The 72,089-nt window shown below is 41.0% G+C and overlaps 4 protein-coding genes across 4 annotated transcripts; 2 read left to right on the top strand and 2 right to left on the bottom strand.

The window, feature by feature from the left end:
• The first annotated feature begins 44,562 nt into the window (after positions 1 to 44,562).
• On the top strand, positions 44,563 to 46,337 carry LOC144706039 (transcription factor bHLH95-like). Its single transcript, XM_078578912.1, has 3 exons — positions 44,563 to 44,901; positions 45,545 to 45,961; positions 46,056 to 46,337. The coding sequence occupies exons 1-3, from the start codon at positions 44,563 to 44,565 to the stop codon at positions 46,146 to 46,148; spliced, it is 849 nt and encodes a 282-aa protein (XP_078435038.1). The 3' UTR covers positions 46,149 to 46,337.
• A 798-nt stretch (positions 46,338 to 47,135) lies between these two features.
• LOC144705691 (putative serine/threonine-protein kinase At1g01540) lies at positions 47,136 to 53,340 on the top strand. The gene is made up of 7 exons (XM_078578461.1): positions 47,136 to 47,936; positions 48,014 to 48,118; positions 48,201 to 48,323; positions 48,383 to 48,553; positions 48,636 to 48,765; positions 49,607 to 49,816; positions 52,805 to 53,340. The coding sequence occupies exons 1-7, from the start codon at positions 47,371 to 47,373 to the stop codon at positions 52,910 to 52,912; spliced, it is 1,413 nt and encodes a 470-aa protein (XP_078434587.1). The 5' UTR covers positions 47,136 to 47,370; the 3' UTR covers positions 52,913 to 53,340.
• LOC144705692 (agamous-like MADS-box protein MADS9) lies at positions 53,007 to 54,516 on the bottom strand. Its single transcript, XM_078578462.1, has 7 exons — positions 54,029 to 54,516; positions 53,892 to 53,958; positions 53,755 to 53,816; positions 53,589 to 53,684; positions 53,469 to 53,502; positions 53,349 to 53,393; positions 53,007 to 53,274 (listed from the first exon to the last, which is right to left on the bottom strand). The coding sequence occupies exons 1-7, from the start codon at positions 54,214 to 54,216 to the stop codon at positions 53,095 to 53,097; spliced, it is 672 nt and encodes a 223-aa protein (XP_078434588.1). The 5' UTR covers positions 54,217 to 54,516; the 3' UTR covers positions 53,007 to 53,094.
• A 306-nt stretch (positions 54,517 to 54,822) lies between these two features.
• Positions 54,823 to 57,568, bottom strand: LOC144705690 (lectin protein kinase family protein). The gene has a single exon (XM_078578460.1). The coding sequence runs from the start codon at positions 57,426 to 57,428 to the stop codon at positions 55,098 to 55,100; it is 2,331 nt and encodes a 776-aa protein (XP_078434586.1). The 5' UTR covers positions 57,429 to 57,568; the 3' UTR covers positions 54,823 to 55,097.
• Between the last annotated feature and the right edge of the window lie 14,521 nt (positions 57,569 to 72,089).

Below are 72,089 nucleotides of genomic sequence, written 5' to 3'. Positions count from 1 at the left end.
ACTAGAGATAGGGCCCTTAATGGGCTAACAAGAGAGAGAAAAATACAGAAACGATAATAATCATATCAACACAAACTACAAACAAGTTTGGTTTCAGGTAAATTCATTATATTCATAATTTTAAAACTCACTCTCAACAGTAGTATGGGTTCGGGGAAATAGCTGTGAGGTAACTTAGCACTATTTTTTATCAGTAAGTTTGGTGTAATCAGACAGTGGTTGGAAGGATTTTTTCCCTGTGACGATTATCCTCATTCTTTCTGAATACATGCCTTTCCTTATGCTGTGACATTCTTTGACATTTTTTGAATGGCCGGGTTTGTGATAAATAATTTGATAAAACATTCAATTGTCTTGATCTGACAATTATCTACATGACTTTACTAATTTCTGCAGGCAATACTTCAGATGTCCCCATCTCTAAGGAGATCTTTTGATGAGCTTGAAATTTTAGACAAGCGTGCATCAATACAATCCAATCTAGTAAGTATTTTATGAAATTATTTCTGCAAGTTATTTGACAGATGTATCTAATTTTTGTGATTTTCTCCTGTGCCATAGACTTCGCCCAGAATTTTCATAAATTTGTGAACTCATTGTTCATCTTTTTATTGTTTAAGGGGGACAAAATTCTATTGGATCTTTCTTGACTGTGAGCTTACATCTGAATATTGCTAGATTTTTGGGGCCATGTTTTCCCAACTTATCCTGCATTAGTTCTCTCTTTTTCTGCTTATGCTCCTTAAGTGAATGCCGTTTTTATTATTTCTCTTGCGTCAGATTTTTGTGCACTGTGAAAGTTCCAATATTTATTTAACTTGTGCCTCTTTTTAAGGTTCTGGGGGCTCAGAAACTAACATCAAGAAAAAGGCCATCGAGGGTCTTTAGTGAGGAAAATCATCCCAGTACTCTTACTTGTCCTCGATGCGGTAATGTTTGCTTCTAAGTTATTCATCTTAACTACTGAATGCATCTATGTGCCATTAGCTGATGACTTCTGTGATCAAAGTACGAGTTTACGATAAGTGCTGTGTTGACACTAATAAAGGGATTTAAGGGCAACTGTCAGCTCTCCACTTGTGATTTCGGGTGATAAGACGACTCTTTGCTCTGCCTGGCTCATCCCTCTTGCTTTGATCCTCAGAAGTATAATGGATAACTGTCTCAATTATGCACGGTCCAAAATATTAAGAAGGAATGCCTCATGACAGAATTGTTTTTACTTCAGGCATTATTAAATGCTTATGCACTTGTCGTCGCTATTATTGGAGGTTCTGTGTCAGCTTTATATATTATGTTGAAGAAGATAAAATGGATAGAACTTGGTTACTTAAAAAGGAAGGGATACATGCCCTTATATAGGGCTGAGAGAGAGAGTATTAGAGATTTATCTATGTGGGATTAAGAGAGGGAACCCTTAGTGGGCTAAGGTCTAGTGGACCTAATAGGCCACACCACCTATTTCCCAACATATTAGATATATCATCAAAAGGGAGTGCTTCCTTATTTTTTCTTGCCAAAAACAGTCTAGAGTAAGCGAGGGATGGGACTGTGAGGTACCCTTGGACATGGCGAAGAGAAGGAACAAAACCTAGGACATAATTGATTAGAAAAGAGGCCTTATGAGGGTTCAGTAACAGACATGGGCCTTTCAACTAGTTCTGGATACAAAAAGAAGAAATATGAATATCAGGAAGTAGAGTGAGAACAAACGATTTTACTGCCTAATTCAGTTATCTATCTTGTTGATTCATGTAAAAACATTATCAGCCTTAAGATACTGTGTACTGCTATTTGTTAAATGTGATAGGAAATGGTATAACTTCTGGTTATCTCCATAAGCCATTTTGTGGACTTCAGGGCCATCAGTTGGCAGTTTCAGATGCAGCCGTTCAACAGAGCACCTGCAATGCCATGCATGCAGTGGCATGATGCCCTCCCAACCTGGTGCCAGTGTCCCTATAATGTGTATGCCCCATAACTTCTTGATCTAAAGATTTCTTGTCCATCTAGTTTGTAACTTCGTTTTGCCCTCTTATGCAATAGCGTATGTCAGAAATTTATACTAGGTTATTTTACAGTTCTGTTTTTTTAGCTTAATCTTTCCAGTTGGATCTGTACTGTCTGTTTTTACATTCAAAATTCACATTGGAGACTTGTATGATTTTCTCTGATGTAGATACAGACTTTAGAGATAAATTTATTTTCCCTGTATAACCTTAAAACCTTTGTTGCTAATCATGGGGGGTTTCTGGACTGGATGGAGCAATAGAAATTGTCTTGAATGAATGAACAAATTTATAACATTTGATCGGTAAGGCATGAATGTATCCTATTCTTTTTCTTCAAAAAAATGTGAATGCGTTCTATTCTTGAGATAGGCAAAAAGTTTTTCAATTAGGTTTGGATCTTTTTGTGGTTCCATAAATATTTCAATATATTTTTTTTGTAGCATGACTATTAATCTCATGTTTTCAGGCTTAGGATGTGATAGAGCATTCTGTGGGCCTTATTGGCACTCTCAAGGAGTAGGGCCTGGCGGGGAATTCAGAATTTGCAGTCCTGGAACCTTTCAGCCTGTAAGTTATCATTAGAATTTTTCATGGGTACATTATTTCAAAATTTCCTGCTGGTTTTTTAAACCCGGTGGCGTCTCCTTTTTCAATTATTTTCAAAGTGCTTCATTGACGTACAGTGTATTTCAGTTTCACTTTATTCAACTTTTTTATTCATTATATTTTCAGAGAAACTACATCTATTTTTTTATTTTTGTTAAGGATTAATGCACTAACCATGGGCCTAAGGCCATGTAATTGTAATAGAACTGTTAGGATATTTAATAAAAGAACTAATGACCTTAGGATGCTAGGAGTTCATTTAACTCATTGTTAATGAAGTCCTTGGCATTATCCGTTCGAAGTCCTTTGAGTGTTTTCCCAAACTGTTGTTCAATAAGAACAATCAGATTGCGAAGACACCTGGAGACCTCAGATTTCAGTTTTAGTAAAAATACCCAAGAGAATCGACTGTGATCATCCGTGCAAATAAGAAAGTATTTCGAGCCAAAGAGATCTATGGAAGACGATGGTCCCCATACATCGCAATGTAGCAAATCAAATGGGAAATTCGTACGGTGATTACTGATTGGATAAGTAGCTCTCTTAAATTTCCCTAATTGGCAAGCATCACAGGTAAATGAAGTCAATTCATGATTCTTAAACAAATGTGGGTACAATTCTTTAAGAAGATGAAAGGATGGATGACCCATCCATTGATGGATCTCCATGGCCTTCTCCAGTGATGCTTGTGCGACAGCCACCGTAGGTCCTGTCCACGGAGCAGAGGAATCCGATCCAGGTAGATAGTAGAGGCCTTGATGGACTCTAGCTAGCCCAATTTTCGATTTGAGGACCTTATGACAGAGATAAACATCGATGTTATCAAACAGAATATTATAGTTTTGCATTTTTGCAATTTGTTGTACTGAAATTAGATTAAGGAAAAGTTTTGGAACGTGCAACACATATGAAAGTGTTCCTAAGGGTTGGAGGTTGATTTGTCCAATTCCAGCAACCGACATTAGCGAGCCGTCTGCTGTTTGGACATGTTTTCCTGGGGCCATCGGTTCATATGTCGAAAAGTTTTCGAGTGAGCCATATGATCTGTAGCCCCTGAATCAAGTATCCAGGCAGATTTAGAGTTCGGAGTAAACCTCTTTAAACTAGAGATAAGTTCAGGTTTACCAGAGTTGGCCATGGACGTAGATCAGAGTTGGCCAGAGTTGATCATGCTTTCGAGGTTCTGCAGCTTCTGCATCACCATCTGGAGCTCCCCAATTGCCGTTGAGGAGTCCGCTGAGATGGCTCCCCCTTGCTGAGAATTCTGGGCTAAATGAGCCCTAGCGATGTGTGGAGGCTTCCCATGAAGCTTCCAGCACTTATCCTTGTGGTGCCCCTGCTTCTTGCAGTAGGAGCAGGTGACAGGAACTCGTCCATTGTCGGATCGGGGGGCCTCGTGGACTTGGAGATGCCGCTGAGGCGTATAGCCCTTGGCGGCATAAGAACTGTGTGCTGAGGAGCCTCCCTTTTCTTGGAGAATGCGGCTCTCATCTGTCATAAGTTTGGAGACTGCCTCATTGAAGGTTGGTTCAACCTCCTGATTATACAATTGGCTTCTGCAGACCTCAAACTCCGGGTTGACGCTGAAGAGCAGTTGACAGAGACAGAGTGTCGACCATTGGGCCCTAGCTGCAGGCTCAGTGGGCAGTGGCCAGACATGATCAAGCTCCATATAGATCTTTTAGAGTTCTTTGGCATGCTCCTTGATTGTCTTGTCTCCCTGTCGAATCATAAATGATTTGTAGAGGAGATCCACAATCTTCGCTTTGTCCCCTTGTTTGGAGAGGTCTCGCTGGACTCCCTCCCAGAGCTCCTTGGAGGTGCTAAAGGAGGAGTATTCTCCTTGGCAATCTCCAGATAATGTATCAAGTAGCCATCCGTAGATGACTTCCTCTTCAATTACCCACTGAGGGAAATTTGGAGAGGTCCTTGGAGGAGGGCTGCCAGTGAGATGATGGAGAAGACCCCGGGGCGTCAAGGCTGTTTGAACCCGTTGGGACCATAGCAGAAAGTTGTTCCCATTGAGTAGGGCACACTTAGGAAGAACTGGCAAGGAAGTTAGCCACCTGTCTGAGGAGACAATGGCCTGCCTTCCTGCTGGAATTTCTGGAACAGAGACTGGCAGCGAGCTTGAATTGTCTGTCAGCGAGCTTGAGTTGTTGTTGGCCGCCATTTGAAGGTGCTAGGATGTAGATTGTGCTGATCTGTCAAAGAATTGAAGGCCTGAGTGACTCAAGGCACTCTTGAGTACAGTGCAGAACAGCAGTAGATGATCCCAGCCCAAAGACTCTTCCTCTAGATTGTGAAAAATGATTGAAGATGCCTCCCGCAGGATGCCTTCAACCTTCAGCAAAAATAGAGAAGATGCAGTGGAAACAGCACTCTAGATGCTTGAAGAAGCCTCCCGTGGGATGCCCTTTGAGCTCCAGAAGAATGCACCAAAGACAGGATCAGAATGCCTGCTCTGATACCATGTGATAATGGTAATCCGAGGAGAGAGAAGGTAGAGAGAGAAAGTAGAGAGATAAAGTAGAGAGAGAAAGTAGAGAGAGAGAGAGTGCACAAGATTGGGGCAAGAAAAGATGTCTATTACTGCATCATAGTTCCCCTTATATACAGAATTAATCCAGGGCAAAAAGCCCTTTTAGACAGAGTTACTTGTTTAACAAGTAATTCCTTGTTAAACAAGTAACCCTCCAACGGTTACTTTTGAAAAGTGACTGTTGGAGGGTCCAACGGCTAGTTAAAAAACTAGCCGTTGGAGGCTGGGCCTGTCCAGAACAGGCCCAGAATATATCAAGCCCTGATGGGGCCTGATATTCAGTGGGCCCTTAGTGGGCCCATAGTGGGCGTGTAATGAGCCCTTAGTGGGCCACTACTGGCTGCTAATGGGCCTTGCAGAGGTCCATTAGCAGCATCCTAAGTTCATTAGTTCTTTTATTAAATATCCTAACAGTTCTATTACAATTACATGGCCTTAGGCCCATGGTTAGTGCATTAATCCTTAACAATTTTCATTAGGAAACGATTCTTAAATTTCAAAATTTTTGTTTCCATAAATCATATTATTTTCCTGTCATACTTTTTCTGTTTCTAAACCAGTTTTAGAGGGGTTTTTTTATGTATGTTATATTTTATTCCCCTTATTTCGTCGATACAATATCTTGCAATGCATAATGTTGATCAAACTGAGAGTAGGGTAAACACTTTCCGTCAGCTGAAGGAGCTTCTGTGTTTTTAATATATTTTTTTGTTTTCGCCCTGTCTCTTTCTTATTCGTAAGACTACCGTGATCAGGTTCACCCCCATGTGCGCTCCATTTTGAGGCGGTTGCTAAGTATTATGGGCTCTGGGCCCATTAGCTCCCTCTCTATTGTTTTGTGCTGAAAGAATCCGTTTTAAAATTTTCTTTCTCATCTAACATGATCCTCACATTTCATTTTACTTTTTCTCTGTGCTTGTACCTAAGGGAAAGCTTTAGCCTGACTAAGATTTCATCTATTCTTATTTTAAAAATTGGTTTCATGTTTCATTCAAAAAACATGGTTTCATGTGTCAAATAATTATGTGGTTTAACTTTAATAAGATTTTCCCTGAACTGGGCTGGACCGGTTCAACTTCTTCCAAAAAGGCCCTGCACGTTGTGGGAAGGAAATGGTGGAGTGAATTAAGTCTCGAGTGATGGGAGACCAGGGTTTCTTATTGTGTCTTTTGCTGAACTCGTGGTGGGGGAGTGATAAGACCCAAAACAAGGTTTATCAGTGATGTGATAATCTTTCTCCAACTCAATGAACTTCTATTTAAAAAGGGATGTGTGCAAATGTTCAGAGAGACAAGAGAGAAGGATAGACAGATGAGATAGGATCAAGAGATAGGTGAAGAAAAGGGAGAGGGGAGAGATCATCACCTCCAGGAGATAGAGCAAGTCTGCATCGTTCTAGGCAAGACCATCTGCAAGACGAGAAGGGTTAATAGGTACAGTTGAGAAGAGAGGAGTACAAGGGAAACGATAGAGGGAGAGACACCCAAGAGTAGTGGCCTGCCTTGTCTGAGGGTTTGCCAGCCCTTTATAGGGGATGCTTGAGATGCTCGTGGGCTGGTTTGTCTCCTTGGGCTGACAGCGTTTGTAGACACCGCCAGGGATCATATCAAGGAGGTGCTTCACCTGTGGGCGTCTGATCAAGGAACCACATATCCTTTTTCTTGGTTTGCTAGCTGTTCTCCGATAGGGTCCCGACAAGGACCTATCAGAGGATGAAGAGGGGCCGCAGCTCAAGCGGCGCCTCACGTGCCGCGGGTCGATCGTGAATAAGGCCGTGGGAGCAGGAGAATATTCAGAAGAATAATCTCTTTTGAATAATCGTGGGCCGCACGTGAGACGCCAACCTAATGCTGCTTGTAGGGTTTTTAAATAAGGCCGTGGCTGATCGTGGTAGGGAGGAGAATATTCAGAAGTTGTTGCCGCGGGGGAACAGGAGATCCTCCGGCTTAGAGCGAGAGAAGCGTCGAGACCGACCCGGCTGGGCTTCCTCAGTTCCTTTCAGTTCTTGCTATTTCTTTACCGTTTCTCATCCTTTTCTTCCCTAAAAGACGACTCTGTATCTCCCTTGTCTGAGTGGAACTCGGATCATACATTGTCGCAGAGCTGTTAGTAAGACGTTGTTTACCGTTATTATTCTGGTTGTCTGGAGTGCTATTATATTTGGAGTTCTATTATTTTGGTATAAGAGCCATTGTGGAATCCTCAGTTTAACCTGTCGGATCTCGAAGCAAAGATGGAAGACCTCGCAAATCGAGTTTCTGCTGATCAAAAGAGAGTGACCAATGTATTGGACCATTTGATGCAAGAAGTGGCGGCTATCTCTGCTAGCACGAAGAACAAGGCAACGGTGTCAGCAAGTCAAGGCATTAACGAAGTCGATGCTCCTAGGCCGTTAGTACCTCAACCAGCTCAAGACAGAAGATTCGAGGGGGAACAAAGATTCAAACGAGGTGATCTGCCAATCTTCGGTGGGTACCAACCAGAATCGTGGCTGAAGAGTATCGAACGTTTTTTTCGACTACATCCGCTACAGGACAAGGACAAACTTAACCAGTCAGAGAGGAGAAACAAGAATTTCAACAAAACAATATACTTCAATTATATTCTTCAAAGGTACATGGGGCCTTTTATATGCGACAAAGAGTGCAGGGTTGCCGATTTTGACTTGTCGATTACAACTCAAAAGTTTTAGAAAAATATCTCTGACAAGCTAAAACAGAGGATCAGCAGACTGACAGGTCCAAGAAGAGATAATCTCAGATTCTGGGGCCTTGAGAATCTGTCAGAAGATATTGTGTGGCTCAAGAAGGACCTGTCAAAGGATTCTGTCAGAGAAGAATCTGTCAAAGAAAAATCTAAGGATTTTGTGGGTCGCTAATTGCTCTTCTACAAATCCTATCAGCTTCTAGAAGGATCTCCTTCTTGTGCTACCAGCTGGTAATGGGCTTCTAGGCTACATCACGAGTGCTTGAGAACTGTGTTAAAATTTGAATTTTAATGCTCCAATATTGAAAGTAAATCTCTAGCAAAATGGGAAAGGAAGTCATGCGCCCATTTTGCATTCGAAGTCACATGAGTAACTGTCTATCTATCTTCTACCCTTGTTCTCTCCTTCCCCTCATTTTCCCAACACAATCCCATATTGTATCATAATGTATTACAATTCTGTTGTGCATAGCTAACTGCTGTTGTTTCCCTGCAGGTCTCTCGATGGACGATCTCAAGGGTTCCTGATACAGCTCATGAGAACAACCGCTACGAACAGGAAGTACAAGATTCCCCCACGTTATTTTAGTTTCAATTTTCTAGGCATCTGTTCAATGTCCTGTGATCATGCATTATCTGTCACAGATCACAGAGCAATGCATTCGTCAGATGGGCAGCACAGTCCATGCAATAATTTTGGAATGGATCATGAAATTGGACAACACGGAAATCAGTAGCATTATATTACCTTAATCTCCGGAAATTTTCTTGCTGAAGTTATGAATTTTGATATGGTTTCCTCTTTTTTTTTGTTTCTGCAGACCGGGACAAACTTCAATTAAAATATCCAGAAGCAATAACATCTCAAACCCACCTTTGCAGGTAATATTCCTAGAAGAATATTTATTTTGTGAGAAGTATTTTGTTATTCCTCTTCCACTTGTTCAAAAATGCTAAGTTGATGGCTAACCTCGCTAAATCACAGACAGGGAGGAAGAAGATGACAATGTGCACTTTAGGGCACTGGTAGAGAGCGAGGGTGGATAGAGAGACAAAAAGAAGAATGGAAATGATTAAGCTTCTATAATGTGAAAACACACATATATATACATATAGCTACTTGGGCTGTGTTAACGGCTAGTTTTAACTAAAGGTATGTGGCACATGTTTGTCACGTGCTCTATCGTTACACCTCCCTGGAAGCTGGAGAATGGATAGTATCCCTGGTCATCTTGGATGCAAGATGATCATGTTGAATCTTGGTCACCCCCTTGGCAAGAAGATTGTGATTTTAAGAGTATTTGAAAGGAGAAAGTGGCAAGGACATAAAGGTAGTGGGCCAGCTGGTGCTGAGCTGGCAAAATAACTACCAGTTTCTTGACTGGTAGTGAGAGAGGTGATAAAGAAAGAATATAAATAGAGAGGGGGCAGGTAAAGGGGACACGATGGATTTGAGCTTTCTTGGAGCAGGAGATTCCTGAGTAAGCGGCGGCTGCATTGGGCTAGAATGTTCATCGAGAGTCCTTGGTTGCTGAGTGTGAAGACAACATTGAGGATGTTCTGGTTCAGAGGATCAAGGTAGAGCGAGGCCCCAACTGTAAGTCAAAATCTATCTGGATTCTTACCGTGGGATACATTAGCATATCAAAGATTGGCCAGTTGGTGCTCGGGAGGTACATTGTGAATTTGAAGAACGTGGTGCTCCAATTATTACTTGATGAAGGGTCGGCAGAGGTCCTTGTGTTTGGTCTGTTCATGTTGAACCGAGTCATGAGCGAGACTGATAGCAGACTTGTTGTCTGTGGGAAGCGTAGAATGCTGGTGGAGAGGTGATGACAATTCTTGGAGGAGATTATGAATCCACAGGGTCTTGTAGACACCTTTGTCTTAGGCATGAAACTCAACTTCAGTGCCAGAGAGGGAGACAGCTTTTTGGCTCTTGCAGCGCAAGGTGATTAGATTGGCACCTAAGAAAGAGTAGTAACTAGTGGTAGATTTACAATCAGCCTGTGAGCCAGCAAAGTCAGAGCCAGTGTACACTTTAAGAGTCCTGGCTTACCTTGTTGGAAGGTCAGGCGAAGGCCTATGGTGCCCTTCACGTAGCGAACCACACAGTAAGCTTTCTGCAAATGGGACACTTTAGGACACCATAAGTTGAGTAAGAACATTAACAGTGTAAGAATATCTGGGCGTGTGTGCGCCAGATATATGAGCTTGCCCACCAGAAAGTAATAAACCAAGATGTTAGTATCATGTTTGTCACTGTCGTGAGTGAGGTTCAAATTGACTTCCATTGACGTCAATAAGGGCTGACATAGTAGGTCTCCAGTCTTATTCAGCAGATCATATTTGTATTTCTGTTGAGATAAAAGTAAATCTGATACGAACCTGAATCTAGGCTCGTATCGGAAGGAGGGTAGAGGACGAGGTAAGGTAGAAATTCCCGGGGTAGAGAGGTGAGACGGGAAGGGCAGGGGAGGAGGCCGAGAAGGGGAGGTAGAGATCGCCTGGGGGACGGACTGCCTGAAGACGCGGTGACGCAGAGACCATCACGATGACTCGGATCGAGGAGGGAGAGGGGAAGGCCAGACCTAGACAAGGAGAGCGGAGACAAGAACACTTATTTCTCTATCTTCTTGGCTTCCCTCATAAAGGGAGGGCATCCCTATTTAAAGGAAATACACAATAGCCAAATGACTGAAATACATAATAGCCCCTGTGGTCTAACATGATAAAACTACCCCTTGATAGGTTGAAGATCCTCTCAAGGATCCTATCAAAATCCTATGGAAGAATGGGCCACCTCAATGCCTAAGAAATTGGTAAGAAGACCTAAGCTCACACCTCAGTGTCAAAATGATCCTTAAGGTGCTGACTCCAAATCAGAATAACTTGGGAATCATTCCATACAACAATAGTATCATCAACATGGGCGATGAGGAGAACAATCTTCACACAAGGGTTATGTTGAAAGAATAGCTTATGATCACTATCACATTGACGATAATTCATTTTTGTCATAGCCTGCATGATTTTTGCAAATCATGCAGGGGGAGATTGTTTCAGTCCATACAGGAACTTCTTAAGATGACAGAAGTGTCTGGATGGAAATTCATCTCCTCGAGGTGGCTTCATATATACTACTTCTTTCAAATCACCATTGAAGTGGCTTCATTTTTTATGTTATAGTGAGTCAATTCCCCATTGTGACATGTGTCACGGGAAATAAGATATGACTAGTATTACTTTTTTCTAGGGAGACAAAGGGCGTATCCTTGGGCCACAAGGCGAGCCTCATAACATTCAAGTTGGCCATCCGCTTTATATATGATGGTGTAGACCCATCAGCATCCAATAGCCTGTTTGCCTGCTGGTGGGGGGTCAGTTCCCATGTATGATTTGAATGAAGAGCTGCCATTTCAGCATCCATACAAGTGCTACATTGAGGGGAGCAAGAGCTTTGTAGGGAGACTTGGGAATAATGACCTGTTGAAGGTCCATGCAGTATTATGAGCTGGTGTGACATTCTGATCAGTTGGAATATCACTCAAAGGGAAAGGAGTAGTATGACAGAAAAGAACTCTATCTAGAGCGGCCGGATATGCGTCGGTGTTAAGGGTGGATCATGGGATATAGCTCTTACTTTTATCCATGCAAAATGGTTAGGATAAGGTGTCACCTGGGCTACTAGAAGTATTCCTTCAACCAAGGATGGTGGCGCATGGTCAAAAAGACAAGAGTCTCATAGTACATTATTGAAAGGAACAATGTCAGAGGTAGGTGGAACAGAGGGCTGTTGTACTCCATCAGATTGATTCAAGGGAGATCAAGGAAGAGGTGAAGAAATAGGTGAAGGGGAATATAGTGGACTTGGAGATGAGGGGTTGTCAGCTTCTAGCATTTTACCTGAATAATAAAAGTTTTGTTCATTATTTGTGACATCTTTGGAGATTACAGGTGGAAACCCTTGTAGCCCTACTGAGTATTGGAGTAACCAACAAACGCACACATAATGGCCCTTGGAGCCAACTTGTGGTTTAAGGTGGATGTAGGCGAACAAAACATACAATTGCAAGGATTCAAAGGTCTAAGTTTTAAGTTGTAGGATAGGCGGCATTGATCATCTCTAAGGGTATTCTGCCATGAAAAGTAGCAGTTGGCTAGCAGTTTATCAGGTTAATGGAGATTATAGTGGCCTCTTCCCAGAAACATTGGGGAACAGAACTCTGAATAATGGGGGCCCTCATATTTACTAAAATGTGGCCTAATTTTATCTCAGCCACTCCCTTTTGCTGAGAGGTATAAGGACATGAAGTTTTGTGTATGATGCCTTGTTCCTTAAAGAGATTATCTATTTCAGAGTTAAGAAATTCTCATCCAGTATTGATTTGGAACCATTTGACTTGCACCTCAAACTGGTGATAAATCATGGTTAGAAAACAACGATTGATAGAAGAGACCTCGGATTTATGATTCATGAGATGGATCTAGCGGAATCAGCTCTTATGATCAATAACGACTAAGAACCAGTGGAAACTGTGTAGGTCAACAAATAATGGTGGTCCCTTGAAGTCATAGTGCTTGAGTTTGAACACATGAGAGACGAAAGTTAATGAAAGGGGATATAAAGAGCATTTATATTTATCCAGTTAACATACATCCAAACCAAAGTATCAATAGACATAGGAGAACATCAATCCGTAAACATATCCTTTAGAATAGAAAAAGAGGGATGTCCTCATTAGTGAAGGCCCAGCTAAAGCTGTTCGCTTCCAATGGTTGCTCTGATGGAAGCTTGGACAGGCACCTCCCTCCTTGGGGTTGGCGCAGGTAGTAGAGACCCTAAAAAATCCTACCTAGATAGCCCATGCTTCAGGTCCGCCACCCTTGTCATGACAAAAGACATTAATGCCATAAAAATCAGCTTATTAGAGGACAGTTGAGCCAGGCGCTGAACAGAGATTAAGCTAATGCAGAGTTGTGGAACGTGAAGTATTGAGGTAATTAACCCCATAGGTGCAACCTCAATGCTTCCAATTCCAGCTAATGGATGGAGAGTGCCATCAGCGGTCTCAACTTTTCGGTTACTAGTGCATATGTAATAAGTTTAAAAATGGTCTTTACACGGATTCAAATGATCTATGGCCCCAAAGTCAAGGATCCATAGGGTAGGCCTATGAGACGTTGCATGTGTAAGGGAAAGAGTAGTGGACTACCTAAGTGGGCAAGAGAAGTGGAGCCAATATTATCGGTAGACGACTTAAACAGGTTCTTGAGCTGAAGTAGTTCATCTCTGCTGAAATTAAAGGATGGTTCTTGAGACCCATTTTTGCCAGGCTCAGTAGCCGACAATCCATCTTTGCTCATACTGACACTGTACCCTTTACTCCCATGATTTGCGGTTCATGCAGACAGATCATGCTGTTTCCATCAGGTTTCCTTGGTGCAATGTGGACGACCACAGTGACTACACCGAAGATTATTCTTGTCATCCCTGTGTGGAGCTTTAGGCGCAGCTGTTTCGGGTACTTTTCATTGAGTTGGTCCTGGCTGTTGTTACATGTCATGCTCTTGGGCACCCCTGGTGTCCACTCTGGAAAGTTGCCTAAGCCAGCTTTCTTATTTACAAACTTGAGCCACAGTGTCTTCAAAGTTGAGTTTGCTTTCTCAGTTGAATATTTGAGCTTGAATGACTTAATATTCAGGTTATAGTAATCCCTTTTGAAATGTAGGTTTCAGTCCCCTTAAATAGCGATAAACGTGGTCATAAAAAATGTGTCCACGATGCAGTGAGGTATTAGTGGGTGGTCGGTAATCATCGTTTTCTTTCCAGAGCACCTGAATTTTATTCATATGTTCGGCAGTTCAATGATCATGTATAAGCCGCATAGATCTGTCCTTTAAGTCTGCAATGTGTGGCTCATCTTCACACTTAGAGTAACACTTCTGAACAACATCCCATACATCTTTGACAGTGCCAAAGTCCATAAAATGCTAGATCTGGCAGCCTAAAATCTTTCTTGCAGTTCCATTTCTGAAGTGTTTTATCAAATTCTGAAGGTGCCAGTTCAGTAAGATGATAGAGTTGTCCATGTGGCCTGAATGTCAACTGAATATCTTTAAACCTCTATTACAGATTGTAGCCTATATATGAATATGTTGGGAGGGGCGGTGACAAGAAGGCGAGTATACCACTTTTCCCCCCCAGTGAAGTAGGTCAGGCTGACCAGAGTTCATCTCCAATGTTGCCTCTACTTTAGCTATTCTAGTATGTGATCAAGGGACTTATGGTACAATAAATGTAGGAGAAGAGCAGGAAAATGGGGGATAGGAATGTCTGCAACTGCGTATTTGTCGTAGGTTCAGTGAGTAAAGAGTTTGCAGCAAGGCCAAAGCTCATTCTTGTAAGTGGGGTGAAGGAATAGATAGCTATCAGTTGCTCTCCTGGCTCAGCAGCGTCATCCTAGTCAGTTGGAATGTCCAAATCGATTGAGGAGAATCGCGAAGAATGTCAACCATTATCATGAAAGGTGATATGATCCTTGATCTAGGTTTGTATCAGAAGGAGAGTAGAGGGCAATGCAAGATAGAAGTTCCCGGAATAGAGAGGAGAAACGGGAAGGATCCGAGGGGAGGCCGAGCAGAGGGTTAGGGATCGGCCAAGGACGAGCCGCCTGAAGATGTGGTAACATAGAGACAATCACGAGGGACGGGGATCGTCGAGGGAGGGAGAGAGGACCTAGAAGTGGAGAGGGAGACAAGAAACCTTCATTCATTCTTCTTGGCTGCCCTCCTAAAGGGAGGGCAGCCCATTTAAAGGAAATACCAAGTAGTCAAATGACTGAAATGCCCCTGTGGGCTAACATGACGAAACTACCCCCTAGATAGGTTCAGGATCCTATCAAGGATCCTATCAAAAGGTAACATAGATCAATATTTCTCTGATACCATGCTAAGTTGACGATTCCAACCTCGGTCAATCACAGAGAGGGAGGGAGAAGATGGCAATGTGCTCTTCACGGCACAGATAAAGAGTGAGCAGGGATAGACTATAAGAAGAACAAAAATGATTAAGCTTCTATCAGGTGAATGCGCATATATGTACAGATAGGTAAACAGACCATTTTAACAGCGAGTTTTAGCTAAAGGTACATGTCACGCGCTCCATCATAAGAAAATTTCATTGCTTAATTATTTTGTGCTGATGTACCATTTCAGTGACATATTGCTTATTCTCATCCTCTCCTGACCATTTCAGGGATTGCTGCGATAAGTTGGCAAACTTTCTTCTGTACTGGTTCCGGATAACTCTTTCCCCACATGTAAGAAAATAATTTTTTTCTCTTTTATTTTCCAATTCATTTATCTTAATTTGTCCTCAGATGCTTTGCGTGGCCCCCCTTTCTCTCTCCCCTCTACTAATTCCCTTTCAATCTCTCTGGCTTCCCCTAGCCTTCCCTCTCTTTGCCCTTTGTCTCTACCTCTCTCTCTTACCTCGTTTCCTTTCAATCTCTCTGGTTTCCCTAGTCTCCCTTCTTTTTCCCCTTCATCTCTCTCTCTCTCTCTCTTTCCTTCCACTCTCTAGTGTCCCCCAAACCTCCCCTCTCTCCCCATTGTGTGTATGCCTCTCTCTCTCTTATCCTCTCCTTACAATCCATCTGGTTTCTCCTTGCCTTCCCCTTTTTCTTCTTCGTCTCTTTCTCCCCTCATCTAACTATATTTTCAATCTCTATGACTGCTTCTCTTTCCCCTTCCTCACTCTCTCTCTCTCCCCTCATCCTACTTTATTTTCAACCAGATCCTCCCTATCTCCTGATCGAGCTTGTGTAGGTGAATGTTGCCTGATAGGGATGATAGTAGTACACTGTTTGAGATGGAGTAAGGGCCCTTCTCACCTCTTTGTCCAGCAAATAAAGTGTCTAAGTGGGGTAAAGGAACTTAGGATATCTACGCATGCCTCCTCTCTCTCTCCCCTCTATGTATCTGTTTTTTCCTCTGTCATGTTCCCTCTCTATCTCGTTCCTACTGTCCTCTCCGCTTTAAACTCTCTCAATTATCTGTGACTCTCTTTTCCCTTCATATATCTCTCCTTTCTAATCTCCTTTTTTTGCTTTTTTTTTTCTTCTCTCTTGCCCTCTTTGTTAACTTTCTTCCTCGATATCTCCACTCCACCCTTTCTACCTCCCTCGTTTGTTCAATCTCCAACTGGTCGAGGAATTTTCAACTAACGATAAAATTTCTTACTGGTGGTTTTGAGCTGAGGCTTTCATCTTCTTCCAGCTTCTTCCATCTCATGCGTCCGACAGAGAGGATTGCTGGTATGGATATGCCTGTCGCACCCAGCACACCAACAGTGCCCATGCCAGGAAAAGAAACCATGTTTGCCATCCAATCAGAGGCTAACTTTCTTTCAATCTCTCTGACTTTTTATGAGAGTAATGTACACGAATAGAAATATGTTCAGTAGTGTGACATAACTGGTTGTTTTACTTTGTCTTTAGCTAAAAAATCAACTCAAGATAATATCATGCATATCTTGACGATCATACTAGTTAAGAGCAACAAAATATTATTAGATTGTTATGAATTAAGTTTTGCATTTTATAAAATAATATTTTTATTGTCTCAATGTAAAAAGGGGAATTCTAGTGATTAATTTATACCCTTGTGTAACAAAATAGTTTGATTCATTTCATTATTCAACAGGATAGTCATACCATTTTTCCTAACAAATTTGACACACCGTCAACAACAACAACAAACCTAGATGTATGTATGATAGACTTAATGACAAGAATGCTGTAGAATATTGGTATCTGGAATCAGTTTAGTTTTGGATTACTTCGACAATGAACTATTATTGGATATAATGATACCATGAGGGGGTGCCACCATGTGGAGGAGGGGGGGTGGGTGGGTGAGGTTGAGGAGGCAGGTATGGGGGAGGGGAGCATAAGGTGGCGGTAGAGTGGGTGAGATGGGTTGGGGCTGTAAAGGTGTTAAGAGTTTACTGGAGGAGGGATTTGGTGATAAACTCAAAATTGAGGGTTTTAGTTAATGTTTTCAGTATTTGAGTGTAATCAGTAATATTTTAAAAACCTTAAATATAATATATATAATTAGTGAAGAGTACGGATTGTCTCCACAAGGAAACGGTGATTAAGAATTTAATACTCTTTAAATGGTGATTCAAGAGGTAAGGAACCTACAAAATATGAGCCAAGGATATGGGGGAGATGGTGAGATAATGAGGGTATAAAATTTGTAGTACTTACACAATTCCTTTAGGTCACAAGCACTACCACATATGCAAAGCTGAACACTCAATCATTCATGATTCACCCCCTTCCCTTGTAGACAGGATTGCCTCGCAAGCACTGGACACATGTGACATCAGGAGTTGTTGAGATCATGTATATCTCAAACGAATATCAATTTACAACAATACAAGTTGATGTTTTCCATGTTTAAATTCTTTCAATACTAGTTAATATATAGGTCAAGTAGATATTGGGAGTAAATATTGGTGAATATTATGTTGAAATTTAGTGAAGTAAATATTGGTAGGTAAATCCATATACTTTATAATACATTTTATACTCATTTCAAATGTAAAGATAAAATGATTTTCTAAAATGGATCTGTGTGAGTATCATTGAGAGGACATGTGACAGAGAGACATTCATAATATGATTTACGTACCCACTACCATCATTTACGCATGTCAGTGATTGAAATAGTGCAAGCTTTTGTTTGTTTTTTACATGTTTAAATTATTCAAGCATAAAAAATTATATTTTATTTTGTATGAAATTAATATATAATGATATTTATTATATGTGTCTAGAGTGACACCCAGTATAAGCCTGCAGTTTTCTACAAGTCTGTTTGCTTTTTTATTATGGAAAAATTCAACAATTTTCCACCAAATTGTAAAAATATATAAATTATTCAAAATTTGATGAATTTTAAAGATGACTTAATAGTAAAAATGTTTAATTCAGATTGAATTAGCTCATTTTTAAACCTGTCTCCTAGGTAATGGAAATATGTGAAAATAAGTTTTCTGGTGATTTTATTATGCATCACGGCTAATTATGGGACTTTCAGGTTGATGAAGGGCTATGCATACATGGTAGCTCATGGCAGTAAGGTTCCATCAACGAGTTGATAAGGTATCCTCTAAGAGCACACGATGTAGCTGGGCCCTTCCACTTCATTATAAAATACACTGCCCTATTTCTAATACAATCATGCGAGTTTGAAACAGGTGCCCATCAATCTCTAAGAAGTTGGCATTCATACATCCATACAATGACTATGTGACTTACAGAGAGATCATAATACAGATGCCACTAGTCTTTGAACGCATATTATAAATATTCCTATTCAAGTGTACTTGAGAAGGATGTTAAAATTTCTCGTTACTAGATAACTATGTAATCTCGGTCATGTGACAAGTCTGACTGATCACATTGGAAATTTATAGATAATAAAGATAAAAAGTGGGTGATCTTTAGCAAAAAATAGCTCAATGAAGTGATCCATATGAATACCTGAATCATATGATAACAAAATGTCAGTTAGGTTGATTTATATCATGGTTATGTAAGTGATTCTTTGACCTCGTCCTGAGATGTCAAAGAGATCTTGATGATGGATGATTGTACTTTGACTATGACCTACAAGTTATTGATTATGGACTTCTATATCAGTAGTAATAAATTTACATATATGATTAAGTTATCAAGATGGGATCATCTGTCATCTTCCATCAAGGAAGATGATTTGATCCCTAAGCTAAGGGAGTGGAATATCAGAGAAACGTTCAACCAATAATTACATAATGCATCAATAGTAATTTAGATGAATCAGAGTTTGTAGTTGACCATACCCTTAGTCACCCTAGGAGTATCAAGCGGATGAGGGACTAAATACATAAAAGAGTTGATAGCATGCGCTTTAATGAGAGTCATTGCACCATTTGTATCTTCAATAGCACAAGGTGTACCTTGGCTCCCGACAAGCTGGAAAAACATATCAACTATGTTAAAATGACACTCGATTAATTAATCAATATGTTGACATAGACAATTTATTAGGCTGGCCAATATAGGTTATTGGGCCACTTGAGACATTATCTAAAATAATATGTGGGCCTACATAGTCACAATCAAGTAGTCCTCTGGACATTGGAAGATAATATACTATTCAGGATTTTTATGGAAAACAATCGCATTATAGTCCAAATAGGATGACGTAAACAAAGTCCACGAAGGCAAGAGTTCTTCCCTTGCCCAAATTTATTCTTACTTCTTCCTTTGTATCCCTTCTTCCAATGTGATTGGAATATTGTAGTAACAATAGAGGATTGATAATGGGGACCATCAAGATTAAGGAGAAGATTTGACATGTGAGGAATCACATGGATATGCCTAAATGCTTGATACATTGACATGTCAACACAACTTTCTTGAGCAAATGAGTAATCACATATTTGATCAACGCACACATGTTTTGATCATCCAGATGAAGCTATAATTATGATTTCACTTTCCAAGTCATCTGTTGTAGGAATGCTTTATGTTTTACCTCAAACACTGACCTACAACCCAACAAGGAAAACTGAACAAGATCACAGCCCAATGTGGGATTGGGATCAGAAATTTTGCCTTCAACTATCTTTCTAGATCTCAGCTTTAGCCAATCTTAATACACACTCCAAAAGATAACACATAAGGAAATTGAACATTATCTTCCAAGTGATTTGTTTGAATAAATATAAAATTCAAAATATGAATAGACTAAAGTGATCATGGGCATATGAGAAATTAATATAATTGAGGATTTTTACAATGATAGAAGAATTAAAGAGCCAAGAGCTCAATTGCAAGTTTAAGTGAATTGATAATTGCTTGCTACCTATCACTCACCGACCACTACTTCAACATCAATCCTAATATATTAAGCTCACTTAATGTAATGAGACTTTTCTTTCTCATTGAATTTGTATGATTTTTTATCAGGATTTTTAAACAACCTTATTATATGTGTTCACAAAAAGGATTTCTGTTCCTTCGTTCGATCAACTATGGTATTTTAACTACTTTTCCTGCATCACCATGTATTCAGCCAGAAAGATAATAGTAAAAGCACATATTTTCCTAATGATTCATTTTATTTTATTTTTTATATATCGTCTTTTTGAATGAAAATGGATGCCATAATATTCATTTTTTGAAGTTAGATCTCAATACCTAGCCCAAAGGCTGGTAAAGGGTGAGACGCACATTCTGGATTGCCATCTACAGTAATGCGAGTTAATCTTCAAAATTCATCTAGTTGCTCTTTTTATTCAAAGTATTATTCTCTAAAAAGTTGGTCTCTTCATATAATGAAGGGATGAACTTTGCGATCCATAGATAATCCAATTTTAATTCAAAAAACTTGTGTCCTTCAATTTTACTATGATGCTTTTCATATGGTCTGTATAGATAAATTTCATTTTCAACATAGAATTTTTTTTTATAATGTCATCTCAAAATGACATTAAAAATTTTTATTTATTCTTTTTCTAATCTTCATCCTCAACTTCATCCATTTTTTAATTGAGTGATGGAAATATATGTGGCGGGCAGATCATTCACAGCTTCCATATATCATTCAATTTTCATATATCTGGATATTTATTGCTAATGATGAAGTCCATGAATACATGATCCAAGTTAGTCAATTAGGATGATATCATAATCATATCATTAATTGTAAACCATGAATTCTAAATATTTTTATCTATTCAAGATAGACAACAAATATCCAGATATAATATACCATCTAGTCCCACTGACAAAGGGTGGCCTATCCCATAGCTATAAGTATGGAGACATAACGGATGGATAGTCGGTGCTCTTTAGGGAATGAATTCACTAAATTGATTATCATGAATCCATGGATGGTATTACACCAAAAATTCTATCAGGTTGATTCATATCATGATTGTCTTTGATCCATAGACTTGAGACAATAAAAAAATATTTTGGAAGAATGGTTACATTCGAACTATGCACATATTAATTCCTAAGGGATTCCAAAATGTCTCAAATTAGATTCATCAGCAAAACCACAAAAGAGATTATTAAGTCAAGATGGGATCATTTTCCTCGCCTTAAGATGGGACGGATGAAGGGAAAAGATACAATGAAGTCCTTGAAAAAGGTAATGTAAATATCCTATAAAATTCTCAAATGATTTCCTAATGCATATAAATTAATTGGGATGGCCCGGAACTGTTTTAAAGTTGACCAGACCCTAAATTTTCCTAGGAGCATCAATTGGATGATAAAAAGGTTCGATGAAAGAGATGATAAATATCTTTTTATCTTCTAGAGTATGGTCTATTTCTTGGCTCCCCACATCCTGGTAGCTTGGATAATCAATTGGATTAAATTGATTTATAGTTTTTTAAGTTATACGTTAGATAAAATTAATTAATCAGGTTAGTTAATAAATTTTATCATGATATTGAAGTTATTATATTGATTAGTATAATGGCCTGACATTCACCTACAAAATTTTCACTGGACATGAAACTATGTTAATAAGTACAAAGATTTCTAAAATAACAGCATGTTGAGTATAAATAGGAGAAATCTCCAAGTGAAATCACCCATGCAAGACTTCCTTGGGTGTCCATCCTTCTCTCTTATTTCATTGGACATCCTACCTTCCTGAATCAAGTGGAATAATGAGAATATCCTTCATGGATCAACTATGTCACTTATGAAGACCTAGAAGATGAGGATATTCGATTTGTCGAGAACCACATTGATATATATCTAGAGCCATATACTTGTATGGCTTGTGGTGAGTTATTAGAGGAACCAAAGGGAGAGCATATTCGATAATCGTTTTTTCTTTTATTTTAAAGGTCTATTCCAATTATACTTTCACTTCTTCTGCATGAATCATCATTGGATCATTACCTACGGATTTTATGTTCACCACACCATAATACTGTGGATAGCCAACTCAAAAATAAGAATCACGAATTTTCCCCCAAAGAATTTCCTTCTTTTTCTTGTATTTTAAAGCACATGGTTAATTAAAAATATATTTCATATATTTTTAAATACTTTTATTTTTTAATTTTTATTACTGAAAAATGCTTTCCTTATACATGGATACTCTTTGTCTTAGGTTTTCTCTAAGGATTTCCCAGCAGATTATATATCTTACCATATTAATATGTGTTCAATCATTTTACTTTCTCTTTAGGGTATAAGTGAATACAAAGCAAACTTGTAGTATTGACAGTTACGCATGGAAAACACTTCCCACAGTAATTTATATTATTTTTATCTTATTATATTTCAAAAGATACAATTATAATTAAGATTCCTTGTTACTATTAAAAGTATGATTGTCCAAGGAACTGAAAACTCAAAAGAAAATCAATAAATCATATGAGTAACAAAATGTAAATCAGAAACTATAAATTTTGACCATTATACATACGAGAAATATCATGAACATATTATTTTAAAAAAGCAATACCTTATCATTTCTATTTTATCAAAATAGTTTTATCAAATTTTTTACTCACATACCATTGAAAATAAATGTTATAAATGTATCCCTTATCTACTCCTTATATAATTATCGGGTAAATATTATTGCTTTGAATAAAAGAGGATTGAATCTTCTCTAAGATGCATTTAGAAAATTTTTAAGAGGTTTACAAAACCTTTAAATGAAGTTGTTCAGCGTGGTGCAAGATTCATGGATAAATACTAAGCATACCCCATACTACTTCATGAACCTAACCAGATCAGCAAAGTATTAACTGAAAAGGATTATGAGAATAGGAAGAACGCATCGAAATTGAAATATTATTTTTCCATTATAAAGGAACAACATATGATCCTGCTGGGGGATAACATAATTTGTATTTTTAAGGACACTTTTATTTAGGGTTTAATAAATATGTATATGGTATTCCGTTCATGTTGCCATATTCTATCTTCATCTTTAATGGATGCCCTCATGGATCAATGATTCATAAAAATTAAATTCAAAACTTTGAAAATCTCAGTAAAACCTATAATTATCACTAATTGCTATCTACTGTAATCATCTTAATTATAATAATAATTATCACTTTCTCCCATTGCACTTTCTTGTCTCTCAACTCTATAGTTTAGATGTATCTCGTCTCATCACACCAATCACTCGTTGAAGACTAATAAATCCTTAATTACTATTTCGTGTGAGTACATGTTTTTATTTTTTATTGATTTAACTAAAAATAATTGACATATTTAAACCCTAATTTTTGAGTTTAGGAGATATGCACCAGTGTGACAAAGTCCATTGTGGCAAGAGAAGAGGTATGACCAAACCGATCCCCTGTCACATAAACTTGGAAAAAGGATGAAGATATTAGACAAAAAATAAAAATAATATTCTAACTTTGTTGCCAAGTACGCAAAAAATTGAGAAGTACCTTTCTTCATTAGTCTTAATCAAAATTCCTCAACACTTCACTCATGAAAATCAAGAACGGAACCAAGCGAGATTTTTAATTGGCAAATAAATGTCCTAACTAAACTTAGAAAAAATCCAATAGTAATTTTTTTACATAGATGAGGGGACCTACTTATAAATTTGGAACCATGGATGGTAGATGACTTATCCTCATAATTTAAGCTAAAAATCCCCTCATGGATCAACAAATATTACAGTCTGACATCAGATAATTCTGGACCATTGATTAGCTTTGTTGCTCTTCAGTCAACATCATAGGTTGCCAATGTGGTAACATAATCCTTAGGTTTCCCAAACACTTTGATTCAAAGTCTGCACATGAAATCAAATTTAATGCAGTGATCAAAATCCCCTAAACTTTATGAGAAAGTACCAATCATTGGAACAAAACTCACTATTATAACTACACTTGAATCTGATTTGGACATGTGTCCTCAAAGTCATAAAAGTATCAATAGTTAGCACATAAATTTGGATTTTATCTTTTTCTCCTATCAAGTTTTTTCTAATGGATCTCAACAAGATATAAAGTAAATAACATTTAATGCACTTTTTCTTGTGTTGAATTACATTGGGCCTGTGTCCCAGGTGCATTTGTGGGGTTTCTTACATTTTTAAAATTAAATCAGTATTTTTTATCCATCATTTGCATGTCATGTGTGTCACATTTGGCGTACTTTAATTCTGCATGTTTTTCAATGTCTGCACATTTTTATGGTAGAAAGCACCAATGCATGTTCCACCTAGAGGTGGAAGGCAAGTTAGATTTGTCAATCAACAACCTTCCCAACTAATGGAGAATCCTAGGAATCTAGGGCAGAAATTTTAAGCTTTCAGGACAACGTGAACCATGTTTAAATTTATACCACATCGCATGAGGCACAAGCTGTCTTGTGCTTACAGAGTGGTAATATATTGGATGATCCTTATAAAGGCCATCCAAGCCACAAGAGCACAAATGGTGTGGCAGGTTAAATATCTCACACGATCTTTTGAGAGCATAACTCCAAAGATGAGAAGGCACATAATGAGGAGACGACTAGGGTTCAGCCCAATCTTAAGGCTTACAAACTTCAGATGGTGTATCTTCATTTAATGAGCCAGCCCAATGCAAATGTGAGTGATAATGAAGACCACTTAATATAGGCCTTCAATGTCAATGTAATCCAGTACATTACATCTTACATTATGTTTCTTAAAGGACTATTCAGTCTTAAGAGGAAGCTGAATTCAATTCTCATGAACAAGAAAATCAGCTTAATTATGTTGAGGAGGCTATCTTTAGACAAATGAGATCCCAGACCCTGATAATCACTAGTTAGATAGAGTGCAAGACAATTACTACGTGTATACTAAAGATGGAATGAGCAGGAATATTCTCCACGAAAGAGCTTATGACTCATGTCTAGTGGGAGAGTTGCAGCCTCTTTTCATGGAACTAAGCTTAGCACATGGATCGAGGAGACAACCTCATGGTGTCAGTAAGGATGTTATGGTGATGGTGGAAAACTGATACTTTATGTTAGATTTTTTAACCATGGAGAAGAAAACTGCTAAAGTTAGTATGAATGCACTTATCATCCAAGGGAGAAGATTATTTTCTAGCGAGAAGACTATAACTGACCGGGGGAAGGGTGAAGTCATATTTCAGGTAGAGGATTACATGATAAAGATGAACACTACAAAATTCATGAGATACCCTTGAAATCCTTTTACAAAATATGTCACACACACACACATATATGAATTCAAACATTGACTATTAAATTTTGGATAGGATGGCATATATTGAGGAAGAGCACACAAAGGAGATTGATGATGATCTATTTCCTTTTATTGTGCCAACTTGAACTTAAAACTTTACTCTCCACCCCTAAGTATGCATTTATTTATCATAGGGCTAAACATGTGATTATACCTTCAGAACCAGATGGAGACCAAGAGTGAAGATAACTTTTAAGTATTACGGCAAAATGAAGAGACAATTGTGTGCAACTTATCAAATTTGAAGGGAATAGACCTTTCTTTATGCACTAATAGGATTTTCCGAGAGGAAGATACTAGATCCTCTTTGGGAGAGAAGAAGGCTGAACAATACAACATATGATGTGGTTTCAAGGAGAAACTAAAATAGTTATAGTTTAGTATCGAATATCCATATCATATTATCCATGGGTTAGTCTGGTGATGTAGTTTCCAGGAAATCTGGAATCACCACACCCAGAAATGATTAGCCTGAAGATTCTAGACAAGCCTTCTAACTAAGCTGAGAGGCTGACAAGCCTTCTAACAATCCTTCTATCTAGAATATCCAACTAAGAAGCATCTTCGATCGGGCCAATGCATAAGTGTTACTCCTCACGGCTTAACCAAGGGTCCAGATCTTCATATAAGATGGGTGGTTTGGCTGTGATGTGGAGAGGCTGGCCATAATTATTTTCCAATATTGACTAAGCGGTAGGGATGACCCTTTTGTAGGCCTTAGGGTGGGGGCTATCAAGAGCCATTAGAGAAGGCATCAACCTCATCACCAACATCACCCTTGCTCCCAAAAAAAATGGCCCCTCAATGAAGGTGAGGCAACACAAGGGGTGACTTGGCAAGTCAAGCAAGTGGTGCTATGTCGATGTCTACTGCACATAGAATCAATTTATTTGCACAGTGGAATATGAACATGTTATGGGGTTCAGCCAAGTGGGGGCCTTTAAATTGGGTTGAATTGCCCCATGAAGAAAGGACTCAAGGACATCGCTCATTGATGGCTCCTGGCTACAATGAGATATGAATGGGATGCCACCCAATTGAGCAGAATGGGAGCCCAACCTATAATCCATCTAGCCTAATAGGAAATTGGCCCATCATTTGACCTATGAGCAGGGACAAATCTCTTGAGGTGGTAAACAGGGTCGAGGACCCCTTTGTATCATGTCCTAAACCCATTAAGGTTTGCAAACAAAAGGGAATCCTCTTCAAGGCCCAAGACAAGTGGTGAGGCAACATCAATGGGTGTTGCAGCAATGTATTGATGACAGAATGGTCGATGAAGGGGAAATGACAGGAGGCCAGCCTCACTATCGTTAGTGATAGAGATGGGGGCAACGCGATCAATAGGTGGCTGGTCCCTGGTTAATAAGGATGGTTCTACTCTTCCTGCATCAGGTGACAATATCTCAAGGTGGGTCTCCATCGCTTCGTGCTGCTGCTACAGAACGAGTGTCAATGTTTGTAGCAGCTGGGTTGATAGAGAGATGATGTTACATGGCATTGTTGATTACTTACCCAATGTGTCATTCATGTCCCATCAAGGACTAAGGAAACTTTTTTCCATGGCTCTAGTGATGTAAGGTAAGGAGACAACTTTTATACCAATGATAAGGTTCTTGTGGAGAATTGCATCTGAATTCTTGTAACTATTCAAGTTTGATGATGTAACCAAAGTATTGCTCAAAGTTTCAAAAGATAATGAGAGATGTTCCTAGGGAGAAGAGAAGAATGAGAATGGCAAGAGGATAGTGAAGGACACCGACAAAGAGGCTGTTGCTCCATAAACGATGCAATGTTGGACATATAGAGGAAATTTTGACCAAGCAAGTGACAAGAGAGACAGCGGCATAAGGAACTTGTGATTCTCTTTCTACCATAGCTTCCTCTGAGTCAGGGCAGAAGTAAACATGGTAGTGGGCTGGGCTGATGTTTCTGGGCTACAATTCTATCATTATCATAAAAATGTATCAAAAAACTTCAAATGTGGCTGTCAATCCACATAAAAGGCTAAGAAGATTGAAGTTTATTTGATAGAACTGTAATTCAGCATTTACTTCCTATTTCACTGATTTTTTTATTTTTTAAAAATAAAAAATGGTTCATCTCAGGTGTGCATGCTCTGTACTAGATCAGCAGCAGCACGTAGCGTGATGCATGGATGTGATCAAGGACATTTTGGAAGTGAAACACGACTTAAATAACTATACATTAAGCCTCGCATGAAAGATTATTATCTTTTTTAAGAGATTTAAAATCTACATACTTATCTTTTATTTATTTCAATTTTTTCCTCGACTTAGGGATGTGCAAGTGAAGAGGAGAGATAGAGATGGTTATTTTCAACTATAATAATGAGTTAGCAGTAAATTTTAAATTTCTTGCATGAAACAGTTGATTCTACGAAGGCATGACAAGGAAATTATAAAGCTAAAAGTAAAGATTCATCATGTGATTGAGGAAATGACATGTTTGATCCTTGAAGACTGTTGAATGAGCGAGCGAGAGAGAGAAAAATAAAACTCAGTAACAAAGGGCTCTGAATCTGAGGTAGCGAACTTATGATTGTAGGCATCTTGAGATAAATGCAATAGAATGAACCATAGTAGAATAAAAAATAGAAAATGATACAGATAAGCATGTTTTGATATTCTATGGAAATAGAATATATATTTTTTAATGCATTGAATCATTCGGCTCATTAGGGTTTAATCTCTGATTCCTTTAACATTTTGATTGAAGCAATGGAGGCATATATTCTTGCAACTCAGGTGAAACTAAAGAAACTTAAATGAAAATATCAGCTTATGATTGTGAATTAAAACATTTAAAGTCTGTCAAATAATATCATTTTCTTTGGAGGTAGAAAGAGAAAATGAGATACTTTGGGATGTCTCATGGATAGGCAAAAATAAAGAAATGGAGAGAGATAGATGAACATGTATATGTAGATGATTGGAGGGATATACATAGAGAAAATATGATAAGAGAATTTAAAGATGAGGAGAGATAGAGATCTGATTCAATCCATGTAAACCATTCTTAAGGTGGATAAGAGAAACCTTACGAGTAAGCTCATCGAGAAGGATATCATGTAGTTCGTTGCTGTTACAAAAAGCTTTTCATAATTGCTAATAAGTCCATCTGATGAGGTACCATCTTCCTCCGAAAGGGGAAGGAAATAGCATATTAATAAAAACAGTTCCAATTTTCACTAATCTCACTCTAGACACCATCATTTTGGCTGCACGAGATTGGCTCTTCTTTATGTTATGATAGCAGGGGTCTCAGACAAAGACATCATTCCTTTGGAACACCCTGAGAAATTCATCAATCCAGATGAATATTCAATAAATGGTGAAGTTATCTGCACTTCTCAATGATATTGAATGAAAACACAGTCTTGTAAAAATCAGGTATGAAAAATGCAAAATCTAATACTAAAATGTGTTCATCTTACCTCTGTTTTATGGATGGAGACATTGGTCTTCCTCTCTTGATCAAGCCAAAACTGATGTCCCTCCTTTGGAAGCTCCACAAAATAGTAATTCACCTCCATGAACAAATCATCCAATCACCTGAACACATGCTTTTACAATCAAAAATAAAATCCCAAACTCAAATTATAAGGTCGAGTACAATGATGAGTACATGTCTTATCAACAAACACTAAGGATTTACTTTCATATAAGTTGAATCGTTCCAACTAGGTCAAAGTAAATATAAAGGGTAAAAAGATTTCTAATTAAATATAATATCTATTCTAACCAAATTAAATAAAAGCATATAGATGAAAAATTAATGAGCAAATAAAGCTACAAGTACGAGTTGACCAAATCAACCAACTTATTTTTTGGGAAACAATTTTTTAATTTATTTTTTTGAAAGAGCATAAATATGGACTATAAGAATTAATTTTTATAATTTTTATAGTTTTAAAATAACAGTAACCGATTCAAAGTGTTGACTTTGACATTGACATTTACATTAGGTGAATTGAGGGTGAAAATAATATTACCTGAAAATAGATAGAAAAATGGTCAAGATAGGATGGTTGGCCCTTTATATAAGAGGATACCTCTCATGGAAGATGATGAAATGAAGTCATTGGCCAAGGTAGTGGGATATGAGAGAAGAGTTATATGATGATTTTTGAATGCATCAGTACTAACTCAGATGACTGATTAGGGTTTAATAGTTTACCATAATCTAAGTTTTTCTACTGGCATCAAGAAGATGAGTTAATTATTTTCCCTTCTCCACTCCCGATGTGATCGAGAGGGCATGACAAGGATGGTGGAGCTAGTGTTTGTCCAACCGATATCTTTCCGACATCCGATATTGGACTACCGATATCTGATATCGGCAAGAAAACCGGGACGGTGTCTGATATCGGATATCAGATATCTATCGGTAACCATCTTTTAGATGTGGATGGATATCGGTGACAGATATCAGAGGGGTAAGGACATTCCGGATATCGGATACTGGATATCGGATTTTGATATCCGGATATCAGAACTGGTTTCTGGATATCGATATCCGGTATCGACAGAAAAAACAATATTAATCATCATTTTCAATGATTTAAATACATCCAAGGCCATACTATTTTGTTATATTCTTAACCCTGGTTAATTTATACAGTGCAAGTCTTTTATTTTCTTCCATAGGGGATAACGGGATTTGGAGTTTACATTAGAGTTCGAATCCCGTTATCCCATATGTTAGAAAGCAAAAATCGTGCTCTGTATATATAAAACAAGGTATAATATTCATTAAATGATATAGTAATATATTTATAAATATATGGCATATTTTAAGATGATTATATATATAATATATTTAATATGTTAATACTTCGTACAATTAATACAGCCTGAATTTTCTATTTTCTTCCATATGGGATAAAGGATTCGGATTTTGATATTAAACTCGGAATCCTGCTGTTATCCCATATGGAAGAAAAAAAAGTTCAAGCTGTATATATTAAACATGCCCCTCATTAAAATAAAAAGTTCCCATCAAACCTCTTCTGCATGTTGACTTGTCTAACGGCTGCTTGATAATGATTAAATTAAATTTTTATACAACCCTTCTAAGTTGGATATCGGAATTTGATATCCAATACCGATATCTGATATCGTCATCCTCCCCCCTGAGATGGAGGTGGATGACGACATCAAGACGGATATCGATATCTGATATCGGCACTGTAGCAACCGATATCCGATATTGTTATCCGAAATCAGGATATCGGAAAAAATGGATATCAAAAATTTGATTTTCGGTATCCGGTACAGCATCTGTCCTGATACCCTAATCCGATTGCCGGTATTGGGATGGGCCAACGCTAGGTGGAGCATGGATGGGGCTTGTTAAGGTGAAGTAGGAGATTAAATATGCTAGGGATCACGTAGGTATGTACAGAGGTTGGACACATGAATAGGTCAACCCATCTCCAGTTAGGAACTAAGAAATCACATACTTGATCTGTACACAACTGATTTGATCATCATTTTGTAAGTGTCGTTACAATTCTGTAAATAGTCTTCTATAATGTGAAATGCTTTAGTTTTATCTCAGACAGGTCCATATAAACCAATGAAACCTCGGGTAGAAACTCCCAATCATTCTTAAATAAAAGGTTAAAGTGATATTCCAAAACAACATATATAATATTAGATTATTTTAGTTAGTGAAATATATTGGTCCCATACAAGTAATGTAACCTTATAGCCCTATCAAAGAGTAACAATACATTTCTTGTTGAATCTACATAATAATACCTTACTTTAAAGTCTTCCACGTTGTAGTCACTTTTCATTGGTGTGCATGTTTTATATGAACTTAAAAGAGTACAGAATAAACTATATTTATTTATTCATGAGTTGGATAAGTTTTAATTCAATTTTATGAAAACTTAAAATAAATGAAATAAAAAATTCAATGATAAAAATTTCTCAGAGACACTTCATTCTTAGAAGAAATTTCATGCAATATCATTATAGGTGAACTACATAATCCTTGTAGGCTAATCCTTAATACGAAGGAAGGTCCTTATCTTCTTGACTCTATTAACCAAATGCATACCACGCTAATGAAGAAATTCAAGCCAGATGCAATATCCAACTCAATGTAGGGCAATTCAATGATTTTAAAGAAATTGCATGAAAGAAAACTTTGGGGGTAAAAAATCCTCCCATGATATATGATATCAGACATGTTTGGTTAAAGACAAAACTATCAGTTAATTGGGAGTAAAATAAAATTTAAGCTACAGATATATGTTTATTTCATTGCTTCCCTTCAGTTGAGATGCCCTATTTATTGGTAATGCATCATATATAAAGTTACATACCCTACTCCCTAGTTACATTATTTTTTAGAAAATACTTATAAATTTTGAATAACACAGTAAAATAAAACAAATTTCTAGCCAAAGATATAAAAACCTCATACTTTCATCTACAGAAAAGAGATGAACTTTGAAAACATAGTCAATGGACTGAATCAATGACTTAGAAAGTCACAATTAGATGATATGATGCTTAATGTAAGATTGAATCAATTTTATCTTATTTGCCAAATCACGTGGTGAATGGGTGAATTTGTGACATCTTAAATGATGTGTGATTAACTAAAAATTTTTATGGGAAAATAAATAATCATATATTTTTAAGTAAGAATGACACTATACTTTTATAGATTTTTTATATTAAACTTTCCGATAAATTCAAGTAATTCTTGTTATTCAAAGATAGTGGAGTAATCTACGATTAGATCATATGAATACTATAAGTGTATTTTCATTTTCTGATAAAGAAAGGGGTTACCCATCCTTATTAGTTCCATAATATAATCCCTATGATTTAGGGAAAAAACATTTTTCAAGTTGTTTCCTGATACATGAACAAGCTCTAATGTTTTGAAAACTCTCTCTAATGAATATAGAACTGCCATTTATTGGAAATATATATATGGCATTCTTAAAAAATTCACATTCCACATCTTGATGAATAATTGTGCCAAAAAGCTTTTTTCTTAACATTTTCAGATATGGACCTTCTGGTCGGCATTCTAATTTAAACACTCGAATTATTGTAAATTAGTTGCTAATTTATGAGGAAGTTGAGGGCATGCTTGAATTTTAATTGGAGCATCTATTTAAACACATATTTAATGTCAAATTCCTTGTCAAATCCAAGCATTCCACATCCTGTTGGCAGCCCAACTTTAAATGATGGTAACAAACAACCTAGAAAGATCTTTAAATCCAAGCATTTATCCACCCATGGTGTTAGAACTGTAAATGGATCCCCAATTCTTTTTAAAAAGGCACACTTAGATTTGGTTCCTAATTCAAATTTATGAAGTGTTTGCTCGTTCAAAATATTTACTTTGTCTAATCTTGAGTATTTGAGAATGAATGATTGAATTAGTGGTGATACGATCAAAACTCATGAAGATAATGAACCACTTGGTCCATTGGCCACACGACCGCGACGTTAGTGTAATCTTAATCTTCTTTAGACTCATTCCTTCATCCTTTTTTTTTGTTCTTATCCTCAAGAATAGCCTATGTTTTCATTATCCCACACATCATTGCTGACTCTGTTGCTCGTTGAAATGTATCCACCTCCATCTCTGTCTTCACCACTAATGCCAAATTTACATCACTTGTCCCCACTCCACCACTTTCTAACACGTATCTGCCACCATCTCTACCCCAATCAGTGACAATATTTCATTCCTCTGCTGTACTATATTCATATCACCACTACCAACCATCATGCAGCATTGACAAAGCATGACCTACAGTATTTAATTAGCACTAGGTATTTTTTCTTACTAAAAAATCCCATTAAAAATTTCCAAATTCATTTTATAAATCATCAGAAAATTAGATTAAATAATAAAAGCATTTGATCATCGATTTAGAATGATTTTGAATTAATTTTCACTCTTGTGATTTAATCAAATTATATTTAATTCATAAACTAGACATTAACCTTAGAATTTGGTTATTTAATACTTGCTCATGTGGTTTCGACCCTTACTCACATTGTGCTCAGAAGAAAAAGAATAAAATGTTTTGTATAAATTAGAACCATTAAATAAGATATAACCCAAATTTCCATTTTATGAATTATTTTGTTCGGGAATGGAAGCTTCTGAAATTGCACCAGATAGTGTAAGTAGAGGGGCACCCATTTTTTGATACCCATCAAAATTTTCTTGAGTGCCCTCAACTTCTATTGTTCTTCCCTATTGATGCTTATCGTGAGACTAGATGAAGAAACAAATTTGGGGAACGATGAAGAGATGAAAGAATTTGAAGATAATAAGTATTCCATTTTTTTATTATCATTGTCCAACTCAAACATGCTTTGTTTGTGAAATTTAATCCCCATCCATTCATATATTGGTTTCTTGCTAGATAGTTAGCTCCTCAACATTACAATCAATATCTATATATGTGTGTGTGTATGTTTTGGTATTCCCACTAGTTACTGAATTGCTCCCTAGGATATTTAGATGACTGATACCTTCGTCGTAATTACTAACAATGGAGTAAATTATCTAGCTCATAATCAGCTAACTTAGACAACAAATAATTACTGAGGATCACTTGAAAATTGATAGTATCATTAAACGTGAGGAGATAGCAACTCAATATCCTACTCAATACTTTGTTACGCTACATAATGAGTTTCTTAGGTGCTTATTCATTAGAAATGGAATTAGATTACATAGTCACACCAATCCTAATTCACTGTTTCTGTTAGGCTTGGTTGATCACCCTTGGAAATAATTGATATTGAAATGAAAAAATATAAATGCGTTGAAACTACCAAAGGGTTGGGTTTGGCAATCGTTATCACAATCGGCGGTAAAATAAAACTCGCCGACATGATATTGATCGCGAGGCAGATAAGATCGGCAGGTTGATCGGATTGGCAACACTGATCCACCGCAAGCGTAAAAAACTCGATCCAAACCGTGATTCAAGTGCCAATCATATCAGATGTTTTGGGGGAATTTTTTAATAAAATACCTCTCTATATCTTTCACCCTTTCTCTCTCTCTATTTCTATCTCTCACTCCCTCTCTTTTTAGTCACTATCTCTCTCACTGTGTCTCTCTCCATCCCTCTCTGTCAAGGACGAAGGCATACATGTCACACATGCCATGAATTCATCTGACAACACAACGGGCGTCTCGGAAGGTTCTGAAAGAACAAAGGCATCGCCAGAGAGCCATTCTAAATTCTTCTCTGCTCTCCCTCTACATCTCACGCGGCTATTTTCTACATGGTATCAGAGCTGAAGCAGGAGCCAATGGCAGAAGAATTTCTTCAGAGTGAAGGAGCGATGGAGTATTCGTCATCTTCAGATGACTTATCGACAACCCAATAGAGAACCACCTGCTGCAAGGGTCCTATCAGAGTAGCGGCTACCATCGTGCCGCCAATCAAGTTCACAAGGGAAAACTACATCATCTAGAAGACGCAAGTAGTTCCCACGCTCATCTCCCATTGATTAATGTCACACATTCTGGAAGAGCCGCCATCGAAAGCCGATGATCCAAACGGCAAATGGTGGTATAAAGACTAGTATGTGATGTCATTCCTCCTCACTTCCATGACTGAAGAAGTCATTGGATGTGTAACCGAAGACAAGACCGCAAAGGTCATCTGGGACACATTGGCGACAGATTTTGCGTCAACTGCAGAAGCAAGATTACAAGAGTTACTCGGGAGGCTACACACTCAGGTCAAGGGAAACCTAAGTCTAGAAGACTACATCATTCAATTTCGTTCAATCGGCAGCTCTCTAGCAGCAGCAAGCAAACGAGTAGATCAACGGACCATGGCACGCGCCTTTCTACATGGTCTTGGTCCATAATATTCAGCCATCATCACAACGATTCGAGCATCGTCGGAATCACCTACCTCTAGCAGCAGAACTATAGCGGAACTATAATAGAACAAAACGCTTCAACTCAACATATGCGCCACAAGACCCACGCGAAAATACCGCTACGCACTACGACACACACCAGAACTACAACAGGACACCAGCACCATTCAAGCAAGCATACCGGCCCTCTCCTCAAGTGTACAGCACCACATCGTCAGTCGCTCCATCCACGTCCTCGTCCTATTGGTACAACGATAGCGGGACAACTCACTACGTGGCAACAGACCCAAACATGCTAATAGATCCGCAAGTCTATAATGGACAAGACAAACTCTACATTGGTGACGTCTCAGGTTTGCCGATACATCATCTTGGTCATGCAATTCTCAATTCTTCCGCTCGAAAGCTGCATCTTAAAAATATTTTACATACACCAAAAATCACCTGCAATCTTTTATCCGTTAGACAATTTACAGCATATAATAATGTTTTCTTTAGTCCCATCCATCTCATTATCTAGTTAAAGACAGTTCTAACTGACAGGTGTTACTCAAGGCAACCTTGACGACGGCATGTATCAGCTACAGCCTTGTCATCTGCCGATGGCGCTCGTCGGCGAATGCAGCTCCCCCGCTGCTTGGCACCAATGCCTCGGTCACCCTTCTTTTTGGGTTCTCCAACAAGTCATCTCCAGGTTTGGCCTTCCATCTATTCATCTACTGAAACGATATGTGTGCACTGCCTGCGCCATCTCTAAGAGTCACAAACTTCCCTTTCCCCCTTCTTCCTCTCACGCCAAACAACCCCTTCAACTTATCCACTCGGATTTATGGGGACCATCCCCAGTTAAGTCGCATCTCAATTTCTCTTACTATGTAATCTTTATCGATGACTGCAGTCATTATACATGGTTTTTTCCTTTAAAATCAAAAGGAGAAGTGTTCTCCACCTTTCTTCGCTTTCAAACTTTGGTCGAACAACAGTTCTTGTCCAAGATTGGGGCATTTCAATCAGACTGGGGGGGGCGAGTTTCAAGCGCTCCACTCTCACCTACGCAACTGTGGCATTCATCACCGCATCTCGTGTCCTCCCAACCCTCAACAGAACGGAACCGCCGAGAGAAAGCATCGACACATTGTGGAAACGACTCTTACCTTGCTTCATCACGCCAATCTTCCTCCAACACTCTGGGACGAAGCCGCGGTGACCGCCACTTATCTGATCAATCATCTGCCGTCGCCACTACTCCAACAGAAATCACCCTTTGAGCTTCTACACAAAGATAAACCTAATTTCTCCATTCTCAAATCGTTCGGTTGCTTATGTTTTCCTAACCTTTGGGCCTATGCCCCTCATAAGTTATTTTCCCGGTTCAAGTGCTGCGTGTTTCGCAGCTACAACGCACATCATACGGGTTTTCGTTGCCTCTCTCTCCATACCGGTAAGCTATTTATTTCTCGTGACATTGTTTTTTACGAAACCACTTTCCCAGGTGTCCAATCGGCATCGCCTGCTAGTCCGACGATGACCAATTCCTTTCGGGGCATTCTCGGGCTTTCACCCCATCCCACAACTCTTAGCTTATCGGTTCATCAGGACTCCCCATGTCTCGTCAAACAGGCCTCCAACTACAACCTCCCCAAGAGCCTCTATCTCGCCTCAACCCCTTGCCTTGGCCCTCTTGCCTTCACCACAAACTGCAGCCTCTACACCCCCACCGAATCATCTTCACCTTCGGCCATCGCCCCACACGATCTCTTCGCGATCTCTACCCTCGCACCAAACCCATCACCCTTCTTTCGCCCCATTGCATGCACTCTACCCATATGCCCTCCGAACCCAACTCCTGCGTCATGGCCGCCTCCCAGCCGCCATGGCGGTAAGCCATGCTCAACGAATATCAAGCTCTTCTTCGCAATGGAACCTGGGTGATGTGAAACGACGACGGCCGGGATCGATCGGCGCGTTTCACGTCACAAGGTTATGATGCGAATGTATGGGATGTAAGCCGAATGATGAGAAAATACGAATGAGCAGATAAGGACTTGACGGATAACGACGTCGGCCGTACCGATCAATGAGAGACGAGTGATCCTAAGATCAAACTCCCAATGACCCGCTGGACCTACTAGACATCTACTAGGTGAGGGGCATCTAACAGCCCTGGAGCGTTCGGCGTCCAAGTCGGATGACAGTCCGTCTACCACAAGAATCCCTATGCTCGACAAGGTGGCTAGTCCTATCCGATGATGTTCGAGAATATCACGGTAGCGGACGCGATAGGGAAAACGAGACTGTCAAAGATAATAATACTGGAGTTTATAGAGGAGCGAGACTGACCTTTGTATCGCTTAGTCCAAGGCGTCCAAGTCGTCGGCGGATGCTTAGTGTCGGGTCGTGCGGGCGAGTGTCGTTGGCGAGACAAAACCGGGTGCGGACGGTGCGATCGTAACTACCAGCAGAGCTGAGTCCACGGGTGGCGTGCAACAAAAGTCGGAGCAGAGGCGCACAAGGCGCGCGCTGGCGCGCACGGCGTGGTCGTGTGGGCGGGCAAGACAACGAACCAAGTATCGTGGGAATAGTCGTGGGGTGGGGCAGAAAACCAAGTAATCGGTTATGGCGTAGAGGGTGGGAATCAAGAAATCAAGAAAGATGAGGGCGAAGGGGAGAACGAAGGGGAATCAAGGAGATATGGTGAGATCAAGAAATCAAGAAATCATGAAATCAAGAATTCAAGAAATCAAGAAATCAAGGGGAAAGAAAGTGGGCGATCAAGAAAGACAAGAGGATGCGGTTGGGAATCAAGAAACGATGGGGAAAGGAGGGTGGGGAACAAAAAAAAGCAAGACAAGGGGGTGGGGAATCAAGAAACGATGGGGAAAGGGGGTGGGCGATCAAGAAAGGCAAGAGGAGGCGGTTGGGAATCAAGAAACGATGGGAGAAAGGAGGGTGGGAGATCAAGAAAGGCAAGACGAGGCGGTGGGGAATCAAGCGATGGGGAAAAGGGGGGCAATCAAGAAAGGCAAGACGAGGTGGTTGGGGATCAAGAAACGGAGGGGGAAAGGGGGGTGGGCGATCAAGAAAGGCAAGACGAGGCAGTTGGGAATCAAGAAACGATGGGGAAAGGGGGTGGGTGATCAAGAAAGGCAAGACGCAGGCAGTTGGGAATCAAGAAACGATGGGGAAAGGAGGGTGGGCGATCAAGAAAGGCAAGGAGGCAGTTGGGAATCAAGAACGATGGGGAAAGGGGGTGGATCAAGAAAGGCAAGGCGAGGCAGTTGGGAATCAAGAATGGTGGAAAGGAGGAAAGGTACCAAGAAATGGCTTTCTTGAACTGTAACAACCAAGAACCCTCCAAGAAAGAGGAGTTCTTGATGGATCTGGGGTGTGCTCCTCGGAGCAGATTTCCCAGGTTGATGGCGTGTCGGCGATGCTTCTTGAATCTCCCAAGACCCGGAGTAATCTCGACGAAGGCCTCTTTCGATTCTTGATGGCGGTGACTTCTTGAAACTCTTTCCTCGCACCGGAGTGATCTCGGCGGCGGCGCTTTAACACGTCTCCCTCGGAGTGATCTCGACGGGAGAGGCGTGGGCTCTACCACGGAGTGATCTCGACATGGGGTGGGGCTAGCCAAACCCCTACACTACTCTCTACGATAGGGGAGGCAATTGTGAATAAACTTTTCAACAATGACTCCAAGGTGTTCCTTGGGCATGCCATCCTTATATAGTGAGGATGGGTGCCAAGTGAGCGTGGGAGAGGACAAACCGTCGCGAGGCGTGGTTCGCCTCCCTTACAAATTCAAAATACAAACATAAAAGTAAAAATGACGAGGCGGGCCCAACAACATTGGCCTAGTCCACGAATCCAAAAATACAAACACACATGAAAATGAGCATAAGTAAAAAGATAAAAGTTCTTACGCGGGGTACTTAAACCCCGGGCGGCGAGCGTCGGCGCGAGCTGCTCGGCGTGGCTGACGACATCCCGTCGCGTCATCCTCAAGATGGTTCTTCGTCATCGTGGCGTCGTCCTCGAGATGGTCCTCCATCACTGGGTTCTTGTGCCACCGCCTCCCTCTGCCCGTGTCCTTGGGTGTAAGTGGATCTTTCGCCTAAAGCTCAAAACGAACGGCTCCGTTCATCGTCACAAAGCGTGCCTCATCGCCCAAGGATACCGTCAGGCACTCGGGGTGGACTTCACCGGGTCCTTCAGCCCAATCGTGAAAATAACCTCCATTCGCTTGCTGCTTGCCACCACTGTCTCGTGCCAATGATGCATCCACCAATTGGATGTCACCAACGCTTTCCTCCATGATGATCTTCAGGAAACGGTATATATGCGCCAGCACCCAGGTTTCATTCATCCTCGATTTCCATCTCATTTGTGTCTCCTTTCCAAATCTATTTACGGCCTCAAACAGGTCCCTACGGGCGTGGTATTTAAAGCTTTCCTCCCACCTTCTTCGTCTTGGTTTCTCCGGATCTCGTACGATCCCTCCTTGTTTTTCAAAATCACTCCCCATTCACGTCTTTACCTTCTCATTTAGGTCAACGATTTTCTAGCCATCGGCTCGGATCGCCAGGGGGCGACCTCTTTACTCGCTTCTCTCCTTCACACTTTTGCCATCCGCGATCTTGGTCCAGCATGTCATTTTCTCGGTATCCAGCTAAGTCCTCATCCGCAAGGTCTCGCCCTGTATCAATCTCCCTATCTAACTACAATCCTTCACCGTGCCAACATGGACGAATGCAACCAATGCTCACACCCGTTCCAACCTCCCAAGGCAAGGCCGTCGTCGGCTCCTGCGACGCCACGCTCTACCGCCAAATCGTTAGAGCACTACAATATCTCACGCTCACCAGGCCAGACATCTGCTACGCCGTCAACAAAGCCTGCCAATACATGCACAACCCAAGACCGGAGCATTGGAAGAACGTCAGGCATCTTCCTCGATTCTTAAAGGGAACCTCTAATCTCTCTCTTATCTACTACAAGCGCTCTAATTCACATTTAAACATGTTTAACGACTCTGATTGGGCAGGTGATTCCGACGATAGATAATCAACAAATGGGTACCTCATATACCTTGGTGCTAATCTCGTTTCGTGGAACTCCAAGAAGCAAGCCACCGTCTCACGCTCGATCACAGAAACAGAGTATAAATCAATGGCCAACGCCACGTCGGAACTCATCTGGATCAACTCACTCATGAACTAACTGCAGATACCCGCCAGCGGAACCCCCACAATGTGGTGCGACAACCTCGGAGTGACTTATCTCGCTCGAAATCTGTGTTCCACGTACGCATGAAACGCGTGAAAATTGATTTTCATTTTGTCCGCAAACGGGTCAGGACAAACCAGTTAACAGTCAAGTTTACATCCAGTTAGAATCAACCTGCTGAAGCTCTTCCAGGACAAAGAGCCTGTCGAAGCAGCCCTTCCGCTGCCTACATCCGAAGCTCAACCTTGTACCTCTGCTGAGCTGCCAGGGGCATGTCAAGGACGAAGGCATACATGTCATTTCAGATAACGTCATTTCAGAACCTTTCACTTCGCCCCTTTTGCTAGCGCGCCCGCTCACTCGCGCCTTCGCTCCCGCTCACTCGCTTCTGCTCCCTCGCGCCTTAGTTTCTTTGACTTTTCTTTGAAACTGGCATGCATCCTGGCTCCCGGGACTCTTTCATAGAATTCCAATAATTTCTCCCGCTCCATAGAAGCCCAAAGGAACGGAGTTGATGCTCCCACATCTGATGACACAACGGGCGTCTCGGAAGGTTCTGGAAGAACAAAGGCACCGCCAGACACGAATCCCAACTCTTAATGAACTGTCCACTCCAAAGAAACACAACCGGAGTCCCTCGGCCCTATAAATGGGACCTCTTTGTAGCCCTAAACCGGCGCATTGCAACAATCAGAGCTTATCCCCTTTTCCAGTTTATTTCATCCGTTCTATCTTCTTCTCCGCTCTCCCTCTACATTCTCTTCTTTCCCCTCTCTCTCTTTCTCTCTCCCACCGTGTCCCTCTTTTTTTTAAACAATTGAAGTCAATCCAAAGAGGCGCAACAAAAAGAAGGGGAGAAAGAAGAGAAAGAGAAACAAGACAAAAAGGGAGGTCGTAAAAGATTGTTCTATCCTACAAATCGTAGATGTACTGTTGTCTTTGCATTTATAATAGAATAGTACTTTATAACGGTTAAATGTTTCCTAGCGACGATTTAATCCAGATCATCCAAAATTTTCTAATCTACGGTTCAATCCAGGGCTTCTATATTTCATCCCAACTATCTTTGGACCTATATTGAATGTTCGAGCCAAATTGTCTTACGGAGTTCGTTTATTACTTCATGTTCGTTTATTATTTGCTAGTATTTACGTCCTATTGGTCGAGGCATTTGCTGTCTCAACACCGAATGCCTCCTCAGTAATTCTATAAGTCAGCCTCTTCTTCTGTCTCTGTGACTGTGTCTCTCTCTTTATACATCTCTCTCCCTTTCTCTCTCACCGTGTCTCTCTTTCTATACATCTCTATTCCTCCATCTCTCGTTATAACTGTGTCTCTCTCTATACATCTCTCTCCCTTTCTCTCTCACCGTGTCTCTCTTTCTGTACATCTCTATTCCTCTATCTCTCGTTATAACCGTGTCTCTCTTTCTGTACATCTGTATTCCTCTATGTCTCATTATAACCGTGTCTCTTTCTGTACATCTGTGTTCCTCTATCTCTCATTATAACCGTGTCTCTCTTTCTGTACTTCTGTGTTTCTATATCTCTAGTTATAACCGTGTCTCTCTTTCTATACACATCTATCCCTCTCTTTCTAAACATCTCTCTTCCTTTATCTCTCGCACCGTGTCTCTCTTTCCATGCATCTCTCTCCCTCTATCTCTCTCATCGTGTCTATAGTTTCGGATCTTCCCGGACATGGACAATGGACGGGACGGGACGAATTTTATCTTGTCAGACGTCTAGAGCAAGTTCAGGGACGAAGGACGGGACGTTTTTTAGTGCAAGGATAAAAACCGTCCGGTCCAATCAATACCGGGACGGTTTTTTTAGTCCATTCCAGTCATCCCGGGATAAATTTTTCGTCCCAAAATTTGTCCCTGATGAAAAAAACTCATTTTATTTAATATAGTAAATATATTTTTCTAAGATTTTTGATGGAAATATGGAAGAGAGAGAATGCAAATGGACAGCCCGAAAAAATACAGGGACCTTGATGCTAATTGTCATAGCGAGGACATGTGGCGAGATCTCAACATCCGTCTGTCCATCGTCCGAGACCTCCAGACAGACGGTTTTTTCATACCACGGGACAAAAACCATCCCGTCCGGTGGTCCCTAGTAGGGTTTGACGGTCCTGGTCCGGTCCGGTTTTCTGGCATGGACCTAAACCTTACCTGAAGTTTGGTCCGGTTCTAGTCCGGTCTTGTTCGGTCCCGGTCCGGTCCGTCATGAGGGGTGGCGGAGGCGTTGTGCGTGCGGAGCAGCGGCGATGAGCGCCTGGGGGGTTGATGGGAAGGGCGACCGGTCTTCTTTGGCCACAGTTTGGTCCGGTCCGACCGGTCCCCGGCCCAAAATGTCAAAGCCTAGTCCCCGAGACAAATTTTAGTACCGAAATTCGACCGAAATATCAGATGGGACGATCTTTTCGTCTTGGGATGAAAAATCGTCCCGTCCACGTCCCTGAACTATAATCGTGTCTCTCTTTCTATATATCTCTCTCCATTTCTCTCTCACCGTCTCTCTCTCTCTGTACTTCTCTCTCTTTTTCTCTCTCTCTTTCTATATATCTCTCTCCCTTGCTCTCTCTCACCGTCTCTCTCTTTCTATATATCTCTCTCTCCCTTTCTCTCTCTCACCGTCTCTCTCCTTCTAAACATCTCTCCCCCTTACTCTCTCCCACCGTGTCTCTCTTATGATTTTCACAAAGAGCCAACGCATTAGTTTCATGAAGAGTCACCATTCTCTTGGAAATTTAACCTCTCTTCCCTCTCTCTCTCTCTCTCTCTTACCACTCACCATTCTTGAGAGAATGAACCAGGTTGTCTACTGGCATGGCGTGGTGAGGACGCCAAGTTACAACCTGAGTAACAATATTTGAATCGGTCTCCGGTTTTCTGTCGTCTCTTTCACTAGGCCAAGAGCCCAAGAGCTCTTTTCCCTGTAAAGTATTGTGAATTTCACGAAGGGTGGGAGATCACGATACGAAACAGAAGGCCAATGATTGTCTATCGCCGTGCAAGCGACACTTGAGAAAAGAAGCGGATCTCCCGCAAGAAACCGAAGGAATGCGCGCATCCCGCGACCACTTTGCCGGCCCAGGGGGAAACCCAAGAATCTGCAGAGATAGATATCGAAATCGAGAGAGAGATAGAGAGATAATGAGAGAGAAAGTGAGAGATAGAGAGAGTGAATGAGAAAGTTCGAGGTGCGAGAGAATGTGAGACTGAGTGAGAGTTTAATAGATAGATAGAGAGAGAGAGAGAGAATTGAAGGAAAGAGAGATAGAGAAAGAAAAATAGAGAGGGAAAAAGAGAGAGAATCAGGGAATGAGAGAGGGAAAATGAGACAGAATGAGAAACAAAAAGTAAGAATGAGAGAGAATGAAACAGAGGGAGAAAAACAGATAGAGCGAGAGAGAGAGAAGATGAGAGAGAGAATGAGAAAGAAAGAGAGCGAGAAATAGGGTCTCATACGCAGTGCATTTCCAAGGTGCGTTATGACTTACGAGATAGGAGGATCTCCGATAACGTAGACAGAGAGAGATAGAGAGAGAAAGATGTGTAGAGAAGATGGCAAGCGCCACTTAAGCGCCGCCTGGGGGCTTATTTCGGGTGTTATAACCGCCCAAATCATTACATTCCGGCGGGGGCTCCGGAGATTGACGCGTGCCGCAGAAGACTCTCTCCTGGGCTGCTGTAAGCTCCGGAATTATGCCCTTTGAGCTAAAGCAGGGAGCTTACTGGCGCCACTTAACGTTTTCGGAGGAACGCCTCTAGCCGAGTATCGGGGATCGTCGTCGACAAGACTTTGAACTGCGACTTCTCTTGATTTCCGTTTTTCTCTTTCTCTCTCTCTCTCTGTATCTCTCTCTCTCTCTCTCAAGAGATATATTTGAGATTTGAAAAATAGCGCCACAGTTTAACACATTCTTTCGCTGCGTCCTCTCGACAATCAATCCCTAAAAGCCCTTCTCTCTGTCATTCTCTCTCTCTAGTTCTATATTAGTGCGTTAAAACCTGCAGGACAAGACTCACTACATTCTCTCGTTGCGCTTGGGTTTCCCTTCACACCTCCAACCCTTCTGGACAATCAATCCCTGAACTCTCTCTCTCTCTCTGTAGGTCAATACGAGTGCCTTCAAAACTGCACGACAAGTCCCTATATTCTCTCGTTGCGCCTGTTATTCCTTCTCATCTCCAACCTTCTCTCTCTTATTATCTACATCTCTATCTCATTCAATGACCCAGGAGGCCGTGGACCATGGTGTCACACCATGGGACAACAATAACTGGGTCTATCTCGACTCGGACAACTCCAACGGCCTCGCCGGTGTAGGCGAGAAGGTGGCGGAGGAGCCGGGTTCCATTCATCCAACGGAGATGACGAAGGTTTCAACCCAGAAAAGACGGCGAAAATGTTGTAAAAAAGGGAAGGCCCTCACCGGGGACAAGGATTGTAGCGTCGGCGGCGAGGAGCCTGACCATGAGATTCATATCTGGACGGAGAGGGAGCGAAGGAAGAAGATGAGGAACATGTTCGCCAACCTTCACTTGCTCCTTCCTCAGTTGCCGGCCAAGGTATGGACATCATGTTGTAAAGTATATTTTTTGCCATAATTGTAGTCTCTCTCTTAGTTCAACGTTCGACCAAAGATAGATATATTGAGATAGAGAGAGGGGGCGAGGGAGAGGGACAGTGAGAGAGAGAGAGGGAGATTGTGTGTGTGTGTCTCTGTGTGTGAGAGAGAAAGAGATAGGAATGTAGAGAAAGAGGAATAAAAAAAGAATATGTGAGAGAGAGAGACAGGAAAAGAGAGAATGTGAGTGAAAGGGGGGGAGAGAGATTGGGAAGAGAGAATGTGAGAGAAAGGGGGGGACAGAGAGATTGGGAAAGAGAGAATGTGAGTGAAAGTGGGAGAGGAAGGGAGAGAGAGATTGGGAAAGAGAAAATGTGAGTGTAAGGGGGGGAGAGAGGGAGAGAGGGGAAGAGAGAGATTGGGAAAGAGAATGTGAGTGAAATGAGGGAGAGGAAGGGAGAGAGAAAGATTGGGAAAGAGAGAATGTGAGTGAAAGGGGGGAGAGAGAGTGAGAGAGAGAGAGAGAGAGAGAGAGAGAGAGAGAGAGAGAGAGAGAGAGAGAGTAAGAGTAAGTGAGAAAGAGTAGCTGGGAACACGAAGGTTGAGGGTAAGAGGGCCATGACGGCCTCTACTCGCATTTGCAGGCGGATAAATCGACTATAGTGGAGGAAGCCATAAGGATGATCCGAAACCTCGAAGCAAGCCTGAAGAAACTACAAAACCAGATAACAGAAAAAACCCGGGGAGTCGTCCTCGACAGCTCTCTCCCAATAATGACGAGCCGCGCACTCTCGAGAGAGGCGTTCATGGCGGACCACGGAAAGATCATCCCGTCGGCGTCTTCCTCCGATCTCCACTTCTCGCAGTGCTTCCAGACTTGGTCTTCTCCAAACGTCGTCGTCAGCGTGACAGGAGCCGATGCCCACATCAGTATCTGCGCCGTGACGAGACCAGGGCTGATATCCGCCATTATTTACTCACTGGAGAAGCACAAGCTTGACGTCCTCTCGGCTCACTTCTTCTGCGATTACTTCAGAAGCATGATAATGATCCACGCACAGGTGAGTTCCACTAGACCACTACTATATTTGATTTTGAAATGCAGCATGATTCAAGTTTTAGATATTTGATTCGTTTTTCTTTGATTATCTGCAGGTCAATGGAACTCCAGACTCGTTCCCGGAGGCGTTGCCGGCGGAGGAGATCTTCAAGTTGGCAGTCGAAGAGATCATGACGGGGATTTCCTGAGAATATTGCTGCAGTATTCTTATTTCTGTTTTGTTTAGCGGAAGTTGGTGAATCTAAGCAATTATTTTGCTCTTGCGAGTTTAGACTTCTTGTCTGCCAGATCGGGCTTTTGAAGGTCCAATCCGCAGCAACATGAGAATGGGAAGATCGAAAGATGATTAGAGAAAAGCCGAACGTCAGTATCGGGAGTTTGACCCCCGAGTAGCGCTGCATGGGTGGCTGTGCGTCAGTTCAACTAACAGCTCAAGGATGCAAGGACCGATTGGAGCCATGAGTTATGCCCCTTTTCCACCCTTCTTCAACGCCATCAAATGGAAAAATAAGAAAAACGAGACACGGGTTGATATACACCTACAGATCGATAAATATGTAAATAAAGAGAGATAGACAGAAATATGTACAGATTACATAGATAGATAGATAGATAAAAAATATATATATATAGATAGATAGATAGATAGATAGATTGTGGTAGTATGTTAAGACACATAAATGAATCAAGTATACACGGATTGATCAATCGAGAAATTTGTAGATGCGTAATTATGTTGTATAAAAATAACAATATCAGACAGATTATGATATAAGATATTGTTTTTAACTTTTCAGTATAGTTAGATTAGGACGATATTGCCGAATTGACGTAAAAAGGGGGTGGGGCTGGAATGGCCCGAATGCGATACTAATTTAAAGAGACGGCCCAAGGACGCCATAAAACTCCGAAGTCATTATTGCAAGAAGGAGAGAAAGATAGAGAGATGAACGGAGCAGACTCCCAACGTGAAGTAAATCTTCTTTGACAGAGATCTGAGCGAACTCGCCCGAGCATTCATTGCGAGATAAAAGGGCATGGCAAACGAGCGGATACGACGGCAAGAAGTCTTGCCAGTTGCCGTCCATCTCGACTATTACCGCGCTAATCTGTCTTCCATTAGCAGCAGGAGCTCTTAAATATTCAGCAGGTCGCATCGTGACAGCTACAAAGCCTACGATCCCCCTTTCTCTCTCCACCTTCATCTCTCTCTCGTCTTCCGTCGGCGACGTCACAGCTGATTCCTCTTCTCTCCACCTCTCCCCATCGGACAACTAAGATTCCACAACCCCGGCAACACTTCTAGAGAGAGAGAGAGAGAGAGAGAAATCCGCCGACGAAGGATGATGCTCAACAGGCAAGAAAATCCCTAGCTCACCCTCTCTGCAAATCTCGTTCGCTTGATTCGCAATGGCGAGGAACAGCTCCCCGTCTTTCAACGATCGTCTGGCGAAGAAAACGTTTATCTTTGGCCTGCGACTTTGGGTTATCGTGGGTATCTGCGTCGGCGCGGGCTTCGTGCTTATCCTCTTCCTCATCTCTCTCTGCGTCGTCAATAGAAAACACCGGAGACGGCGGCAGCGCCGCCTGGAGATCGCCGAGCCCGCCGTGTCAGTCCTCCCCGCAAAACCGCGCGAGATCCGAATCGATCCAAAGCCAGAGATTCAACTATCTTTTGGATCGCGAGAGGGGGGACGGGCCGGCGTCCAGACTGAGCTCGGGAGAGCGGCCTACGCGGCGTCTCCCGGGCCACGAACCAGCAGTAGCGGCGAGGAGAAGGCAACGGTGGAGGCGGCGCCGGTGGCCGAGGTTTCGCACCTTGGCTGGGGCCACTGGTACACTCTTCGCGAGCTGGAAGACGCAACGGGCGGATTCTCCGACGAGAATGTTATTGGGCAGGGCGGCTACGGCATCGTCTACCACGGAATTCTCGCAGAAGGCGCTCAAATCGCCGTCAAAAATCTCCTCAACAACAAGTAATTCACCGACAAAATCCCTCATTTTCAACGATCCTCGCTACCCGTTTCTCTGATTTTTCGTGGGTTTACGTTAGAGGGCAGGCAGAGAGGGAATTCAAGGTCGAAGTGGAGGCGATCGGGCGAGTCCGCCATAAGAACCTGGTGAGACTTCTCGGGTACTGCGCGGAAGGCACTCAGAGGTACGTACCCACTAAGTAAAAAACAAATGGGTCGTTCTAATTTTTAACGGGTTTGCGTACAAATCTAACCTTTTCGCGGCAGGATGCTTGTGTATGAGTTCGTGGACAATGGGAATCTGGAGCAGTGGCTTCACGGCGACGTCGGCCCGGTCAGTCCCCTCTCGTGGGAGATTCGCATGAATATCATCATCGGCACCGCGAAAGGGTAAGTTCAGACTTTGTTTTGAAGGTTTAAAATCACGTAGGCTGATTCATTCTTCGCAGGCTAATGTATCTGCATGAAGCGTTGGAGCCTAAAGTCGTTCACCGCGACGTTAAGTCCAGCAATATCTTGCTCGATACCCAGTGGACGCCCAAAGTCTCTGATTTCGGCCTGGCCAAGCTCCTCGCCACGGAAAGAACCTACGTTACTACCCGCGTCATGGGCACCTTCGGGTCAGTAGAAGAAGAAGAAGAAGAAGAAGAGAAACCCTAAATTTCTGCTACGCCGTTGCTGATCTCTGTGTTCTCTCGGCAGGTACGTGGCGCCCGAATACGCGAGCACGGGAATGCTGAACGAGAGGAGCGACGTGTTCAGCTTTGGGATTCTGATTATGGAGATTATCACGGGAAGGAAGCCGGTGGATTATACGCGCCCGCCTGGAGAGGTTTCTTTCTGAATTTTTGTTTGATAATTGATCTTTGATGCGCATCTCCAACACTCCCCCTACTAACCTGTTTTTGAGGGCTTAACGCTCTCCTATAATCTACAGTTGATAGCTGTTGCTGATCTCCAGCACTCCCCCAGAAACCTGCACTCTGATACCATCTCAGAATTTAAGCACTTGCCCCTGTGCTAGAACTTATAGCTGATAGCCAGGGTGCTACTTTTCTTCTTAACAATTAGGCAGGATGAATGTTGATCTCCTACACTCCCCCAGAAACCTTCACTCCAATACCATCTTAGAATTTAAGCGCTTACCTCTATGATAAAAGTTATAGCTGATAGCCAGGGTGCTACTTTTCTTCCTACACTCACCCAGAAACCTCAGCTACCGCTTTTTAGCAGAGCTAAGTGCTAATAAAATACCATACTTGAATTTGAGCACTTATCATTTTGCTAAAATCCTTGAGTGATAGCCAGGGTGCTACTTCTCTTCTTAACATTTAGAAAAGATGATTGCTGATCTCCAACACTCCCCGGTAAACCTCAAAGATACCATATCAGAATTTCAGCACCTAGATACGTGCTAAAAACCCTAGCTGATATCCAGGATGATTTTTCTCTTCTTAAACATTGATGCAAGATGAATGTTGATTTTTCAACACTCCCCGCATAAACCTCAAAGACACCAAATCAGAATTTGAGCACTTAGATCTGTGCTAAGAGAAAGCTATAGCTGATAGCAAGGGCGGTAATTCTCTTGTTAACATTTAGAGAGGATACTGGTTTTCTTTATCTTTGGGGGGAAACCCTGAATTTGGCTTGGAAATTGGCGGTGATTGCAGGTGAACTTGGTGGAGTGGTTGAAGTCGATGGTGAGCAACAGGAACTCGGAGGGAGTGTTGGATCCGAAGATGAGCGAGAAGCCCTCTTCGCGCGCTCTGAAGCGCACGCTGCTCGTCGCGCTGCGTTGCGTGGACCCCGACTCCGTGAAGAGGCCCAAGATGGGCCAGGTTGTCCACATGCTCGAGGTCGACGACTTCCCCTACCGCGACGTAAGTCCTCTGTCTCTCTCTCTATATATATATGTATCTCTATCTCTCTCTCTCCATGTTAATTTTCGAAGTTTTCTTCCTCCCTCTCTCTCTATATCTCTCTATCTATCTCTCTCTCTCCATGTTAATTTTCGATGTTTTCTTCCCTCCCTCTCTCTCTATATCTCTCTATCTATCTCACTCTCTCCATGTTAATTTTCGATGTTTTCTTCCCTCTCTCTCTCTATCTATATTCATATCTCTCTATCTCTCTCTCTCTCCATGTAAATTTTCGATGTTTTCTTCCCTCTCTCTCTCTATCTATATTTATATCTCTCTATCACTCTCTCCATGTTAATTTTCGATGTTTTCTTCCCTCCCTCTCTCTATCTATATTTATATCTCTCTATCTCTCTCTCTCTCCATGTAAATTTTCGATGTTTTCTTCCCTCCCTCTCTCTCTATATATCTCTATCTCTCTCTCCATGTAGATTTTCGATGTTTGCTTCCCTCCCTCTCTCTCTCTATTTTTTGTCGATTTTTTTCATTCCCCTCTCTTTTTCACTCGCTTCTCTCTTTCTTCTTCTCTGTCTCTCTTTTCTCATGTTTAGTTTTGATTTTTTCTTCCCTCTCTCTCTTTCTCTCTATTTTTGTCGATTTTTTTCTTTCCCCTCTTTTTCACTCGCTTCTCTCTTTCTTCTCTATCTCGCTTTTTTCATGTTTAGTTTTGATTTTTTCTTTCCTCCCTCTCTCTCTCCCCCTTTTTTTGTCGATTTTGTTCTTCACCCTCTCTTTTTCACTCGCTTCTCTCTTTCTTCTTCTCTATCTCTCTCTCTTTTCATGTTTAGTTTTGATTTTTTTCTTTCCTCCCTCTCTCTCTCTCTCCCTATCTTTGTCGATTTTGTTATTTCCCCTCTCTTTTTCACTCGCTTCTCTCTTTCTTGCTCTCTATCTCTGTCTCTTTTCATGTTTAGTTTTGGTTTTTTCTTTCCTCCCTCTCTGGCTCTCTCTCTCTCTCCCTATCTTTGTCGATTTTGTTATTTCCCCTCTCTTTTTCACTCGCTTCTCTCTTTCTTGCTCTCTATCTCTCTCTCTTTTCATGTTTAGTTTTGGTTTTTTCTTTCCTCCCTCTCTGGCTCTCTCTCTCTCTCCCTATCTTTGTCGATTTTGTTATTTCCCCTCTCTTTTTCACTCGCTTCTCTCTTTCTTGCTCTCTATCTCTCTCTCTTTTCATGTTTAGTTTTGGTTTTTTCTTTCCTCCCTCTCTGGCTCTCTCTCTCTCCCTTTTTTTATCGATTTTTTTCTTTCCCCTCTCTTTTTCACTCGCTTCTCTCTTTCTTGCTCTCTATCTCTCTCTCTTTTCATGTTTATTGTTGATTTTTTTCTTTCCTCCCTCTCTGTTCTCTCTCATTCCCCATTTATTTTAGATTTTTCGTCCCCCCTCTTTCTCACTCTCTTCTCTCTCTTTCTAATTCTCTCTCTCTTCCTATTTATTTTCGATTTTTGGTCCCTCCTCTTTCTCACTCCTCTCTTTCTAATCATCTCTCTCTCCCGACGTATGTTCGATTTTTCGTTCCCCCCACGTTCTCACTCACTTCTCTCTCTTTCTAATTCTCTCTCTCTCTATTTAATATCGAGTCTTCTAATTCCCCTTTCTCTCTTCACTCTCCTCTCTCTTATTCTCTCTCTCCCCATTTATTTTCGATTTTTCTTTCCCCTCTCTTTCTTTTTCTCTATCTCCATATTCAATTTCTAGTTTTCTCCCGTCTCTTTTTCACTCTCTTCTCACCCTTTTTTATTCTCACTTTTTCAATTTGTTCTCGATTTTTTCTCTCTTTTCTTCTTTCATATTTTCTCGCTCTTTATTATTTTCGGTTGTTTCTTCCCCCCTCTTATTCTCACTCTCCTTTTTCTTTATTATTCTCTCTCCCCCTGTTTATTTTCGATTTTTTCTCTCCCCCTCTCTTTCTCACTCTCTTTATTTTTTTCGTTCTCTTTGTTCTTACTTCTATCACTTCTCTCTATTTCTCGCTTTCTGTCTTCCTCTCCCCTTCTTTTTTCGCCTCTGTAAATTTGATCATTCTCTCTTCCCCTTTGCATTTTCGTTCTTCTTTCTCGCTCCTCCCTCAACCTTCTTCCTCGTTTTTCCTCTCTTCCTCTCTCTTTTTCTCTCCCCCTTTTGTCTCTCTATCTTTCTTTGCCTCCCCCTCTTTTTCCCTCTCTCTCTCTCTCTCTCCTTGCATTTTCTTTCCCTCTCTGAATCTACGTCTTCCTCATTCTCTCATTCTTGCTTCCTTCCTCCAAATCTTTCTCTCCATTTTCCTTTCTGTCGCGTTCTCTCTCTGTTGCTTAGCCTCTCTCTCTTTCTCTCTCTCTCGTTCTCTAATTCTCTCTCTATGACTTGGCTTCTCTCCCTTTCTCTCTCTATGGCTTAGCTTCTCTCCCTTTCTCTCTCTCTATTGCTTAGCTTCTCTCCCTTTGTCTCTCGTTCTCTCTCTCTCTATGGCTTGGCTTCTCTTCCTTTCTCTCTCTATTGCTTAGCTTCTCTTCCTCTCTCTCGTTCTCTCTTTCTCTCTTTATCGCGTACCTTCTCTCCCTTTCTCTTCCTTTCTCTCTCTCCCTCTATCGCTCAGCCTCTCTCTCTCTCTCTCTTTCTCTCATTCTTTATCGCTTAGGTTCTCTCCATTTCTCCCTCTATTGCTCAGCTTCTCTCTCGTTCTCTCATTCTCTCTTTACTGCTTACTTTCTCTTCCTTTCTCTCTCTATCGCGTAGCTTCTCTCCCTTTCTCTCTCTATTGCTTAGCTTCTCTCCCGTTCTCTCTCTTTCTCTCTCTATTGCTTAGCTTCTCTCCCGTTCTCTCTCTTTCTCTCTCTATTGCTTAGCTTCTCTCCCGTTCTCTCTCTTTCTCTCTCTATTGCTTAGCTTCTCTCCCTTCCTCTCTCTCTCTCTCTCTCTCTCGTGCTCTCGTTCTCTCTCTATTCCTTATCGGCTTTGCCGGCGTGGTTCAGGAGCGACGCGTCGGGCAGAGCCCCTTGACCAGGCCCGCTTGGTCAGAGAGCCCGGCCCAAGAAGAACCCAGTCCGAGACCCGACCATGGACCGAGAACAGAAGCTTAACTGGGCCGACTGAACTGGGCCTAGGTCCATCTTCCAAGGCCCAAACGACCCTTCCCTTGGACAGCCCTCTTGTTTTTACCGCCATATCCGTAAATAATTCAAGTATAAAAATATATATATAAACTCCCTCCCGATGATTTTGAAATATCCAAGCAAAGCAGAAGTCGATTTGAAAGTAGGAGCTACTCGCCGTCATCTACACCTCGCCCGATCGGCTGTCCGCAGAAGGAGAAGGGCGTTTGCAGGTTGTAGCTGGATTCCTGCGTTTGTTGAAGATGATGAAGTTGCTGCTGATGTTGATGATGATGATGATGCTGGTACTGTTGCAGCGCTCTGGGACCTCTGGAGGCCTCGTGTTCTTCCTGGATTTTCAATTTTTTTCAAGGAATTTCAGTTATTTTACTATAATATTCAATTGTTTTGTAGCAGATCTTACCAGGATCATGCCGAGTTCTTTGTTCTCCGCCTCGAGTAATCTTTCCTGCGAAAGATGCAGAGTCAAAGCATCGAAGATTCGTTCTATTTGAGGATAATTTTCTGGTTTTTTGAAACTCACGTTCTTCTTGAGCTTCTTCAGAAATTCCACCTGCAGCAGCGCCAAGAACACCAAATCATCAGAGCCAGGTGGTGAATTTGAATTGTTAATAGAGAAATTGTAGAATGCAGCCTTTCCTGCTTGGCGCGGACGTTATCGAGCCCCCTCTGCAGCGTTGCTTCCAGCGGAATCAATTCGTAGGGGCTCAGCGGTGCGATGTCTTCCCCTTTCAGTCGCCTGAGAACAAAACTAGGGTTCGTCAATATCCATCTTCCGCGTTCCTCGCGATCTAGAACAGTCAGCGGACCTTAGCTCGATCTGCATGGCGTCGTTCTCCTTCTTGATCCGATCGATCTCCGCGTTCAATCTCTGCGACGGAGAAATCGATTCGGAGGAAAAAACGAAGAACAAACAAAATGAACAAGAACAAGAACAAGGAAGAACCTCGTGCTTGGGCTCCCAGATCCTGTTCCCGGTGTACTTGTGGAATTGTTCCAGCATCCGCGAGAGTCTGCGAAGATCAGAGACGGTGGAGGTGAGGGATGAAGGAGACGAACGGGAATAAGGACGACGAGACGGACGAGGTGTTGTCGCTGCAGAACTCCGCCATCTTGCCGGAGCTGGAGAAGAGGACGAGGTAGACCTGCGCGTTGCAGAGGACGGAGATCTCCTTGGCCTTCTTGATGATCCCGTTCTTCCTCTTGGTAAACGTCACCTGCCTGTTCGTCGAGTTCTCGATCCTCTTGATCTCGATCTTCCCTCGCCCCATCTCGCAGCCCGCTCGAAAGATCTTCCCTCGCTCGAAATCGAAGATGAAGAAGAGGAAAGCGCGCTAGATCTGCATTCCGCCATGGAAGCCTTTCGGGTGGTTTTACCAGCAGCAACCCAAAAAAGGAAAGAGATTGGAAAGCAAGAGGCAGTTCACGCCAAGATCCACAGGGCAATTGCAGGAGCCCTGGTCATCAACTTCGAAAATTCTGGGTCTTCGTCTCGTCTTGTCGAAGAGATTCAAGTAAGAACTCGATCTTCGATTCAAGTTGTGAGGTTGACTTGTTCAACACGCATGTTCTAGAAGATTTCAGAATGACCTAGAATTTTCTAGAATCTTTTAGATGCTTCTAGAACCATGAAGACTCTTCTAGAGCTATCTAGATGTTCTAGAATCTTATGGAGTACTCTAGACTATTCTAGAAGGTAATGGATCCTTCTAGAAGCTTGTGGGTCTTTCTAGGTGTTTTAGGAAGTTGTGGAAACCTTCTTGGGAGGTGTGGAATTCTGAGGGAATTCTGGAGGAGTTCAAGAAGGAATTCTTGAGAGCAACCTGTGAGCAATCTTGGAGGGTTCAAGCTTAGCTGGTTGGAGAGTTGGAGAAGAGTTGGGGACAACATCGCAACTTGCAAAGAGGCTCTTGGGAGAAGATGACACCAAGTGTGTATCTTCTTGTTGTTGGTTAGTCCCTTTGGTGAACCTGTTCTCTTTTCTCCTTTTGTACTCTCATCCAATTCAAGATGATTATTACCTCCAAATCAGTGTGTTAGTTTTGTTTACTCTCATCCCTATACCCTTAGTGCATTCTTGAGCTTTGTTGGATACATAGTTTAGGCTCCACTAAGCTAAGATCCTCAACACAAGTTTTGTTTCAGGGGAAGATCAGACGGAGTAATCGGAGGAGGAAGACAAGGATCTGCCACCGGGGGGTGGGAGAGAGCCGAAGGAGGAAGAGGGGGCGGGGGGGACGGTGGAGAGGAGGCTGCCGCCGCTCTCGGAGCGGTTGGCGGCGGCGCTGGGATGCGGCGGGCGGCAGACCTCGACCAACCCTTCGAGCATCTGCACGACGGTCCCCATGGCGGGCCTCAACCCGGGCTGCTCCTGCACACACCAGAACGCCACCAGCGCCGCCCTCTCCGCCTCCGCCATGTCCACCTCGTCCTTGTTCAATCTCCTGTCGAGCACCCGCTCCACCGCCATCCTCTCCACCACCTCCTCGTAAGCCCAAACCCAAAACCTCTTCCCCGCCGTCTCCTCGAAGCTCCTCCTCCCAGCCACCATCTCCACCAGCACCATCCCGAAGCTGTACACGTCCGCCTTGGCGGTCACGGCCCCGTTCCCCAGCCACTCGGGTGCCACGTAACCCCTCGTCCCTCTCACGGAGAGCCCCCTCCGACTCCGACGGTGCCGCCCCAGCTCCGCCAGCCCGAAATCCGACACCCTGGCCCCGAATTCCCCGTCCAGGAGGATGTTCTCCGGCTTGATGTCGCAGTGCACGATGCACTCCCTGCACTCCTCGTGAAGGTAGGCGATCCCCTTAGCCGCGCCCACCGCTATGCTCATCCTGGTCCGCCACGGCAGGGGGGGGTCCGTGTCAGCCGAGAAGAGGGCCGCGTCCAGCGAGCCATTCTCCATCAGCTCGTATACCAGCAGGCGGCGCTTCCCCTCCGCGCAGTAGCCCAGCAGCCGGACCAGGTTAAGGTGGTGGGTGCTGCCGATCGCGGCCACCTCCGTTCTGAACTCCTTCTCTCCCTGCTCGAGCCCCTCCAGCCGCTTCACCGCCACCGCCGCGCCGCTGGGGAGCTCGCCGCGGTACACCGCCCCGAACCCGCCTTCCCCGAGCCTCGACGAGAAGTTCTTCGTGCACCGCCGGAGCTGCCCGTAGCTGAACTGCGCCGGCCCGGCGGAGAACTCCGTCGGCGGCGGCGGAGCCGCCGCCCCCCGCCGGCAGAGCCACCACCACGCCGCCGCCTCCACGACAAGCACACCCGCCACGGCGCCGGCGGCGCCGACGAGCGCCACCCACGGCGGAGATGCCTCCGCCTTCCCCGCCGCCGCCGCCGGCGGCCGGCAGACCTTGACGAAGGAGGTGGCCTGCAGCGCGGCGGAGCCGTACCCGGAGAGGAAGCCGGCGGGCTTGAACAGGCAGACCCCCGTCCCGTCCCCGAGCGACGTGGACCCGGCGCAGGAGGAGTTCAGCAGGCAGTCTTCCTCGCAGGCGGCGATTCCCAAGAACGCGCTCTCCGCCGCCAGCTCCGGCGGGAAAGCCAGAAACTTGGTGCGCTCCAGCCGCACCATGGCGGCGGCGGCGCCGCAGCTCTCCAGCCCCCGCCGCCGCCGGCAGCCGTATCCCTCCCAGAAGAAATCCCCCGAAGCGCAGCCGCAGACCGGGCCGGCGTCGCCGTAGCCGCACACCCCGTTCTCCCCGCACCAGCCGAACACCTCGCACTGGTCCGCCACCGCCGCCCACCGCGCCGCCTCCCGCCCGCCGCGGCCCACGCTGTAAGCCCGCAGGTTCCCGTCCGGGTCCAGCCGCAGGAACCGGAACACCCCGGCGCCGCCGTAGTCGCTGCTGTACCCGACGGCGACTCCGTCGAGCGCGACGACCCCGTCGGGGAGAAGACTCAGAAGAGGAGGAAGAGAAGAAGCACCCCCGCTGGCCAGACCGCGGTTCAAGTACACGACGGTCCCGTTCCAGGACAGCGTGAGGTTCCCGTTGGGGAGGAGAGAGAAGGAGTAGAGGCCGGAACGGAGGGCCATGGCGGGGGTGAAGTTCTGGGCCTGCGCGAGGGTGTCGGAGGGGTGGGCGAAGGAGTCCCAGACGACGGCGGTGCGGTTGACGAGCTGGAGGTTGCCGGAGTCGAGGAGGACGGCGGCGGAGACGGCGGCGCCGCCGGTGCGGGTCTCCCAGGCGACGGCGCCGCCGCCGGTGACGAGGCGGAGGTTGCCGTCGGCGCGGAGCTCGAGGAAGCCGGCGGCGTCGACGGCGGCGGGGGCCGCCCAGACGCGGGCGGCGCCGCCGGAGAAGGCGATGGCGGGGAGGAAGAGCGACGACGGCGGGCCGGCGGCGGCGAATGTTAGGGCGAAGTCTTTGTTGGGGGAGAGCCACGCCGCGGAGGGGTCGCCCGGGCGGAGGACGGTTCCGAGGGGGATGTCTGCGCAGGAGGAGAGAGAGATTACGGCGGAGAGGATGATGAGCGTGGAGAGTCCCATCTTGCGCCGGGCATGGGAGAGAGAGATGGGGAGGAAGACGGGTTCTGTCAGTCTTGTAAGAGTGAGGTGCACGGGTACCCTTGTTTTCTAAGATTAAAATTTTCTCTGGGTTCTTATTTAATATTCACTGGGAAGATGCAATTTTACATTGTGGGTGTTGAAAACTCCTTTTTGCTTATTATGCGCTGAACTTTGGAGTTTCCAATTACTGAAGCATCATGGTTGGGAACGTCATTTGTTATGGTGACAGAGGCCTAACGGATGATGAGACTGTGATGGATTACTTGACAAAACATTGGTGACAGGTACCGCTGGAGGACGGATGATGTTTTGTCATTCATCCTTTTCAATTTCATCGTCCGTCATTGTCCGTAGCAATGGACGGATGACTGAACGGTTGGATTTCCGTCTTTCGTCATTAGTCATCTGGCATTTGTGATGGACGAGGGATGACGAAAATGACGGACGAAATGACGGCAATGACAGATGACTTTTACCGATGACGAATTTTTTAATGTAATTATGAGAAATCTTACCAATTTGTTGTGTATTTAAAATGACAAACAGATTTATATATTGATAGAACAGATAAATATTCTCTGTATATTCAAAATGATAAACAGATTGATATATTAATAGAATCTCAAACCTCCAAGCCCAATCAAAGATCCAGCAAGCAAATATCCAGCAATCACCAGCATAAAATTAATCTCTTGATCAATGTACCTTCTATAGAAATTTCGGCAGAATTAGTAAAAAATACACTTATTAGTACTAATAAGTGTATTTTTTTAACCAATCTAGAAAGCAGTGAAATTTTTTTCTTGAACAATTACTTACATGAAGAGGAAGACAGGCGCAGGCCCAGGAAGAGGGAGAGAGTCAAGAGACGGAGAGAGGGTGAGAGGTGATGGCCCCACAGGGGAGAGAAGGGACAAACAGAGAGAGGGAGAGGGGCGAGATACGGAGAGAAGAAGAGAGGAGACAGCCGTAGAGGGGATAGAGTCGACAGACAAAGACGGGGCGAGAGGGGACAGCGGACAGCCAAAGAGGGGAAGCGAAGACAGATGAAGAGGGGGAGAGTGGCGACAGACGAGGGGGGAAGAGCGGCGATAGACAAAGACTCTTCGTGGGAGGAGGGAGGGGGGTCAAGGACGTCCGTCCGATCACCGAGACGCACGTTCCATTCCGTTTACTTCAATGGACGATTGACGGAACAGACAAATGACAGACTCGTCAAGATGATGAAACGGTGGCGAATGACGAAAATGATGAAAAAAAATCCTTCGTACGGATATAGGAACTGAATTCCGTTCCGCTCCATTTCGTCTGTTCAAAAGCTTCATCCGTTTTCGTCCTCCAGCTCTAGTGACAGGTGAGGTGACGGCGACGAAGGATGGGTGACATGACTGATGACCGTCACATATGATCGTGATGGATTTATAAAAAAGATAGAGAGAAATAGAGACCTTTAAAGAGAAGAGGGAGAGAGAGAGAGATACCAAGAGAGAAAGGGAGACCTTGAAAGAGAAGAGGGAGCGAGAGATACCCATAGAGAAAGAAAAAGAGAGACCTAGAAAGTGAAGAGGAAAAGAGAGAAGTACCAAGAGAGAAAGAGAGACCTAGAAAGAGAAACCAAGAGAGAAAGACAGACCTAAAGACTGACAGATAGATAGAGAGCAAAAAAAGAAACCAAGAGTGAGAAGATGGAAATAGAGAGGAGAGAAAGAGAAACTGAGAGATTGAGAGAGAGAGACCTGTGAAAAAGTAGATTGTACATGTCCTTTCGTCCCCTCTGATGGGGACATCGTGGGGTGACAGGATGAGTGGACCGGTGATGAGTGAGCAATGAGTGATGGGTTTTGTCAAAAACCTGGGACACATAACAGGATGGGAGATGTGACAAACTCGACGTCACACTCTCATCCACTGCCAGTTGTCATCTTTCCCGTCACATTCGAGCCATCCTGTCCAGGATGTGCTGTTCCCTAGTTCATGGGTGGAGTCTGCTTAGTCCGTTGGGTCTGAGTCTTCTTTGGAGATGGAGATGATGGTTAAAAAGAATATATGTTGTGGATTGGACAAAAGAAAAAGTCCCATGACATATAAAATAAAATTTTCTCCCAACATCCTTGTGGAGTTTTAGGTATTGGTTTCAAAAGTAGTTTATCCAGCTTCAGTAAACTTAAGACGACTCTTGTGTTGATTTAAGACATTCATGGAGAAAAGGTATAATTTTGGCGGTGGTTCTTTGACATATATTTACATAATGGATGTATGAGATTAATGGAAATCACGACAATTGACCCAGGAATGAATCTGATCATGACATGCGACTTTTGTCATATATTTACGTCAAATCATGATGATAGAATCAGGAATGCTGATGCAAAGCACAAATAAAATCATGTAAAAGCATATATTGATGCAAAGGTTCTTCAATCATCATGAAAAAATGCTCAATACTAATGACCAATATTTCCATTCTATTGATTCAATTTTCATGCACATTCTTTTAATATCTTTCGATGGCTTTGTTTTATCCGTAGTAACTTGATGATTCTGAATGAATAACTAATAAATCCCTTAAATAGGTTCATATGAAGGTGAGAGACTAGACTACACACTCGATCGATCTAGGATTTTTCATGTATCTTTGACATCAAGAGAGAAATAATAGATTCACAATAAGGTAAGAGATTTTGGTCTCCCATTTCTTTTAGTGAAATCTGATCGTTGAGATGATGCCGTATTGCACTACAGGAGAGGTCACATCCTATATGTCGTGGGGTCCATAGCTACCTGTTAGTATTAAATCCCATATGGAAGAATCTTAATCTTTGGAAGAGTACAAATAACTCTTTTAGGCCACCTATGGACCACCCTATGCCACGTAGGCCATGGTTAGGGTCATGTTGATACCCGAGGTTGGTTGGAACACTACCATACAGGCGCAACCTCATCAAATGCTGCCACCAGTCCACTGATAAACCCAAAATGCAGCACATAATCATACGCATTTTTAAGTCATTTTGGGATCATTTCATGTGTATTATCTTCAATTTCAAAAGAATTTTTCATTTCATCCCCTAAATAGAGCAAGTGATAAAAAACACATTTTAATATTATTTTTATGCATGGTCTACACACTCAAGAATTTCTTAGAAAAATATGTTTAAGACATTGTTTATTTTATAATGTTCTATTTAGTATGTTATCTATGCTATTCTAGGGGTGAAGTCAATATTGAAGAGAAGAAAATGAAAGAGAGAGAGTGAGAAAGAAAGGAAAGAAAATTAAAGAAAAAAAAGAGGTTTTTATTACGCCAGGGCCAGCTAGGAGCCGACCAGGCGCATCAGCGCTCAAGCCCAAGCCAACCACAGATAGGCAAGCACATGGCGCTCAAGCTCGCCCACAGCCAGCAAGAGATGGCCCCCGACAGGCAAGCCCAACTGGCCACAGAGATCTCACAGAGGCCCACTTAGGCCCACAAAAGAACCAAGTTGCGGTGCATAGGAGAGGTATGGTGTTTTAATTCGATACAGAATACATGTTAAAATTTATATAGCACCACATAATTTGACATTTTTGATATGGGATTTAGAATCCCACTATCTCTCTTACTCTTGTAGCAGGCCAGGCCACCAAGTAACCACGCGATCGCAGCTTGATGGGCCGTGATCTTAAGAAAATAGCAAGTAAATTGAGACCACGCTTCGAGGCAACCCGGCCTGAAGCCCATGTCTTCTCGGGCTATATTAAGTTTACGGATATGATCTCGTTCGTCCAATCTTCTTAAGATGATCAGACGGTGAGATATATCCTGTCCTATTTAGGTTGTTTTTTTTCTTTTTCAGGTCCTCTGATTGGTCACGACGATTGACGCAGAACGCGAGACCACTTGGCCGACAAATCAGAGGAGAGCCGATGAGAAGGCAGCTGATGTGGTGGCTAACGCTTCATGGTGATGTGTCATAAACCCAAAATGTGTCATGTAATTATAATTATTTTAACGTCATTTTGGGATAATTTCATGCATATTTCCCCCAATTTCATGAGATATTCTATTTCATGCACTAAATAGAGCAAACGATAAAAAACTGCATTTTAATGTCATTTTTTATACATGGTTAACACACTCAAGAATTTATTAGCAAAAATGTGTTTAAGACATTTTAATTTTTAATGGTCTATCTAGTATTTCAGTTTATGTTTTTGGCAGAGAAGAAGTTCAGGAAAAAAAAAGAATTATTGAAGGGAGAAATAAAGAAAGAAGAATGATAAGAAAGGAAATAAAAATAAAAGGGGGTTTATTGGGCCAGCTACAGAGCTGACAAGGCGCATACAGCCCAAGCCAGCCTCGGGCCAGCGAGCCTAGGGCTCAAGTTAGCCCACAAGCCGATAAGGCCTGTGCCCAGTAACACACTCAGCCCGCCTCAAGGAGAACAGGCCCATTGAGAAGTCCAATCGCGCGCACAAGAGGCAAGGCATTTAAATTCAGCAGAAAACATGTGTCGGCATTTATATAGCGATTTGTTTCCTTAAAATCTTCCATATGGACTTTAGATCTCAGTTTACTTTTAAACTGCAGCGAGCCCAGCCACAAAACCAGAATATGATCGCAGCGCGACGGGATGCGATCAAAAGAAAATAAGAAGAACTACGAATGGGCTTCGAGCCAACCCGGCCCGAAGCCCGTGTCTTTTTCAGGCTTATTTAAAAAGACGGATATGATCATGTTTGTTCGATCTTCTTAAAGAAAATCGAACAGTGGGATCTAACCATCCTATTTAATATCTTTTATTTCTATTTCTGGCCTTCCTGATTGGTTGTTGGATGCTGACGCGTATCACAGGCCCCCTGGAGTGCATATCAGACGAAAATAGAGGTTAACAGGGTGCTGACGAGGCACTGACATGGCGACGACTGGGTGCACCATAAGTGGGGTCCACGGCTGCAATTTAACCACAGCCGTTGAATTTTTATAAGGATGATCGGACAGCTAGGGGCATTTCCATCCAGTTTCATCCTTAGCCGTCAATGCTGGCGGCCGAAGGCTGTTTAGGCTGGCGAGGGGAACCAGCGGCAATCCAACATCGCGAGGGGATCCCCAGGGTTGTCCCCCTCTATCAAATGGCCTAAGGGATCCCTCTCAAGCCGTTAAAGGGGCCTCAAATGCCCCAATTAATCCATCTTTCCATCAAGGTTTTTAGAGACGACAGAGGACCCGTCTAAGGCTGGCAGAGCAAGAGGAGGGGCGTGACAGCCCTCCAACGGCTTGTAGAGCTCCAGAAGGCACCAGAGGAGGCTGAGGAAGACAGAGACTCATGCCAGCAAGGGGGAGAAGCAAGGGGGAAACTGCATACTGAAGCTAGGCCGGGACGATCGGCGCTGCCACCCCCTTCGATTCATGGCGAGTTGGTAAGTTTTCTTTCACCTAATCTGGATGATAAACCGTTACATATTGCTAATTTGAATATTCCTCATTTGATCCTTGACTCGATCCATTTTGATCAAAGAATTGTTACCATTAAGTCATTTCTGCATTTCATCGAATACCCAGTATGCTCGATGAATATATTTTGATTAGCCTAAGTTCATACTTCCTAATCTTATGAATATAAAAATATAAACATATCCCTATTACCCGACTTCTATCGGGCATTCCGTCAAAGACCTTGCGGTCGTTCGACAGAAATACCCCTTATACTTGATTTCCTCTTATAAAATCTATATAAAACATATAAAAAACTTATTATCAGTAAAATACTATGTATATATATATATATATATCTCCTTTGACATCTTTCGGTCATTTGGTTGAACTCCTCTCTGATGTTCGACTAAATCACCCTCTATTTCATTGTATTGACTATAAAAATATATAAAATATATAAATCATATAAAAACAAATAAAAATACCTATACCAATTCTACAGAGCATTCTATATCTATGTCTTTTATATTACTATACATGCTTATTAATCTCTATTACTATCTCTTTACTCTTAATATCTCTATATAATTATCTACTCACTTAGTATATTGTATTAGATATTTACGTACCCTCTTCTTATCTATCTTCTTAATATATTTACAAATATATAATTCTCTTGCTCACCTATCTAAAGTAAATAGACCTTGTCTATATATCTAACTTCTTCTACTTCTTATCCTTTACTTTTATTTAACAACTAAGTCTTATTAAGTACTACTTCCACTTCTTATCCTTTAATTTTATTTAACAACTAAGTCTTATTAAATACTACATCTACTTCCTATTAAGTTCTCTATACTTCTTCACTAACTATATTCAGACAATTGTGAACTATAATATCTAGTATCTTACTTCTTCATCATTCTTAGTACCTATAAAATATACCTACCTATAATATCTGATACTTCTACTTCCTATTAAGTGCTCTATACTTCTTCACTAACTATATTCAGACAATCGTTAACTATAATATCTAGTATCTTACTTCTTCATCATTATTAGTATCTATAAAATATACCTACCTATAATATCTGATATTCTATCTTCTCTAAATATTTTATTAAACTAATATTCCCCATACTTACTTATTACTTATCTCTTCTTATCCTTATTATCTTTATTATTATTATATTTTAATAACTAACAACTCGATTATTGAATATATACCTAAAGGCCAGTCCCTATGGAGATGACCTTACTTGAGTAAGTTTCTATATTTTATCAAATTTAGTGGATTGTAGGCAAATTAATTTTACAATGACATTTTACATTAACACTGCAATTTGCCTCCGTCAACGTGGCGACAGGGGTACACCAAATTAAGGTGGATCCGCGGCTGATATTTAATCACAACCGTTGATTGATTTCAGGACCAGATCAAACAAGGGGGGGGGGCAATATTGTCCTCTTCACCCCATCGCCCGTCGCCCTAGTCGACGCCATCGTGGGAGGACATTTTTGGCCAGCGAGTGGGGACCGCGGGGCGATCCAACGGCCTAGGAGGACCCTCAAGGTCATCCCCCTCCATCGGACGGCCTAAGAGGTCCCGCCCAAGCCATTAAAGGGGGCCTGAATTCAAGAATCTTTCAACCTTAAGCCCTCAGCAGCAGCGGAGATCCCTTTGCCGTTTTGAAGCAGACTACAGCGTTCTGACAGTGTCGGCAGCTGTGGACAGTGGGGAAGGCTTCAGGGAAGAGCTAGGAACGCTTGTACCTACACCAGGATGGAGGAGAAGAGCAAGGGAACCTATTAACCGATGTTAGGCGATGCCACTCTCATTCTTCAAATCAGGGTGGATCTGGTAAGTTCACAGTCCTTTCTTATTGCAATTATGCTGATGATCCATTTGGAATTAATTCAAGTTATTTCAACGATTGATTTTGTTTATTACAATTAAAATTTGCACCGTGATTTGGTTTGGGCATTTCATCGAACACCTTGTGTGTTTGATGAACAATATTCAAACTATATAAGTTACATTCTTTCAACCTTATACAAATGTAGAAAAATATTAAAAGACTTATTCTGACCTCTTAAAGGCATCTCGTTGAACACCGAGGAGGCGCTCGATAGAGCTACCTCTTTCTACCCTGAATTTTCCTCTATAATATATATATAAAATACATAAAAAAACATATAAAATTAAATAATATACATCTCTCTCAGATTTCATCCCCCTTTTCAGACTAAATAACCCATCCTACACCCAAAAATTAGCTATAAAAATATATACAAATATAAAAAGCTATTAGAAGAGATATATTAACTTTAGAATAAATATTATACTATATAAATCATATTATACTACTATATACAAACCTGTACTAATATATATACTTCTTATTTACTAGTACTATTATATTTATCATCTTCTAATATGTCTACACCTATGTAACTACTTAGCATATTAAGATTAGATAATCCTTCAATCTCTCCCTAATTTTATTAAAATGATTACTCTTATTAGGTAACTCTTTATATCTTACTATAACCTTACTCTTCTCTAACCACTTAAACCTTAAAAATCATTATTAGTATCTCTCTCTCTAATCTGTTTCTCTTATTCACCTATTATAATATCTGCTTACTACTAATTTATTCTTATACTTACTATCTGTTGTATTATTATATCTTATTAACGAACAACTCAATTATTAAAAACATCTCTAAAGGCCAGTGCCTGTGGAGACAACCTTACTCCAACTATACAGCTTAGTGAGTTATACTTCTATCAAATTTATTTGATCGTAGGCAAATTAAATTACAATGTCAATTAAAATTATTTCCCCAATTTGCTTCCATCACCCACGTTTGTAGTTTTATTTTTTTAGGCCCCAAGAAAATTTTAAAATAAGAGAAATAATTAATATAATTTGAGAAAATACAACTGTTTAAATTTATAAAGCCTTTTGAAATCAATTCATCTATATTGATTTCTAAATTTCATCTTCTTTAAATCCATTGCACCTAAAATAAAAACATCTCTTTAGTATTACAATGTCAATTAAAAACATCTCTAAAGGCCAGTGCCTGTGGAGACGACCTTACTCCAACTATGCAGCTGAGTGAGTTATACTTTTATCAAATTTATTTTATCATAGGCAAATTAAATTACAATGTCAGTTAACATCATTTCCCCAATTTGCTTCCATCACCCATGTTTGTAGTTTTATTTTTTTTAGGCCCTAAGAAAATTTTGAAATAAGAGAAATAAATAATATAATTTGAGAAAATACAAATGTTTTAATTTATAAGGCCTTTTGAAATCAATTTTTCTATATTAATTTCTAAATTTCATCTTCTTCAAATCCATAGCACCTAAAATAAATAATTAGACATAAAGTGTTAGTTTACAGGAATATCTAATTTGACAACTTTGGAAGTTGACTCTTATTCTTCTATCTTATTATTCTTCTCTTTGCTTCATTGTTCATCTACTTTGAGTTATGAAAGAACTAAACTCTATAAATGTCATAAATTTAAAATTTTCTGACCTTGAGACTGATCAAATATGAATAAAGGATGACCTGCATCATAATGATCAGAATTAACATTAAATATAAAGAATAATGACATAAATGAATGCATGGGAGGCATGATATCATTAACTATGGATTTAGTTGAATAAAACTTCACTGAAAAGGAGTTATGGGTCCATTTGAGACTCTTAGAATCAGATCACCAAATTGGACATTCATTGAAATACTAATTTTCACATTTAATTGAGACTCATTTGCCGTTTTATCTTTTATTTCATCCATTTTTTTGACGGATAGCCTAATTCAAAAGTGTACATTTTATTTGATTTTACTGTTCTCAATATACTTCTTCCTGATTTTATTTATTAACATTATTTTATAAAGTTACATTATCATTTGACCATGTAGTTATTATGGAATGGAATCATATATCATATAACTCAGTCTACTAGTAAAAATTTATTTATGACTTATTATGAAAATAATATTTAAATCAAGTATTTAAAAAACAGTGTGTGTGATATGATTTATTACATATTTTTGAAAATATGTAAGCCTATAAATGTTTCACTGAACATTCAATTCAGAAGTAAATCAATTTGATCAAACATATAATTAATATTATTTGATCATCAGTCATTACATACATGCAAACTGCCTTAGACTATTAGTCTTGTAATACAATGTAAAAAATATACATTTAATGTGATGGACTTCCATTTGTAAAGTGTAATTCAATCCAGATGGGTTTGGAACCAACCTTGAGGTTAAAGTTCTCCTATATTGCATTTTCAGATGCAATATAGGAGATTGTGGCCATTTTTTTCCAAAAATGTTTGGAATAACTGAAACATGTTTTTCTTTGCTTTATAGACTCATAATGAATTTTACTGAGATATATGAAGCTTTTTAACCAGAATTTGACTTTCTGTATTAAAAATAAAAAACAAATATAATACAGTATTTGATAAAGCCTATACATATAAGATTCATGTGAACTTGAGTGGATTTTTCCCAATGAAATTTTTATCTAGAAGGTCCAATATTACTCATGATAATATGATTTTAAGAGGATGTCATTTGGGAGAAACTAGGTCAAGGTGAACGCTGAATCACAAGGCATCCAAAAACTATAGAAAATGATCTTCCCTAGAGATTGTAACTGATTTTAATTCTCTTACATAAATACCATGCCAGGTCATCTCCCAATCAGGAGATGAACAAACTTTAATAATTAAATAAGTGATAACATATATATGAATCAAAAAATTCCAATTAATATTGATCAACATGTCACTTTAAAAACTACAAATATTTCCTAACTCCAAGAGATAAAAGATGAGAATGTCTAATTGACATCAATGGAAAATCGTCATAAATATAATTCAAATCATTTGTTAATAAATTACTTTAAAACCACTGCCTATAAAAATTAAGAAATTTTAAAAAATATCAATTTAAAATCTATACAATTTTAAATTATAATGTGTATAAACTATGTAACATTTCAATGTTTACTTTGACATCATAATAAAGCTAATATTATCCCCCAACATAATGGTAAATGCCGCATACTATGCTATATCTGGTGGCCTACATGTTAAGGGAATATCCAATATATGAAGGAAAAGCTTTTCTGAAAAATAGAAATTCAAGGTGTTGTGAATAGCTGTGCGAAAAAAAATACTGATTTTTTTACAGATAAAAGCAGCTGTAGAGAGAAATTATTTTGATATAACAGATACAACCTGTACAGAAACAGTTCTTTTTTTTATCTTCATATATCTTATATACTGTGCTTTTAAGAAATACTTGTATGCCAGAGAAAGGAACTATACCTAGATAAATACCTTTTCAAATACTTGTGATTCTCATTATTCACATAATAACTTAATGGTTACAGTGAAGCCAAAAATTGCAATTATGTTTAGAGCCTAATTACCCCCATAGTGACTTTATTATCTCTACTCATAGAACCAATATATCATGAATTTTATAAGTTTTCAAATAAAACTATTTACTAAAATGCAATAAATACCTAACTACAATATGGATATTTAAAATGAAGGTATTTTGGTGTAGATAAATGTGAATATCTAGAGTTTTCATTTTAAGCTACATGTTGATGATTTCAAATTTTACGGATAGCTATTGAAACTTCAAACAATGTGGGAGCTTTTACAAGTAAAATAAAAAATAAATTCATGGATATTCGAATGTATGATTCATTACTTTCTTCTACATTCTTAACTTTTACTTACAATTCACATTGGAGTGGGTAATCCATGAATAAAATAAAGGTTTAATAGGTCAAATTTATAACTGAAATTAGCATTATGTGTTGTTCATGATGCTGTTTTAATATATGTTTTCTTAGCAGTAATTTATTCAGAAGTTATGCACCTATAAAAGTCATATCACAACTATAAAAGTCAATATGCATCATGCTACAGGATTAATATTAGAAAATGAAGTTAAGTTCAACTCCAATATTTATAAAATAAAACATTTATTTGAAATCGTATTTCTAAATAAAGATACTTTAGGAAAACTCTACTTAAAACACAAATCCAACTCCAATAATTTGTATTTTAATTGAATTTATTTTTAATGAATACCATTTGTCCATCATTAAGCATTAGGAACTCTAGCTCTTCCTCTAGGTATATCTTCCTAGTTTTTTGTCCTATCCAAGTGGCATTGATTTAAAGTATTATTTATCTCGTTCCACTAATCCTGAAATTGTGATTCCTTAGAATTTTTTCGTACCATGGAAAAGTCATTTTTGTTATTGATAGATATGTATATTAATCAAAATCTATGTGGCTGGTAAGTCGATCATACATCCCATGTCTCATTTAACATTCATATGATAGGAATATTTAATATGATATATTAATTATAAAAGGCATATGATGCTTATGATGAATTTTATTAAAACATGATCTTAATAACTGAATTAAGATAAGGTCATAATACGGGGATCGATAGTCGTACAACATGTGTTCTTAATACTCGAGAATGACATCAAAATATTCACATAGAGTATCAACATCTAGTCTCACTTATATGATGACTATGTGATGTGGTTTCTATTAGTGTTGTGAAACTAACAAATAGTAGGTACTCTTTATTCAAAAGATTTAACTTAATTGATGCATATGGATCTTTGAATGGCATTATTCTAGACTAGAAATCAATTCGATTCACATCATGGTTGTATAAGTGGTCCTTTGACTTAGATACTGATAACACCCTAAATTCGGTCTTTATTTCATGCTATTAGCACAATTTTATGCATTTAAATAGCTTAAAATGGGGTTGTTATCATGTATTTTCATAAAAATACTGTTTTCAAGTGATTTCTGATTTTTCCCTAATTTTATGTTATTTCTGTGAATTTTAAGGGATTTATTTGAGTTGACATAATTATTTTGGAATGAAAATGGCAAGTTTAATATTTAATTTCTAGATTTATTAGTACAGGAATGAATCCATGAATTTTATAGAATTTTATAGAATTTTTTAGGATGTTATTGGATTTTTCTGAGATTTATTTGAGGAAGAAATACATTTTTATTAAGAAAAAAAAGATATATTTATAGGGAAAAAAAGGAGTATTAAGATTATTTTCAAACTTTGAAGGGCTTTTCATAAATTTTCGTAGCAATGATGCCTACAAAATAGCTCTCGGTCGTGGTTGCAGGCGTAAAGATATCATTTAAATTTTTCTAGGGTTCTGCTGCAAATGATTTAATATTTGTTTAAATGTTTTTTAGGAAAAACCAGAGGAGAGAGAATGCACAAGGGTTATATATACAATTATTTTTGGGCGGTGTTCGGCGGCAATTTTATCTTTTAAAAAGGATTTATGTGTAAAACGACCAGGCAACCCTCAATTGCGATGACATGGCCTCATCACAGCCGTCGGATGAGAATCCGACAGCAAGTAGTGCTAGCGCCTAGTGGGCGGTAAGTTTACCACCCCTGCTGCGCATACAAAGCGCACGCACAGCGGTGACGTGGCAAGTTCCAAACAGGGGGGTACGCGGCGCAACGAAAATGAACCCGCCGGTAGAAGTTGAAAAGTCACCGTCCAGTCAGAGGACGACACCTCAGTGCGCAGTTTAAAAGAAAAATTATAAATAAATGGATTTAAATCCAATGGCTAATATTGGTTTAAATTAATTTATTCATAACTTTTGATTCAGAGGTCCGATTGAGATGAATTTTTTATGGATTTGCTCGTCTTTATCCCCTATTTTTATCTGTATGGTTGGATCATTGAGATCAAGCCTAAATTTATAGATAAAAATTAATTACTAATTAGGGGTAAAATGGTAATTTCACCATTTAACCTAAGTATAAAAGCCGAATTTTTAGAGGAGGGGGTCATTCATGATGGTGCTCTATCACAGGTGCAAGAAAGAGAGGAGCTCCAGCTTGGATCAATCTATTTGGTACTTTTTTCTTCTTTGTATTTGAACTTTTGGTGTATTTTGGATGTTGTTAGTTGAATTTCTTAATCTTTCTTCTTGATCCCTGTCTGAACTTCTAAATCGCTTGGCTTGATTAGAATGTACAAGCCCTGAATAGGATTTAGAGGAGAAATTGAGAGATTTCCTAGCTATTCCAAGTGCATATAAAAGAAAACTATAAAAAAAGCTTATAAAAGGGTTAACATTCTAGGATATTAAATTTTCCATTTCATTATCCAATAGAGTAGTTATTACTGAATTGTCAAACCTAAAGAACCAACCAAAACACGTCGAAATTTTCTTTTTAATCTCTCTAATTGAATTCTTTGATCCTTTCAATCGGATCAATTAATTCAACTTAGAGCCCCTTATTTCATCTACTCCCCTCGTCTCTTCTACCCCTTTTTCAAATTTCTCATCTAATTAGAGTGATTTAATCTCTGTTAAAGATTAAATTAGCCCCAATTAGGTTCAAATTATCCAAGAATAACATCAATTGAATTCCTTACTAGCTTCCCTTGGACAACACTCGTACTTATCACTACACATCTTAAGTAGAGTTTTATAAATTTTATTTTATAAGCTAAAATTGATAACGACAAGGGTTTAAAATTGCATAAAATTTACCCCTATTTTTGGCTTATCAGATATCAAATATGTATTGTGGATGTACGGTTGTGCATTGATTATGACCTATGAGTTCTTTACCATGGAATTCTTAGCAATGAAGTTCTTAACCATGGATGACCAATTAAGGTTTGACATTCGACCATACCCCGCATCACCTAAAGGACATCAAGAAGATGAGTGAGTCTATACACTCCTTTGTGTCTTCTAGAGAACGAGGTGTCGCTTGGGAGCCCACTAGTTCAAATTTTAACCTATTAATTAGGTTATATTGATATCTAATTAAATAATATGAATGATGATATAGATAATCAATTTGGAAGGCAAACAAAGGTTATTGGGCTACGACAGTAACCAACTACATTCATACATGTCACTAGAGTGTCACATGCAAATGGTATTTTGGACTTCAAAAAGATATACTTAAAGTTTACAGATATAATGGAAAACCCATACTTTATAAATGGTGGAAGCCCTTTAAAAAATCACCAAAGCTAAAAAATTTTAAGGCACTATTCTTTTCTCTCTCCTCCCATTGGCGCCTCTCCTCCCTTAATTTGATCAGACGGGCATAACAAAG

The sequence above is a fragment of the Wolffia australiana genome, chromosome 7 (assembly GCF_029677425.1).
Source record: "Wolffia australiana isolate 7733 chromosome 7, ASM2967742v1".
NCBI classification, from domain to species: domain Eukaryota; kingdom Viridiplantae; phylum Streptophyta; class Magnoliopsida; order Alismatales; family Araceae; genus Wolffia; species Wolffia australiana.
This window is presented reverse-complemented; position numbering and strand designations above follow the sequence as displayed.

Excerpts from the sequence above, each read along its gene's own strand:
- LOC144706039 (XM_078578912.1), top strand. The coding sequence starts at position 44,563 with ATGACCCAGGAGGCCGTGGACCATGGTGTCACACCATGGGACAACAAT. Across the intron at positions 44,902-45,544 it reads TTCCTCAGTTGCCGGCCAAG|GCGGATAAATCGACTATAGT; the intron begins GTATGGACATCA and ends TCGCATTTGCAG. Across the intron at positions 45,962-46,055 it reads TGATAATGATCCACGCACAG|GTCAATGGAACTCCAGACTC; the intron begins GTGAGTTCCACT and ends GATTATCTGCAG.
- LOC144705691 (XM_078578461.1), top strand. The coding sequence starts at position 47,371 with ATGGCGAGGAACAGCTCCCCGTCTTTCAACGATCGTCTGGCGAAGAAA. Across the intron at positions 47,937-48,013 it reads AAAAATCTCCTCAACAACAA|AGGGCAGGCAGAGAGGGAAT; the intron begins GTAATTCACCGA and ends GGTTTACGTTAG. Across the intron at positions 49,817-52,804 it reads ACGACTTCCCCTACCGCGAC|GAGCGACGCGTCGGGCAGAG; the intron begins GTAAGTCCTCTG and ends GGCGTGGTTCAG.
- LOC144705692 (XM_078578462.1), bottom strand. The coding sequence starts at position 54,216 with ATGGGGCGAGGGAAGATCGAGATCAAGAGGATCGAGAACTCGACGAAC. Across the intron at positions 53,503-53,588 it reads CTCGATAACGTCCGCGCCAA|GCAGGTGGAATTTCTGAAGA; the intron begins GCAGGAAAGGCT and ends CTTGGCGCTGCT. Across the intron at positions 53,394-53,468 it reads TGAAGAAGCTCAAGAAGAAC|GAAAGATTACTCGAGGCGGA; the intron begins GTGAGTTTCAAA and ends CATCTTTCGCAG.
- LOC144705690 (XM_078578460.1), bottom strand. The coding sequence starts at position 57,428 with ATGGGACTCTCCACGCTCATCATCCTCTCCGCCGTAATCTCTCTCTCC.